Source organism: Staurois parvus, unplaced genomic scaffold, assembly GCF_062004578.1.
Source record: "Staurois parvus isolate SC_StPar_1 unplaced genomic scaffold, SC_StPar_1.0 ptg000077l, whole genome shotgun sequence".
Classification (NCBI taxonomy): Eukaryota; Metazoa; Chordata; class Amphibia; order Anura; family Ranidae; genus Staurois; species Staurois parvus.
In genome coordinates, this window is record NW_028317873.1 from 487700 (window position 1) to 559788 (window position 72089).

Genomic DNA, 72089 nt, shown 5'->3' on the forward strand with positions numbered 1-72089 from the left:
ATTTGGTATTTATTGGAGTATATCTGTTTACTACGCACAATGATATATGTTTATGGTATAAATCTACTTATAACACGAATATATTAGAGCATTATTTGTATGCTGCATATACACTTTTTCATTTATTTACTGTATGTGGGAACACATTCTATGCTGGCAGCACATCACTTTATAATCATAACACCATATTGCTCTGAGGTTTTTCCTATATATCATCCTGGTATTGTTTTTTTTTTTTTCAGCTGGCAGTCGGCTTTCATGTAAAAGCAATCCTAGTGGCCAAGTAGCTGCTGAATTGTTTTTACGAGCATTGGAAAGGGACATCCCCCCTCCTGCTGCCTTTCTCAGTGTTCTAGGGCTCCGAGAATGCAGCCGACTGATCCGCTGGCTGAGCATAGAGCCGATCAGAGACCAGAATGGCTACAAGCATCTCTATAGTCTTAAGATATCGGAAGCTACGAGCATTTCATCACTTCAGTTTCGCAGGATATAAACAGCGCCATTTGTAAATTGGGAAAGCATCTGATCACACCGATCTTGGTGAGATCAGATGATGCAAGGGCAGAGGAGATATCTAGAGTCTAATAGACCGCAAGATTCTAAAAGAATACCTGTCAATGCCTATTGCAGTGAGAGGGGATATTTACATTCCCTGTGATAACAAAAGTAAAAAAAAAAAAAATCACCCTTACCCTCCTGCGCACGCAAGCGTTGTCCCCGTGCCAGTGGGTAAACAGTGGTTGCACCATGCATGTGAGGTATGGCCGCAAACGTCAGATTGAGGGCAGTAATTATAGCTCTAGATCTCCTGTGTAAATATAAACTGGTGACCTGTAAAGGCTTTTAACCTCCCTGGCGGTCTGATTATGTCAGTATTTCTGTGCTGAAAGCGGTACCATTATTTTGCATGCAAATATGTAGTTTTTTTATTGTAGGCTGTAATTCTTAGGAATAACTCACAGAAATCTGTCCGAACAAGAGTCTAGTAAACATCCCGGGTAGGATAAAATTTGAAACACTAAATCATAAATTATAAAATTTAATAAATAATCATAAAAAAATAATATAAGAATAATACATTTAATTCAATAATATAATCAAACCAAAAACACTAAAATTTGAAATAGAGCGCCAAGTTCGCACATCGCTGAGCAAAGTCGCAAAATCGTTTTCAGTGCCTGATGACGAATTTCCCCCACGAATCATTATCACTCAATTCTGCAAGTGGTTCTGATTTACTATCGCTGTTCTCTAGCTGATCTAAACCCGCTTTTGACCTAAAGGGACACTTTTTGGACGCCATGGACGTTTCTCAGTTTCCAGGCAGAAAGAACAGACAAAATGTAGGCAGGGCGCCGGACAAAGCACTCGGGACAAAATTTATGTGAAATGGGTTGAAACAGCAATGTTTCTACTATGTAAAATTTTTTTACATATGCCCTTTGAAAGCCTTGAGTTGGTCATTGGATTTTGGGGGCCTGTATATGGCCAGGCTGCCAAAAAGTCTCACATGTGGTATCCCCATACTTGGAAGAAGTAGAAGAATGTGTTTTGGGGTGTTAGTCGCCATATACCCATGGCATGCATGAGCAATATATCAAAGTGACAACTTCGTGTAAAAAAAACAAAATTTAGAAAAGAAAAATTGACATTTTCAAAAAATGTGTGGCAAAGCATAAAATCTTCCATGGACCTAACGAGCCTCTCTGCAAAATCCTTGGGGGTGCTTACTTTCCAAAAAGGGGTAATTCGGGGGGGGGGGGGGTAAGTTGTACTGCCCTGGCATTTTAGCACCTCAAGAAATGTGATAGGTAGTTAAAAAGTAAAATATAATTATATATACACACACATACATATACATACATACAGACACACGCATCTATATATATATATATATATATATATATATATATATATAAATCCTGTATAATAATAATATAGATCAGACCAAAATGAGGGCCACATGAAGAGGAAAGAGGGACTTTTGTTTCAAATGAGGGACAGCTGGAAGGTATGGTTCTGTGCCTACCTCCATGATATGACACGGAGCCTGTGTAATTGACATATGTGACTTGTATGTGCCATAAATGCCACACATACACGTTCATACACAGCACCTCCCAGGGGCAGACTGACCATTTGGAAACTCGGGCACTGCCCGAGGGCCCCGGGCAGGGGCGGACTGACAACTCATGGGGCCCCTGTGTCCTTGCCCAAACTCAAAAAAGCCTATGAAAAGGGTACCAGGGGCATCTCATGGGGCCCCCTACTGACCCCGGGCCCTCGGGCAGTGCCCGAGTTTCCAAATGGTCAGTCCACTTCTGGCCTGGGGTCAGTAGGGGGCCCCATGAGATGCCCCTGGTACCTTTTTCATAGGCTTTTTTGAGTGTGGCCAAGGACACAGGGGCCCCATGACCCCCTATTGCCCGGGGGCCCCATGAGTTGTCAGTCCGCCCCTGGTACCTCCTCATTCCCTCTATGACCGCTCTTACCAATGCCCCAGCCCTCCTAGCCTATGCAGCTCTGCAGCGTCTCCTCTCACACACAGCAGCTGGAGACCACGTGGTCTATGTTGAACTCGGTCACCCCGGCAGTGACGTCATCTCCCCGGCAGTGACGTCATCTCCCCGGCAGTAAACCAGAAGTGTCCGGTAGCGGGTGCCTCCTATATAGGACGATGTATCAGCGGACGGACACCTGTAGAAGAAGGGGGGTAACGCCGCCATGAGGTTCCGCTGCAAGATCGTGGATGTCAGCTGCCTGACCCACTTCACACGTCTGTATCCAGTGCCGGTGTAGTGATCTATGGGGAGCTCCGGGGCTTCCATGGCAGGGCGCCTCTCTTTGTTCTGATTGGATGATTGTTGAATGTATGGCGGTGCCTCACACCGTGAGGTGAAGGAAAGCAGCCTGTAGAAAGCCGTGTGCTCTGTGTATTCCTCTCATGGTGTATTGCCTTTCATTGTCTCCTGTACAGGGGTTGTGAACACCATCACCAAGCTGACCAAGTCCTGCACCTTACGGCTCACCCCGGGCAACCTGTACTTCATTCTCACCGACAAGGTGGCCAATGGAGGCGTCAGCATGTGGTGCGAGCTTTGCCAGGTAACGCGCAGGAAATATATGACCAGCGAGCACTCTGCTGATTATTTATACCTTTACCCAGGGGCCGACTGACAACTCATGGGGCCCCCGGGCAATAGGGGATCATGGGGCCCCTGTGTCCTTGCCCAAACTCAAAAAAAGCCTATGAAAAAAGGTACCAGGAGCATCTTATGGGGCCCCCTACTGACCCCAGGCCCTTGGGCAGTGCCCGAGTTTCCAAATGGTCAGTCTGCCCCTGGTTCCCCCCAGTGTCAGAATGCCCACTGCAGTCCCGCTATAAGTCGCTGATCGCCGCCATTACTATTAAAGAAAATAATAACAATAATTCCAGTACATTTACCGCCATTTGTAGACGCTATAACTTTCACATAAACCAATTAAGGGCTCGTTCACACTTGGCTGTTTTGCCAACGCTTGCCAAACGCCCCTATAGCGTTTGGCAAGCGTTGGTCCGGCGTTTGCTGAGCGATTTTAACGCTCGGCAAACGCTCCGCAAACGCCGCATGCGCGGTTTAGCGGCGGTTGCTAGGCGTTTGCCGAGCGTTAATAACGCCCCACAAACGCCTATAATGCAGTTTGAGTAGTGTTACCGCTCCGCAAACGCCCCGCAACCGCACCGCAAACGCCGGCCGGGCGTTTGCGGAGCGGCACCATAGACGAGAATAGGAGGCTTCAAAGCCTCCTGACTCGTCCAGAGGCGTCCGTTTTGCCGCGACGCAAACGCTCCCGTTAGAACAGCACCATGTGCTGTAATGTGCAGAATTGGCAGAGGCGTTTGGGAAGCGGTAAAAACGCTTCCCAAACGCCTCTCTGCCGCCTACACACAAGGCTAGTGTGAACGTAGCCTTAATATACAATTATTGGGATTTTTGTTTTAGCAAAGACATGGAGCAGAATACATTTTGGCCTAAATTTATGAAGAAATCTGATTTTTAAATTTTTTTTTATTGAATGTGTTTTATAGCAAAAAGTCAAAAATATTTGGTTTTTTTTCAAAATTGTCGTTTGTTTATAGTGCAAAAAATAAAAAAACTCACAGGTGATCAAATACCACCAAAAGAAAGCTCTATTTGTGGAGGGGAATGACATTTCATTTATATACAGCGTTGCATGACTGCGCAGTTGTCAAAGTAACGCAGCACTGTATCGCAAAAATGGCCTGGTCAGGTAGGGGGTTAAATCTTTTGGAGGGAAAGTGATTAAAAGGCATTTTTTTTTTAACTACTTCAAGTCCAGACACTTTCACCCCCTTCCCGTCGAGGCCCATTTTCAGCTTTCAGCACTGTCACACTTTCAATGACTATTGCGCAGTCATGCAACACTGCGCATGACACTTTTTTTGTATTTTTTTTGAGACCGATGTTACTTTCTGTTGGTGGTATTTATTCACCACTGGGATATATTTTTTTTTTTGCTATATAAATGAAAAAAGCCAAACATTTTGAAAAAAATACATGTTTTTCTTATAAAATTTGGCAAATAAGTTATGTTTCCTCATATATTTTGACCGAAATGTATTCTGCTACCTTTTTGGTAAAAAAAACCCCCAAATCAGTATATAGAAAAATTAAAAAAAAAAGGTTTTACATTTTTATTTTTAATATGTTTGTTTACATACCGTCACCCTAGCAGTACAGTGACACTGTACTACTTGTGGGAGGTGATGAAGATTTATTTTTTTTTTTTTTCCACTGTAATTGCCTTTACACCATAAAAGGCTGTAAAAGCAATCATCTCCTCCTCTCTGGCTGCATTCCAGCCATTGAGAAATACCGAGAGCTGTAATTGGTCACAGCTTATCACATGGTACAAGGTTGCTGTGAATGGCCTTGTACCATATGACATCTGTGATCATTCACAGAATTTACAAGTCGCAAACGATGTCAGCAAGTGATCACATGAATCGGGACTTCACATAGCAGCCCTGTTCAGCGATCTGTGTTTCGCTGTGTCTACAGGCACAGATTGTGGCGCTGCGCATTCCCAGGCAGTGCGCACAGGTAGTGGATGCGGGGGGGGATGTTCACCATTTAATTTATTTATTTTATTTTGATTTATTGATTTATTTATATTTTCTTTTTGGTTTATGAGTGTACACTGTTTGTTTATATTGATTTATTTATTTATAGTGTACACAGAGTGATTTCACGATTCACGTGTTACTCACGTTTTGAATCTTGGTTTGTTTTGCACTTATTTGCTGTAGTATATACTTATTGGTTAAAGTATATACTGGTTGTTATTGAGGTAATCGCTGACCTAATATCCAAGTACCGCCCAGCACGCACACTCCGCTCCTCACAAGACCTCCTTCTCTCTAGTTCCCTGGTCTCCTCCTCCCATGCCCGCCTCCAGGACTTCTCCAGGGTGTCACCCATCCTCTGGAACTCCCTGCCCCAACCCATCAGATTATCACCTACTCTCCTCTCCTTTAGGCGCACCCTGAAAACCCATCTCTTCAGGGAAGCCTACCCCACCCCCTGCTAACCTGCCGACCTCCTCCACTCTTCCTACCACTCCATCCCCCACAGCTATCTCCTCCTGTACCACCATCCCCTCCCTCCTAGATTGTAAGCTCCAAGGAGCAGGGCCCTCGATCCCCTCATGTTTTGCATTGTATTGGTATTGTTCTGTCACATGTTCTGTCCCCCTTTGTAATGTACAGCGCTGAGCGAACTATTGGAGCTTTATAAATACTGTAATAATAATTTTAGTTTTTTTATTTTTGAGGTACACACCTGATCTGGATTTATGGGAATATTGAAGTTGGACACAGAGGATTAATTTATTTGGACTTTAATTTTGCTATACCGTATTTTCCGGCGTATAAGACGACTGGGCGTATAAGACGACCCCCCTACTTTTCCTGTTAAAATATAGGGTTTGGGCTATACTCGCCGTATAAGACTACCCCCCTCTACCAACCAATCACGGCAAGCGATGTACCAGTATTTTCTGTGCACACTGCATACAAAGCCTGCTTGGATTGGGTGGGTCAGCTCTCCCTGCCTGCCCAGCCCTCCCTGTCTCCAAGATGATCTGAGAACTGCCACAGTTATTAATATATAATAATTAATGTTAATTACCGTATTTCCTGCAAGGTACTGCCTAGCTGACGCTTCTGCGCATGTCTTCGGCAGCAGTAGACGATCGCTGATCACCATTCCTCACAGAACTGCATGAGACGTCGGATGCAGCCGTTCAGTGCTCGATTGAGCTTGACTGAAACTGTGATATGCAGAGAAGGGATACACATCGGGTAGCGGCAAGAAGACGCTTCTGCACATGTCACAGTTTCAGTCAAGCTCAATCAAGCACTGAACGGCTGCATCCGACGTCTCATGCAGTTCTGCGAGGAATGGTGATCAGCGATCGTCTACTGCTGCCGAAGACATGCGCAGAAGCGTCAGCTCGGAAGTACAGGTAAGGTTTCAGCACAACACCCGGCGTATAAGACGACCCCCGACTTTGTAGAAGATTTCCAGGGGTTAAAAAGTCGTCTTATACGCCGGAAAATACGGTATGTATTAACTGACACAAAAGTTTTTTTTTTATAATGCTATAGTAGTTTTTGGAGACTGGGCCGCACAAAGTGCAAAAGAGCTGAACCTTTTGCATCTGGGAGGAAAATATATTTAACCACAACATACAGAAAGGCTTCTTCACAGTAAGAGCTGTGAAAATGTGGAATAGACTCCCTCAAGAGCTGGTTATAGCCAGATAGTAGATTGATTATGAAAAAAAAAAAAATTGCCCCATTGAAGTAAGTTGTATTCTGCTTTGTTTGCCTTCCTCTGGATCAGCTGTGGGCATAGGAATGTGTATGGAGGTTTTCGATTTTATTTTTTTTTAATTGGTTCAACTAGATGGACTGTATATTTTTGCCTGACTATATATGTAACTATCTAATGTATGTAAATATGTGCTGAATTTACACAGCAACTCCTGGCTGTAATTTTGACAGTAGGGAATTGCAGGCAACTGCAGAAAGGAGAGTGACAGCGTGGTAAAAGGAAAAGACATACTGCACACTCCCTGTGTACTTTGATTATTATTTTTGGGCATGTGTAGCATTCCCACTGTCAACAACTAATTAAACCTCTCATTGTTTGCAGAAGCTTGTCAGGCAATGGTTAAAATCCACGTCTTTTCCTTTTCAGGCAAATTTCTTTGATGAATATCAAATGGAAGGAGTATCTGCGGAGCAAAATGAGATTTATTTAGAGATGGTGCCTGAAAATGTTTCTCGAGCTTTAAAAACCGCACAGAATGCCAAGGCTGTAAAAATCAAGCTGACAAATAAGCATTGCCCTTGTCTCACAGTGGCAGTAGAGCTGGTAAGAAAACTAACTTGCTTTCAAAGTACTTACTGTTCTGAAAGTGCTGAGTATAGGTTATGACTACATACTGACTTATCATGGCTTGTTTGTTTGTTAACCTCCCTGGCGGTATTCCTGAGTGTAGCTCGGGGTAAAGTTTCAGTACCAAAAGCGGTAACCCCGAGCTACACTCAGGCTTACCATGCAGCGCTGTATAGGGAGTCCCTGCAGCACTTACCTTGTCCTGCGCTCCCGCGATGTGTCCCCTGCAGCGTCCCCGGCCATCTCCTCTGGCCGATGCCGGCATCTGGCTTCTGTGTTCCGGTCTCTGTGACGTCGGGACGTACGGGCGCCGGCGGCGGGAAATTTGAAAATTTTAAATGTCTTTTTTCCAAACAATTTTTACATAGTAAAACATTGCTGTTTCAACCCATTTCACATACACTTTGTCCTGTGTCCTGCCTGCATTGTGTCTGTTCTTTCTGCCTGGAAACTGAGAAACGTCCATGGCGTCCAAAAAGTGTCCCTTTATGTCAAAATCGGTTTTAGACCGGCTAGAGAACAGCGATAGTAAATCAGAGCCACTTGCAGAATTGAGTGATAATGATTCGTGGGGGAAATTCCTCATCAGACACTGAAAACGATTTTGCCACTTTGCTCAGCGATGTGCGAACTTGGCGCTTTATTTCAAATTTCAGTGTTTTTGGTTTGATTATATTATTGAATTAAATGTATTATATTATTTTTTTATAATTATTTATTAAAATTATAATTTATGATTTTGTGTTTCAAGTTTTATCCTACCCGGGATGTTTACTAGACTCTTGTTCGGACAGATTTCAGTGAGTTATTCCTAAAAATTACAGCCTACAATAAAAAAACTACATATTTCCATGCAAAATAATGGAACCGCTTTCAGCACCAAAAATCTGAAATAATCATACCGCCAGGGAGGTTAAAAGGCAACTATCCTGCAGGGCTTTGTTTCCTGATATTATAGCTGCCTCTGAAGACCCATAATTAATTATTAAAAAGCAGCAGGAGAGGCAGGGGATGCACAAATCCACAAATTATAATGAAGCCAAACCTGGGAGTTCTTTGCACTACAGGTCTATAGGTGCTGCTTCCTCCATTCCAGCAAGCCTTTAGGAAACCAATTGTCAGTCCAACTAGCAACCTAGCTTCTATAGTCAGAAGCGCAGTGCCTTGGATGATCTCACACAACATATATACAGCTGTTAGGCTACATAAAGGAGTGTCTAAACACAGTAATATGTCAGGGTGTGCACTGTTATTTTAGGAGGAATTTGAAGAACTCCGGGCAAAATTTTTATTTTCCTATGCAGTGGGGCTGTGCCTGCATTGCATGGGTTTGCAGGCACACTCCCTATGAATATGTGCTGGAGCACGAAACGCGTAAGGGAAGAGCTGCAGTGTCCAGACGTCAAGCCGCCAGGGCCCATGCTGGTCCGGCGGCCATCTTGATTCAACTCATGGTCAGTCTGTTTTATACGGTTTGTCTATTCCTGCTATGGATCAATAAATATCCCCTGTTGAAACGATATCATGCCATTTTGGCATCCTTTCTTGGGGCTCCTGTTGAGCCTACCACCCACAGAGCCCAGTTAGAGAGGAGCTGAGAGGTGCGGCATCCCATTGATGAACCAGAGGGAAGTCCTTACCAGGATAGAGGAGTCCATAGGAGGACCCAGCTGACCCACTGAGATGTGATATTTTCTCAAATGCATGATGGAATTATGCATCTGGTGAGTGTGTAATTTGCACATTTGATCACCAGAAGATGCACAGTGGATCACTCGAATAAGAGTTTCACATTATATAGACTGTCACTTCACCATCTATCACTAGAAGTCACCATCTTGGATGTGCGTTTGCACTTTTGTTACTTTATTTTTCCTGATATTGGAAATATTGTAACTTCTTGATATATATCCTTTTAAGGGTGTTGGTCACTAGCAATTGACTGATATTTAATTCTTTATTATTTTGATGTGGTTTTTAGCGCTGCACCTCTATTTATTATACTTGGTACCTTTCGGTGTACAGCGGCTCAATTTTAAGTGCTCACTTTCATACTTGTATACTATTATTATTGCATGGGTTAACGGCTTGTTTGGTCCAGGGGTGTAAGGAAAAGCTATATTTACCAAATCCTTCAATCCTCTGGAAAACAGCGCTCCCCCACATCCAGCGGTGGACTGCTCCTGCCATCCTCACGTCTAGAGTCAGTCTCTGGGCTTGATGACATCAGGAACAATCCATTCACAAGACAACTAGTGTGCAAATGGGAGGGGGGCAGAAGCAGTCAGGACCTGTCTTGCACTCGGGATCGAGGGATTAGGTAGGCATATCTCCTTTCTCTTCACCCCTAGACAAAAACAATCAGTTTAGCCCATGCAGTAAGGGCGCATGGGAAAATAAAAAAAATTTGGCCCGGAGTTTTCCTGTAAGGTAAAAGGTAAGTTTATTACTTGCAATAAAATATAAAGTTCCAGCATCGAGAAAAATGTCTAATTGTTAAAGAGTTCAGCAAATAAATGACAAAAGGTAGATTTAGGGGAGCTTCTCACCATTGAGTTGCAATAACATTTTATGTGCGTTGGTTCATTGGGATGCTATTTGATTTGAATGCCACCCCATCTTACCTCCTAAACGCCTGTGCTATTGCATTGTGGTGCACTGCATCAGAAAAAAAAAAAAGAAAGGTGCTAGTATTTTTTTTTTTTTGTGTCCCTTCAGGAGTTTTCAAATAAATGGGCTGCAATGCATGTTAATGGACAACATAATACATATTAACACAATTCATCAAAGCAGACAGGTGTGATGGGGAATATAGGGTATTTTTTAGGCATAAAAAAACATTTTTGAAAATACTACATCAAGGACGGGCAAATTGTCACATTTATCCAACTTTTTTTTTTTTTTTTTATAAATAGACCTCCATGTGTCCATTTCAATCCCTGCAATGTCTACATTTTTAGATGATTTTTTAAGAGGAGGGGAAATCTGATCACCAAATATACTGTTTAAGGTGGAACTACACTGCATCTGAGCACCACAAACCAAAAATTCCATTTAGTTCATTTTTAATATTCATTACAAACTTCCCCATCCACCCATGTCTCCATGCTTTATTTTGCTGCAAAATCATTTTTGAAAAACACCCCCTGGCTTTCCGGTAGTGGCCATCTTGCGTAAGGGCAGATCATTCATGTAGCATTTACTTCCTGGAATCCAACTGCCCTTGGCTCAGGCATAAGCTAGCGGCATAAGGGTTAAAAATAGTCCATGTCGATTGAGAGAGTGAAGTTCCACTTTAAGAAAGGAATTCTCCTACCTTTGGGGAGTTTGCCTTTAATTTTCTGTTTCTCAAATACAGAAAATGAAGGGAAATCTCCCTAACAGAGCATAAACAGTAAAACCTTCCCTTCAAAACTTAAAAAAAAGTTTGCCCATATATACACTTTAATGTATAATGCAATACAAAAGGGAAAAAAATCTCTCCAGGTATTTACACTGCAAGGAGTTTAGCAAAGTCCTTTCCGCTTACTTTCTATCAGGGTAACAATGATTACACTGTTCAACAAATTTTTATTTTTTGCCAGTTTTGGAAACAAAAGGATCCATTTCTTAATGAATTTCACATTCTGAGTTCAAATATAACAATGAAATTTGTCAATTGGCTCTAGTTTTTCTGTAAACGGAAAGTTTTCTACTATAGGCGTAATGACTACATAATGCACAATAATTATATAGATAGATGTCTTTCCACAAATATAAAGCAAGTGATATTGACTACATAACAAAGCCTAAATGGCATAATATATTGCATAGGATTACCAAGAAAAATTATAGCCATAAGCTAAGTTGAATCATTTTAATACTTAGGATTCTCACTAGTTTTGTCTTCAGTTTGTGTCGGTTTTGCTTCTCTTGGCTTTTCTCTTGTATTCGAGGAAAGGGCCATCTCTTACAACTGCACGTGACTACACGCTTCAGGTTCTTCCTCACTTGACTCAACCACGAAGGATTCTGGTGCTTTAGGAATTGGTAGCCCCTCTCCATGAGGAACTGGACGTATTGCCGATGGAATATTTGGATAGTGCACAGATAACTTTTTCTTCTTATTTAGCCCTTTTACAATTGGAGGCACCATACAAAAGTAACAATTACTAACATGATCTGTTGGCTCTCTCCAAATCATTGGCACAGCGAAAGGCATAGATGCCTTTTTTCCATTCAACCATTGCTCCAGTGCCGTCCCACAAGAATTGCAGCATATATGTGGTGCCCAGCTCTTGTCCTGGTCTCCTATCTTGCAGCCAAAATACAAGTTGTAGGCTTTCTTAATCATTCCTGTTATCCTCCTTTTTTGTGAGATAAAAGTTATTTCACCGCAGATATAGCAGAAATTATCTGCTTTATTCACACAAGTTCGAGGCATTACTGAGTAGCCTATATAAGCATAAAACGAAATGTAAAGACGCTGTCGAACTACAATCAGCTACAGATACTGCAGCTTTTATGCAGTGAAGTGATGCAATTAAAGGCTAATATTGCATCATCTCAGTATACATGCAATTTTCTATTGGTCACCAGTATCAATTGCGCAATATGCAGCTGAAGTTGCATCATAATTTTGAATGGCTTACGTCATTAGATGGGTGAATATATCATGGAAACTAGAGCCAATCAACATTTTTTAGGGTCATTTTCGTTTTCAGCACCCCAAAATTATGTAAGATTAGCTAATTTTATGCCCAAAACTTTTTACCTGTTGAACAGTGTTATCAGGAGAAATGGGTTAAATTTCCAAATCAGGGACACAGACTGCAGTAAAAGGCTTAGGTTCACATCTGGCGGGTCCTGCTTGCATATGCGTGGACAGAGTAGCTCATTCTTTGAATATGCTGCTTTACCTGCGGGAAGTGCAGGGAAAATGTGCCTGACCCTTTAAAAAAAAAAAAAAAAAAAAGAACTTGAAAGTTAACCAGGTTACTGACGCATTGGGACCCCTGCGTGTCGGTAAAAGAGCAGAGAGTTTTGCCTGTGGGTAGAGGAACACGTGCGATCTACACCCATTCCTGGACCTGCTACAGTGTCAACCTAGGCAAAGTGTCATAACTTGTAACCTTTCCCCACTAGACAAAACACAAAAAGGTTTTTACACATACACTTTAACCGCCTCCCGCCCGCCATATAGTCCAATGACGGGCGCAAGGTGGTTCTCTCGTTCTGATAGGTCGTCTTTTGACATCCTTCCATTCTCACCGCGCATGCGCGGCTCAGGGAGCGCGCAGCGATCGGCGGTGCTCTGTGTCCCCTGGACACAGCGGATCATCGATCCACGGAAAGAGCCGAAAATGTCGGCTCGGTCATGTGATCAGCTGTGTCCAATCACAGCTGATCACATGTTAACATGGAAATGCCGGTTATCGGCATTTCTCTCCTCTCGAACTGTCGCGCTGACAGAGAAGAGGAGAGCCGGTAATCTGCTTTCCGCAGAGGGGACATGTACACTGATCATCAGGGCACGGATGATCAGTGTGCCCTGATGATCAGTGTGGCCCCAGAAGTGCCACCTGTCAGTGCCCATCAGTGCCAGCTGTCAGTGCTGAACAGTGCCACGTACCAGTGCCCATCAGTGCCACAATGCCTACCAGTGCACATCAATGACACATATCAGTGCCCATCTGAGCTGCCCTTCAGTGCCACCTATCAGTACTGCCAGTCAGTGCTGCCCTTCAGTGCCCATCAGTGATTCCTGTCAATGCCACCTATCAGTGCCACCTATCAGTGTCAATCAGTGCATCTTATCAGTGTCCATCACTACAGCCTCATTAGCGCACATCGGTGAAGGAGAAAAATCACTTATTTACAAAATTTTATAACAAAAATTAAGAACTTTTTTTTCAAAATTTTCAGTGGTTTTTGGTTTTAAGAAAAAATAAAAAACCCAGAGGTGATTAAATACCACCAAAATAAAGCTCTGTCACAAAAAAATTATAAAAATTTCATATGGGTACAGTGTTGTATGACCGTGCAATTGTCATTCGAAGCGTGACATCGCTGAAAGCTGGAAATTGGCCTGGGCAGGAAGGGGGTATAAGTGTCCTGTAGGCTAGTGGTTAAGGCAGGATTGAACAAATAGTTTGAACCATTCGTTTAGTAAATGTACACTCACCAGCCACTTTATTAGGTATACCTGTTCAATTGCTTAGTAGCACAAATTGCTAATCAGCCAATCACATGGCAGCAACGTAATGCATTTAGGCATCTAGATGTGGTGAAGATGACTTGAAGTTCAAACCAAACAGAGTGGGGAAGAAAGGGGATTTAAGTGGCTCTGAACGTGGCATGGTTGTTGGTGCCAGACAGGCTGGTCTTAGTATTTCAAAAACTGCTGATTTACTGGGATTTTCATGCACAACCATCTCTAGGGTTTACAGAAAATGGTCCGTAAAAGAGAAAATATCCAGTGAGCGGCAGTAGTGTGGACAAAAATGGCTTGTTGATGTCAGAGGAAAATGGGCATACTGGTTCATTATAATAGAAAGGCTGAATACCATCCCTGAAGGCACAACACATCAAACCTTAAAGCAGATGGGCTACAGCAGCAGAAGACCACACGCCAGGTGCCACGCCTGTCCGCTAAGAACAGGAAACAGAGGCTACAATTCGCACAGGCTTAGCAAAATTGGACAATAGAAGATTGGAAAAACGTTGCCCGGTCTGATGAGACTCAATTTCAGCTGCGACATTTAGATGGTAGAGTCAGAATTTGGCATAAATAACATGAAAGCATGGATCCATCCTGCCTTGTATCAATGGTTCGAGGATGTGCAGCCGACAAATCTACGGCAACTGCGTGATGCTTTTATGTCAATATGGACCAAAATCTCTGATGGATGTTTCCAACACCTTGTTGAATCCATGCCACAAAGAATTAAGCCAATTCTGAAGGGGATCCAAACCAGTATTAGCAAGGTGTAGCTAGTAAAGTTGCCAGTGAATGTATATAAATAAAAGCTGATCATTGTATTCACCACTGTCAGTGGTAAATGGTCTGTCCCAACCCTTCTAACTGCTACATCTGCAAGACAGCTTGTTCTGTTGAAACACAACACTAACTGGCTGACTTACCAGATGAAAATAGAAGAAAGAGCCATAAAAAAGAAAACTAATGCAGCCATCACATTTTAAGAGTTGGTAAGCTGCAATGTAAAAAGCGTTTGCTCTTGAGTTTAATACTACTCAAAATCACTAATGACCTGCTAACCGCCAAAGCTAATGGCCACTACTCCGTCCTCTTACTCCTCGACCTCTCCGCGGCCTTCGACACAGTTGACCACCCCCTCCTCCTCGATAAACTACACTCCCTCGTCATCAGAGACTCCGCTCTCTCCTGGCTCTCCTCCTATCTCTCCCAGCGCTCCTTCAGCGTTACCTATAACGCTACCACCGTTTTTTTGTTCTATTTTGCTGTCTGTGTCCCCTGGGAAATTTCCTGTTTTGGAGATGGAACTAAAAAGGAAAAGATAATCGCTCCAAAATAAATACAATATTCATCCTAGAAAGTTGTCAAAGGAACAGGTATTTCTAATGTAAAATTTTACCTCTCTTGCTCTAATGACAACTCTGAAATTTTGGATTCCCCCTTATGTTCTCTCTTGGTGACAATGGAGGGGTGAATATGCCTGGAGGGGACACTAACAGCACAAAAAATTGGACATAGAGTGTGAACCTTCCCCATTCCATCCAAATTTGCCTTTGTATGCACTTTAAGGTATATATTTGGTTAGTTCAATTATGCATTCTTCAAAGATGTTTTATTTACTAGCTCATCAAATTACAAGTCTAGTCTGACTGTGGAACTCATGGTGAAATTCAGCTTTCATAAGAACACTGTTGTCATACTATTTATTATTTCTGACATTTCCTGTGTGATAGTCCTAGAGAGGTCCCCCTCTCTCCCCCTCTCTGTTGGGGTCCCCCAAGGCTCTGTCCTCGGGCCCCTTCTCTTCTCCATCTACACCTCCTCCCTCGGCAAACTGATACACTCCCACGGCTTCAACTATCACCTCTACGCCGATGACACTCAAATTTACCTCTCCCCCCCCCCCCCCCCCCCCCCCCCCCCCCCCCCCCCCCCCCTCACCTCACCCCTTCAGTCTCCGCCCGTATCACTCACCTCCTGAACGACATATCAGACTGGATATTGCTCCACTTCCTCAAACTGAACCTTTCCAAAACAGAGCTCCTAGTTTTCCCCCCAGCCTGCGCCCCCCCGCCCTCTCTCACGACCAACAACGCCACCATCAGTCCCACCCGCAAGCCAAAGTCCTAGGTGTCACTTTAGATTCAAACCTGTCTTTCCAACCCCATGTCCAATCGCTAGCAAGCTCATGCAGGCACCACCTCCGCAACATCTCCAAAATACGTCCGTTCCTAACCTCAGACACTACTAAACTACTCGTTCACTCCCTTATTATCTCACGTCTGGACTACTGCAACTCTCTTCTCACCGGCCTACCTCATCACAGACTATCCCCGCTTCAGTCTATCCTGAACGCAGTGGCCAGACTCATCCACCTTACCAACCGCTCCTGCCACCCCCTTCTGCCAATCCCTTCACTGGCTCCCGATTGCCCAACGCATCAAATTCAAACTACTAACACTGACATACAAAGCCATTCATAACGCTGCCCCAAACTACCTCACCGACCTGATACCGGGGTGTTGGTGAGCCAGGCACCCTCGTGTCCAGAGGGACTGGGGGAGGAGTCCCGCTGTCCCACGCTGTGCCGGCATTGGAGCTGAGCTGGTTGACGGGAGACGTCATTTCCGGCGGAAGAGGCGGGACTTCTCCCGGGAAGCGGCGTCCGGCTGCGGCCTAAGAAGACACGAGGGGCAGTGTTCTATGGCGGTGCGAGTGCTGTATCCTGCAGAGGCAGGCGACACAGCACTCAGGCGACCACCTACCTGACAATGTCCGGAGCAGAGGCAGCGGGACCAGGCGAGGCCAGCATCAGCCAACTGCAGGTAGGCGGCTCAGTGGAGCCTTGCTTCCCCTACCTTTTGGGCCCCTAGCTCCAGGGGGTGTTCCCAGCCCTCTGGTGGTCGGAGGTGCCGGGGGAGAGCCCAGGTTTGTAGCTCCTACTCCCTGCCAGGGGAAAAAGGGGGGGGGGGGCAAGCGGTCAGAGACGTTCCCTAGAGGTAATGGGTCCCCTGCATCTCCTCTTCTTGTTATGCAGGTGAAAGCCTGTGAAAAGCCCAAGACACACCAGGGGTCTAAGCGGAAGTGCCCTTCATGCAAAGTGACCCTCAGGGACTCTTGTAAGAAGGTGCTGTGTGGGTCCTGTTTTAAGGGGCTTGTTAGGGAGGAGATTCCTTCACAGGGAGACCTGGTTAAGTCGGTTAGAGAGCTGACGAATACCTTCAATTCCTTTAAGTCTCTGGTTGAGAACTTGGCCTTGCCCCAGGCGCGTACTGCACCCCTTCCACCGCAGCACACTGAGGTGGTCCCTTCTACTAGCAGAGGGACGGGAGGCCAGGGGTGTGAGGTGGCTGAGGGCGATCCATCCCTGGGCTCAAATTCGGAGGAGGATTCAGATGGGGAGGGCACCTCAGATGAACCTAGAGGCCCCTCTAGATATAAGTTGTCCCTGGAGGAGGTTGACTACCTGCTGGGAGCAATCTACGCCACCCTGGACATTAAAGAGGATAAGAAGCCCCTGACGTTACATGGCCAACTGTATCAGGGCATGGAAGAGCAGAAACATAGGATTTTTCCCATCCATGAGGTGTTGGTGGAGACTATTAAAAGGGAATGGCAGGACCCAGAAAGGAAGACTTTCTTTGCCAAATCCCTCAAACGTAGGTTTGCATTTGACGAAGACCCATCTGCTTTGTGGAATAAGAGCCCCAAGTTAGATGCTGCGTTTTCTCAAATAGCCAGGAGAATGGACTTGGCCTATGAAGATATGGGGGTCCTGTCAGACACTATGGACAGGAGGGTGGATTCACTACTTAAGAAGTCCTGGGACTCTATGTTGTCCAACTTAAAACCTGCCATGGCCACTACGGTTATGGCCAGGAACATGGAGTATTGGCTTACGCAACTGCAGGCACATATCGTGGCTGAATCTCCGGAAGAGAAGATTTTAGCTTCCTTTCAGACTTTACTGCAGGGGGTGGGCTACGTAGCGAATGCTTCTGCGGAGTCTGTTAGAATGACAGCTAGGTCTGCGGCCCTTACTAATTTGGCCCGTAGAGCTCTCTGGCTCAAGACGTGGCAAGGAGACATTGCCTCCAAGGTCAAACTTTGTTTCATCCCATTCACAGGGATTTCCTTTTTGGCCCAGGGCTAGAGATGGTGCTTGATCGCACGGCAGACAGGAAGAAAGCATTTCCTCTTAAGAGGAAGCTGCAGGGGGCAAAGAAGTTTCATCCCCAAAAGGCCAGAAATGCAGAAAGACATGGGGGGCAGAGAGGAAGGGGCAAAGGAGGAGCAAATTTCCGTCATCCTGCCTGAGCAGCCCCAGAAACCGCAATGACTTTGTTCCCCCAGTGGGAGGAAGATTGGGGGTCTTCCTCCCACAGTGGGAAGCGGAAATCTCCAGCCCCTTCATCCTGAATATAGTAAGAAGGGGGTACCGCCTGGGGTTTTCAAGCCCACCACCACTCAGGTTGTTGGTAACGAACCTGCCAAGGTGTGCACAAAAGGCGGCAGCTTTACTCACTTCTCTACAGGAGTTAGAGGAGCAGAACGTTGTGGTCAAAGTCCCCGCTGCAGAGATCGGCAGGGGTTTTTACTCGCATGTCTTTGTCATCCGAAAGTCCACGGGAGCTTACAAGCTGATTCTAAACCTGAAGCCTCTGAACAAGGCCATCAGGTACAAGAGGTTCCGAATGGATTCAATATTTACGGTCAGGTATCTTCTTACTCTTTTCTAGCCTCTATAGACCTAAAAAGGATGCTTATCTGCACGTTCCCTTTGCGGAAACCTGTCAAAAATTTCTCAGATTAGCAGTGCAGGGTTCAGCGAGGACGCATCACCTGCAATTTCGGGCCTTGCCCTTTGGACTTTCCTTCTCTCCGAGAATCTTCACGAAGGTCATGTCCGAGGCCCTGGTGCCACTTCGGTTGAAGGGGGTTTCAATAGTGGCCTACCTGGACAACCTGTTGTTCGTAAAATCGAAAGAACAGTTGTCGCAGGATATAGCCGTGGTGAAAAGGCATTTGGAGGGTCTGGGCTGGCTGATAAACCTGGCCAAGTCCAGTTTAGTCCTGGCCCAGAGGATGGTATATCTGGGCTACATACTAGATTCCACCCGTCAAAGAACCTTTCTGACTCCAGAAAAGATCCTAAAGTTAGACGGGGGAATCAGACGGTTGCTAGAGAGCCAGGGGGTATCTTTAAGGGTAGCCATGTCAATTCTGGGTCTTCTAACCTCGTCCATTCCGGCGGTACAATGGGCAGTTACACCTATGGCCCCTCCAGCTGTTCATTTTGAGCATCTGGGATCGTCGGCAGGCATCCTTAGACTCCTATGGATACCCCCCAGGGTGAAGAGGTCCCTCTGGTGGTGGAGGAAAGCAGCCAATTTAACCCAGGGGTTGCTTTGAACGCAAGTGCTCAAAAGGTGGGGAGCACACCTGGGGGAGTTCGTGGCACAGGGCTATTGGTCTCGGGAAGAGAGGAGGGAGTCCTCAAACTGGAAAGAACTCGGGGCAGTTTGGCGGGCCCTTCTTTCCTTCCGGGAATTGATACAGGGCCAACACGTTCGCGTCCTCTCAGATAATTCGAACGTGGTAGCCTATGTGAACAGACAGGGAGCCACTCGTAAGGGAGTGGGGGGTCTCCACCCATAGACCTGTTTGCGTCAAGCCAAAACACCAAAGTTCCAATGTTTTTCTCGCTAAGTCGGTGGGACGGGTCATTGGCAGGGGATGCTCTAGCGCAGCAGTGGGATTTTCCCCTGTGTTATGCTCCCCCCCCCCCCCCCCCAGTCCCTTTGCTGCCTGCAGTGTTAAGGATATTCAGAGCAGGGCGGACCTCCCTGATCCTAATAGCTCCATATTGGCCCCGACGAGCGTGGTTTTCGATGCTGGCGGCTTTAGCAACACATCCGCCTTGGGTATTGCCACTTTGGAAGGACCTGCTATCTCGGCCCGGTCTTGTGTCCCAGGGTAGACCTGCTATCTCAGGGCCCGGTCCTGTGTCCCAGGGTAGACCTGCTATCTCAGGGCCCGGTCCTGTGTCCCAGGGTAGACCTGCTATCTCAGGGCCCGGTCCTGTGTCCATAGTGGGAACCTATAGTGTGTGTGTGTGTGTGTTAGTGTGTGTGTGTGTGTGTGTATAGAGGGACATGCTTTCAAGGGTGAATTCACTCTATGTACACTGACAGACATTTTACTGCAGGGTCACATAGGAAACAATTGTTTCCTATGTGTCCCATTCACACTGCAACGCAGCATATGGCTGCACTAAAATGCTGACATGCTGCAGTTTATTGCTACGAATATATGCTGGATATTTGTCGTTTTGTGTTTTTATAGCATTTAGCTGTCTTTTTCAGAAGATTCACTATATGTGTAACACACCAGCTGATGAATAAATCATATTTGAATGTTTTGACATTTTGTTTGCAATTGAAATCTGTTATGTTGTATTCTGATGGGTGATTATTGTTTAAATGTAAGTCTTGTAGCTCAAATGTATCTATTATGAGGTATGCTGCTGGGCATATTCTCTGAGAATTATTGACAAATAGGGCTAATCCTTTTGAAGATGACAGCTGAATGCTCAAAAGTACAGACGAATGAATGTCCAGAAAATCCTTTATAATTTGACCCCCTAGTATCTAGTTCTGTTCCATGTGTTACAATGCATGTATGTTTGTTTTTGGTTTTTTTAATTTTTTTTTTTTGTATATTATTATTATAATACAGGATGTATATAGTGCCATCAGTCTGTGCAGCACTTATACTCTACTGTAAAATTCTTTGGTAACGGGCAGGGGCGGACTGACAACTCATGGGGCCCCTGTGCCCTTGCCCAAACTCAAAAAAGCCTATGAAAAAGGTACCAGGGGCATCTCATGGGGCCCCCTTCTGACCCCGGGCCCTCGGGCAGTGCCCAAGTTTCCAAATGGTCAGTCCGCCCCTGGTAACGGGTAATATTATGTAAATAACAATTTCTATCACTAGTATTTTATGTACTGATTGTATAATTTTAATTTTTTTTATTTTAATAAACAGTAAAAGGTCATTATGTCTATTATGTATTTTTCAAACCACGTTTTCCTTTAGCTTGCAAATATTAGGCTTTAGCCTTTTAATTTTTTTATTTTTTTTTCTAATTCTTTTATTTACTGTATAGGATTCAACAAGGTCACAAATCTGATAGCAATTACACTGTAAATGTTACATGAGTGTAAAATAACCATACTCTTACAAATCATTTCTCAATTCATGTCTCCATAGATAGAAATAGGCCAGCTGTATGGGAACAGAACATGGGAAATTTAAAATGAGCAATCAAAGTGCAACCAGTATAGAAAGATCAGAGACCGAGGATGTATTGCATATTGCTATTACTTACTCATTGTAACTGATTTTCTATAGCATGTACTAATACAAATATAGGTAAAATAACTCAGAATTTAAATATGTAAACCACAGGGAAAAAAAATCAAGAGACTTCCTAGAACTGGTGAAGTCTGTATTTATAGAGGAAGGGAAGAATGGGGGAAATAAGTCAGCGTTAAATGATGGAAGAACTACTATGATGAGAAAGGGGATTTATCTTAAGAAAAAAATGTAATTTAGCTATTATCATTGAATGGGAATAACAGCTGTACAGTTGTTGAGTTAGACAAGCTACACTCAGTCAACGCTTGCTAACTGCCATCACCCTTCCTCTTGAGAATATGAATACATGCCAGGTTCTCCATGCTTTTTAATATCCAGGGCGTTTTTTTATTTTGTGAATGGATTAAATCTTCTATCCTAGTCACATTTTTCACTTTATTAACCTCCCTGGCGGTATGATTATTTCAGAATTTTGGTGCTGAAAGCGGTACCATTATTTTGCATGGAAATTTGGTGTTTTATATGGTAGGCCTGTAATTCTTAGGAATAACTCACTGAAATCTGTCCGAACAAGAGTCTAGTAAACATCCTGGGTAGGATAAAATTTGAAACGCGAAAACATAAATTATAATTTAATAAATAATCATAAAACAATAATAATAAATTCAATAATATAATAATAATACATTTATTCAATAATATAATCAAACCAAAAACACTGAAATTTGAAATATAGCGCCAAGTTAGCACATCGCTGAGCAAAGTTGCAAAATTGTTTTCAGTGTCTGATGACGAATTTCCCCCACGAATCATTATCACTCAATTCTGCAAGTGGTTCTGATTTACTATCACTGTTCTCTAGCCGGTCTAAAACCGATTTTGACCTAAAGGGACGCTTTTTGGACGCCATGGACGTTTCTCAGTTTCCAGGCAGAAAGAACAGTAAAAATGCAGGCAGGGCACAGGACAAAGCACTCGGGACAAAATGTATGTGAAATGGTTTGGTACAGTAATGTTTTACTATGTGATTTTAGTGAGTGTCATTTTCAAATTTCCTGCCGTTCCGTCCCCCGTACGTCCCGACGCTTGCAGGGGACGGAACCCAGATGACAGATGCCGGCATCGGCCGGAGGACATTGCCGGGGACACTGCAGGAGGGACATCGCGGGAGCGCAGGACAAGGTAAGTGATTGAGGGATCGCAGAGCAGCGCCGCATGGTATTCCCGAGTGTAGCTCGGGGTTACCGCTTGTGGTACTGAAATTTTACCCCGAGCTACACTCGGGAATACCGCCAGGGAGGCTACGCCACATTTGGACAGACTGGGGGAAACTTAGTTATTTTAGCCTTTTAACTTTAAATTAAAAGCAAAGACTATAGAAGAAACCAATGGTGATGTTGGAACAGATATAAAAGGCATTTCCCCAAATTTTATATACACCTAGTAAATAGTCTCAAAAATAATTTCTATGTCAACCAAAGTTCAGAATGCTCTCAGGCTTCAGGAGTCATAGAACATTAAAAATATTGTGAAGTTGTTTAAGTTTACTGTTTTTTCTATATCTTTGTAGCCTTCTTTATCAAGCAGCAGTCGTATTGTTACGCATGATATCCCCGTGAGCGTCATTCCCAGAAGGCTATGGAATGACTTTAAAGAACCTACTGTACCAGACTTTGATGTGAGTACCTTTAGGTTTTCTTACTGCTACTTTGATAAGAGCATAAAATTTAAATCATCTACTCTGAATTGCTATTTCTACTTTTTGAAACTTGAAAAAGATTCTTAATCACAATCTTACTTGCCTGAACAAAAAGCATGGTGGAAAAAGCCAACAGTAATAGTGTAGTAATGATTTGATGCGGTAACTTATTTGTACACATACCAATAAACTATGACTGGATTTATGTAATGTGTGATACAGATTTTAATTGGATATAATATGTTACAGCAATATTCACTTTATATTGTGCAAAATTAATCCCGATTAGACCATGTTTACAAGTCGTGTTTGATTATTTCTTAGAAACGCAATGTGGGCCAAAAAAAGTATGCAGGCAAATTCAGCTTGCCTTGTTCTCCAGCTATTTAGTTATGAAAAACGGTTTGGCAAATAGTGCAGAAGATACATCATTTCTAATTTCAAGCTACACCATTTTGCTAGGTTTACATACATTATCACTTAATGCAGCTTGATGAAGCTGGCCTGTTGCCATTGTTGAGTGTTTTTCTATGTATATAATTCCAGTCAACACTTTTTTTTGTTTTGGCTAGAGTGGGAAAGAGAATGTCTGTCGGTTTTTAATTATGAGATTTTTCTTCTATTCCTTTTTAATATCTAATACGTATCTGGACAGGAAATTATTTTATTATAATACATTTTCTCTACTAGAAAACGTATTTATTCTTCAATCGTTTAGAGGCTCAGGATTTATAGAGGTTTAGGTTATACTGCCGCCTACAGGAGGATTTGAATACAGAGCAAAAACAGTGAACAACCTGGTAAAACCCCTCCCACTCCCAGCATGCCTTATTTGCCTAGAATGGATGGGCATCTTTTCACTACTGAGGAAAACATTTAATATTTTTTTTTCTCTGAGATTTTTCTTCAATCAAGACTTTTCTACATACTGGGTGAGCTGGCCACTTTGTGCAGCTGTGTGAATCCCTGCTGGGTGGGGCTTTTGGAGAACCTTTCAAAACACTATTTTCTCTCTCAATCCCTGCATTGCAACATGCTATGGTTCTGATGTTAGACGGTCAAACTTAGGGGAATGGTTGCCAATTATAAAAAGAAATCTGGTTTCCTTTCACTCTAATCCCGTATTTGTTGAGCATTTAGAGCTAATGCTGCGAACATTAGATGGGTCATGTACTGGTGACTGGTAGGTGGATATCTGCAGTCTTATTTCCTGAATGAGTCTACTATCTATAAACATGTTAGTCTGAGGAGCAGTGATGTTAAAAGCATCCACTTTGCATGTTCTTCGTTGAACAATGTGTCCTCAGAGTTGCACACCCTCATCAAACCTTACCACCTCACCATACCCACCACAGCCACCGCCAGAGACCAAGAACTATTGCTTTTTTTGTTCCCAGGCTTTAAACTTTAAGGCCACACTCAAGCCTTGAGCCCATTTCATCTGCAAACGCTGGGCCTATAAATACCCCAATCCTGCAGAGAAGTCCTCAAACATAAAGGGGCACCCCCACTTTCCATACGTTTGTTATCCTTTGTAAAGTCTAAATAAAAAATGCAATCCCCACAGTATTTGACCTTTTAACCATTAGCCGCCCGGCCTATAGCCGTTTGGCAGCAGCAAAAATGTATTACCTTTCCGGGTGCACGCCATTTGGCGTCCTCCCGCACATGCGCGGTTGCAGAGCCGCGATCTGTCACCGGCCGTGTACCTCGGACACGGCCGATGACCGATCTGAGTACCGGCCCCCCGTTGCCGGTGCCATGTGACCTGCTGTGACCAATCACAGCAGGTCACATGACAGTTGTATACAATGGATGGCTTCATTCATGCCATCCATTGTATACTACTGTCTAGCTGTGAATGGTCACAGCAGGTCACATGCACATGTCATGTGATTAGCTGTGGCCAAATCACAGCTAAGCACAAAAAAAAAAAAAAAAAACCCTGAATGAATCGATGTCATTCAGGTAAATGCTTGCTTATAGCAAATTGTGTAAAAAAAAAAAAAAATACTGATCACTTCCCCAAAGTAGTACAATGTTACTTTGGTAACATTGTACTACTTTGGTCATAGTAAAATATGAAAAAAAAAAAATTAAATTAAAAAATTTTTTTTTTTTCATACTGTCACCAGTCAGTGTCCCTGATCACCGCCATGCCAGTTATATGATGACGCTGTACTGCACTGGTGACAGTATGTAAAAAAAATAGTGAAAATAATTTTTTTAATTTTTTCATTTTCCGAAAAATGACAAAAAAAATACAACTTCAAAAAACTCAGCATGCCTCTTATGAAGTACGTCGGACTGTCTACTCTGCAAAAATGGGTCATTTCGGGGATATCTGTACTGTTCTGACATTCTGGGACCTCAAGAAATTAGATTGGCCGTCAGTACTTCAGGATTGATCAATATTCAGATCTATACCATAGTTTGTGAACTCTATAACTTTCCTACAAACTAAATAATACATCCTAATTTGGGTTATTTTCCCCAAAGACATGTAGCAGAATACATCTCGGCCTAAATTATGAAGAACAATTATTTATTTGTAAACTTTTATAACAGAAAAAGAAAAACGTGCGGTTTTTATTTCAAAATTTTTGGTCTTTTTTTGTTAATTTAGCAAAAAATAAAAACCCCAGCGGTGATTAAATACCACCAAAAGAAAGCTCTAGTTGTGTGAATAAAATGATAAAATTTTAGTTGGGGTACAGTGTTGTATGACCGCGCAATCGTCATTCAAAGTGTGAGAGCGCTGAAACCTGAAAACTGGCCTGGGCAGGAAGGGGGAAAATTGCCCGGTATTGAAATGGTTAATGATGGGTGCTCGAAGTGACTATCATAGAGGGTGTTGTGCCAGACCAGATACAAAGCGTTTTACGTATTTATTGTAAAGACCGCGTCATAAAAGCTATAAGAAACCAATGATTTTGGGACTCGCAGGGTCCCTTTCTCAATGTAACATATTCTTATGCCTTTATGTGACGCTGTCTTTACAATAAACATGGGAATCGCATTCATTTGCAGTGCTGGTAACTTCATCTTCTTGTTAGTCTTAGTTGGCATCTGGTCAGACAGCCCTGGGTACAAATTAGAGTTCTCTCATCTCATCCAGTCATGCCACCACCACCACCCTGCATAGGTAGTCAGTAGTAGTGGAGTTTACCACAACACTGGATGTGGACCTCCATGGCCTCCAGATTAACAACAAATCTATCAGGTTTGTCTCCAGGTACAAAGATCCTCTGGCAGGAGCAGTGGAATCAGTACCCTCTGATATATGCCTTCATTATCTGCTCCGTAAGATCAAGATGGAGGGCATTCTGGTGATCCTCATAGCTCAGGCAGATGTGCTTTACCTGATCAGACCTCTGGTAGATGCTCCATGGGCTCTTCTATATTGCCTAGACCATCCTGATTCAGCACAGTGGCTAAGTGGTTAGCACTTCTGCTTGGCAGTACTCGGGTTGTTGGTCTGAATCCCAACAACGGCACTACCTGCCTGGAGTCTGCATGTTCTCTCTGTGCCTGCATGGGTTTTCTCTGTGCACTCTGGATTCCTCCCACACTTAAAAGACATGCTGGTAGGCTGTCTAAATTGGCCCTAGTATGTGTATGTATAAATATCAGGTAGGGACCTTAGACTGTAAGCTCCTTGAGGGCAAGGGGCTGATGTGAATGTGCAATCTATAATGGGCAGTGTAAATTGTTGGAGCTATAGAAGTACCTGTAGGAATTTTGTATTTATCAGGCTTTACCCCCTTCCTGACCAGGGCAATTTTCAGCGCTATCACACTTTGAATGACAATTGCGCGGTCATGCAACACTGTACCCAAATTTATTTTTTACCATTTTTTTGAGACAGATAAAGCTTTATTTTGGCGGTATTTATTCACCGCTGGGATTTTTATTTTTTTTGCTATGTAAATGAAAAAGTCCAAAAATTTTGAAAGTGTTTTTTTTATAACATTTTGCAAATAAATAATATTTCATCATAAATCTTTGCCAAAATTTATTCCGTTATCTTTTTAGTAAAAAAAAAAAAATCCAAATTAGTTTATAACCAAAAATTATAATTTTTAAACATTTTTATTTTATTTTTTTTATATTATTTTTTATTTATTTTTTACATACTGTTACCCTAGCAGTACAGTGATTTTTTTTTTTTTTTTTTACCACATTGCTTTTACACCCATATAGGATGTAAAAGCAATCATTTCTCTTTCTCTGTCTGCATTCTTGTACTCATTGAGAAGTACTGAGTGAGCTGTGATTGGTCACAGCTTGTCACAAGGTGCAAGGCTGTTGTGAATAGCCTTGTACCATGTGACCTCTGTAATCATTCACAGATTTCACACGTAGTAAGCAATGATGTCACAAGTGACATCTTGCTTACTACTTTGTATGTGATCACTGATTGGCCAATCAGTGATCACATGATCGGGACTTAGTACAGAGGTCCCGTCCAATGACCGGTGTTTCACTGTGTCCGGAGGACACAGCGGGCACCGGATTGCGGTGCTGCGCGCTCCCAGGGAGCGCGCACAAGCAGGGTGCAGGGAGGCCGTTTATAAACGGCCACCCGACCCTGCACTGCCACCGTCCGCCCGTTTATATGCAACGGCCGGTCGGGAAGTGGTTAATGGCATGGCTGTTGAAGCCAAGTTCTGAGAGATGAAGGCCTTTCTGAGTCAATAATTTCTACAGTGTCAGGAAATTCACATTCTGCAAGGACTGCCATCACACATGGAAGGCAGACTTCACTTGAGGGTTGTACCAGACTAGTCGCCGGTTTTTTGTTTTTTATTTTTTTTTTGCCATTGTCTAAATCCTCCTGGGGGTGGCATTGTAGCACTAATCCATCCACTAACACTAATGCTGAGGGAGAGAAGGGGTGGGGGGGTTGCAGCCACTGACATTGATGATGACCCAAACTTTGCATTACAGTATATTGCAAAAAATGCTGCAGGACCACCATTTTTGGACTTTGGGTAAAGCTCATTCATTTTGCATTAACTGCCTAACTTGAAGCAGTGCACTTCAACGCACAAAGAGGCGTTGCTATTGTGGGGTCCACTGGTAGTGTCTAGGGCCACACTTTAGGCCCTCTGTTGGGTTAGACTAGTGGTGGTCCACTTGAAAACAACAAAGTCTATACTAAACAAAACAGAAAATTAAAAGAAAATCATCAAAGTTTGACTTTTAAAGTGTTACTAAACCCACAACAGTAAAATCAGTCTGTATATGCAGTAAAGCATGCTTGTTATATGCTCTATGGAACCTAAGAGGTTAATGCTCTGCATTGTGTAAAAAGGATGTTGGATCCTGTCTTCTCTGATCCTCCCCTTCCACAGTCCCCAATCCATCTGCTGACAGAACAGAGCCTTTGGGGCAAGCTACATATGCTCAGTTTGGTGTGTATTGCCAGAAAGTTTTTTTATTTTTTTTCTTGGGAGAGTGTATGTGATTAGCACTGTCCAGACAGAGGGTCAGGGGTCATGAAGCCTCATAGGACAATCAGGGGACAATGAAAACTCCTCCTACAAGCTTTAACCAGTGCTCTGGTGGACACTGGTAGAAGTCAGAGGACTGCTCTAACTTCTGATAAGGAAAGGTAATTAGCAGTTTATATTTACTAAAATAATTGCATTTCCATGTTCTGTGTACTGTAGGAGACTGGATATAGTGAATGCAGGGTCCGGGGAGACCAGATATAGTGAATGCAGGGTCCGGGGAGACCAGATATAGTGAATGCAGGGTCCGGGGAGACCAGATATAGTGAATGCAGGGTCCGGGGAGACCAGATATAGTGAATGCAGGGTCCGGGGAGACCAGATATAGTGAATGCAGGGTCCGGGGAGACCAGATATAGTGAATGCAGGGTTCTGGGTTTAGTGACACTAAGTTTTAAAAGGCATTTAAGTGAATGCACTTTTTAGTTCTATATTTTACTATTTGTGACTACATTCATTTTTTGATTTTCGTTTACATAGGTAAGCATATATTTGCCAGCAATTAAAACTATGAAGAGTGTTGTTGAGAGAATGAAGAATTTAAGCAACTTTATAGTAAGTACTGCTCACTTTGTGATGTTTTTCAGAGTTTTAGGATCTAGAATACAAGCATACAGTTCCAGTTTGTTTGAACATAGGTACACATCCATCAGTCGACCAAAAAAATTGCAACAAAAAAGTATAAACCTTGATCCTATATGCTTCAACAGGGAAATAAAATTCTCCCTGAGAACCAAGGGCAATTGAAAAGCTTGTTAAACATTCCGCAATTTATTTTTTTTAAATATTAATAGTATTTTGTGTTTTTAAAAATACATTTAGGTCTGTTTTTGAAGCAACCCGAGTCAGCTAGAACCAGTTCCTTTGGAAGATTCACCCGTTCCATATGACCGAGGTTAATTATAAATTCAGTGGGACTCTGGCTTCCAGTATACAAACCTAAGGGGACAGGTATTATGTAAACATGTCTAGTGTAGGAATTGTCACAGATCCCTTTCAGTTATCTCTAGCGATAGTCATTTCTTTAGATTGTTACACTAATTCAGATTAAATTAAATTATAAAATAGTTGAATCTATATACACTCACATTTATTCAGTTATATGTAATAAAATGTAGGAAGAAGAGGAAGTGAAATGTATTTGAATCAACCACAATAATTGAAAGTAATGTTTCAATTTAAAAAAAAGTTTTTACATTTTGAAGTATTAACCACTTCCCGACCAGCTGTTGCATATAAATGGCCGGCCGGTGGCAGTGCAGGGTCGGGTGGCCGTTTATAAACGGCCTCCCCGCACCCTGCTTGTGCGCGCTGCCTGGGAGCACGCAGCACCGCGATCCGGTGCCCGCTTTGTCCTCTGGACACAGTGAAACACCGATTGTCGGACGGGACCTCTGTATGAGGTCCCGATCATGTGATCACTGATTGGCCAATCAGTGATCACATGCAAAGTAGTAAGCAAGATGTCACTTGTGACATCATTGCTTACTACGTGTGAAATCTGTGAATGATCACAGAGGTCACATGGTACAAGCCTATTCACAACAGCCTTGTATCATGTGACAAGCTGTGACCAATCACAGCTCACACAGTATTTCTCAATGGCTGCAAGAATGCAGACAGAGAGAAAGAGAAATGATTGCTTTTACATCCTATATGGGTGTAAAAGCAATGTGTGTGTAAAAAAAAAAAAAAAAAAAAAACTCATCACCCCCTACAAGTAGTACAGTGTCACCATGGTGACACTGTACTGCTAGGGTGACAGTATGTAAAATAAATAAATAAATATGTAAAAAAAATTTTTTTTTTTTTACTAAAAAGATAACGGAATAAATTTTGGCAAAGATTTATAATGAAATATTATTTATTTGCAAAATTTTATTAAAAAAACACTTTCAAAATTTTTGGACTTTTTCATTTACATAGCAAAAAAAATAAAAATTCCAGCGGTGAAGAAATACCACCAAAATAAAGCTTTATCGGTCTCAAAAAATGGTAAAAAATTCATTTGGGTACAGTGTTGTATGACCGCGCAATTGTCAAAGTGTGATAGCGCTGAAAGCTGAAAATTGCCTTGGACAGGATGGGGGTAAAAGTGTCCGGACTGGAAGGGGGGGGGGGGGGAGTGTCCGGACAGGAAGTGGTTAAGCTTGTGTGTTTCTACCATACAGTTTTGTGCATCTGGTTCTCTTTGAGATCTCTATCTCTTCCAATTATTTGCACCAGTTTAAAGTCAAATTTAAATTTTAGTTTAAATCCGTCAAATTCCAGATGCATCAAAACAAAAAAGCCTGTGTCCTATCAGCATGCTGCAGAATGAGATGCTTGCTCTTTGTAAGGTGACAGTGCTCTCTCCTTGCAAATGTCCAGCACAGTCCCTGCTGATTGCAGTTATTGGTCTGACTCCGCAAGGGTACGATACCACTCTTACAGAGTACAAGGGTCCTAGTCACACTCTGTAGCATGCAGGCATGGAACATGCTTTTCTATAGGAATCGATCTGTGAACTGCATTGTTAGTTCCATTCCCATCTCAGAGGCGTAGCTGCATGGTAGAAGATCTTTGCAACCAAGTCCACTATTTTCTTCGCTTTGCTCTAGTTACCACTTGTTTATTAACCAATACAGGAGAAAGAAAAGCATCTGAAAACCTACCCCTGATTTTCAGGCAATGTAGTGGAATAACTTGTTGCCATGCATCATTTTAGTCTCACAGGGCTATTTACATTTACTCATTGGAGCCTAACTGTGCTCACATGGATCTGCAACTACTTCTTAACCACTTCCTGTCCGGGCACTTATACCCCCTTCCTGCCCAGGCCAATTTCCAGCTTTCAGCACTGTCACACTTTGATAATTGCGCGGTCATGCAACATTGTACCCATATAAAATTTTTATCATATTTTTGAGACCGAGCTTTCTTTTGGTGGTATTTAATCACCTCTGGGATTTTTATTTTTTCTTAAACCAAAAACCACTGAAAATTTTGAAAAAAAAAAGTTTTTTCTTAGTTTTTGTTATACAGTTTTGTAAATAAGTGATTTTTCTCCTTCACTGATGTGTGCTAATGAGGCTGCAGTGATGGGCACCGATAAGTGGCACTGATGAGGCACTGGTAGGTTGCATTGATGGGCATTGACAGGCATCACTGATGCGCACCGTTAGGCGGCACTGATGGGTGACATTGAAAGGCAGCTCAGATGGGCACTGATATGTGGCACTGATGGGCACTGGCACGTGGCACTGATGAGCACTGACTGCTGGCACTGATGGACACTGACAGGTGGCACTTCTGGGGCCACACTGATCATCAGGGCACACTGATCATCAGTGTCCTGATGATCAGTGTACATGTCCCCTCCGCGGAAAGCCGATTACCGGCTCTCCTCTCCTCTGTCATCGTGACAGCTCGAGAGGAGAGAAATGCCGATAACCGGCATTTCCTTGTTTACATGCGATCAGCTGTGATTGGACACAGCTGATCACATGACCGAGCCAACATCTTCGATTCTTTCCATGATCTGCTGTGTCCGAGGGACACAGCGCACCGGCGATCGCCGCGCTGCACGCTCCCTGAGCCGTGCATGCGCGGTGAGAATGGAAGGACGTCATATCAGAACGACAGAACCACCTTGCGCCCGTCATTGTACTATATGGCGGGCAGGAGGTGGTTAAATTAAATGAAATTACATCCTTGATTTTTTTATGTGCCATATATTCACAGAAGAATCTTCTGTGATTATATGGCACATAATAATAATCACTTAAGCATAATTATTCATATTTTGCAAACAAAAATCACTTGTTCCTTTTTAAACCCTACTTTGTGCATGATTGGATATTTTTTTGCAAAGTAAATTTTAACTTCTCTTTATTTCATTTACTAAGATAAATGAAAAATTCACTCCGCTAAGTGAAATCCTTTCGATATCCTTTATTAAATTAACTCTGTCACACTGTAAAGCATTTGCCCATAAATGGCCAGACATACAGGTGAAAATTTGAATATCGTGCAAAAGTTTATTTATTTCAGTAATGCAACGTAAAAGGTGAAACTAATATATGAGATAGACTCATTACATGCAAAGCAAGGTAGTTCAAGCTGTGATTTGTCATCATTGTGATGATTATGGCTTACAGCTCATGAAAACCCCAAATCCACAATCTCAGAAAATGAGAATATTGTGAAAAGGTGCAATATTCTCCGCTCAAAGTGTGCCACTCTAATCAGCTCATTCAGCCATAACACCTGCAAAGGGTTCCTGAGCCTTTAAATGGTCTCTCAGTCTGGTTCAGTAGGAATCACAATCATGGGAAAGACTGCTGACCTGACAGTTGTGCAGAAAACCATCATTGACACCCTCCATAAGGAGGGAAAGCCTCAAAAGGTAATTGCAAAAGAAGTTGGATGTTCCCAAAGTGCTGTATCAAAGCACATTAATAGAAAGTTATGTGGATGGGAAAAGTGTGGAAGAAAAAGGTGCACAAGCAGCAGGGATGACCACAGCCTGGAGAGGATTGTCAGGAAAAGGCCATTCAAAAGTGTTGGGGACTTTTGCAAGGAGTGGACTGAGGCTGGAGTCAGTGCATCAAGAGCCACCACACACAGACAGATCCTGGACATGGGCTTCAAATGTCGTATTCCTCTTGTCAAGCTACTCCTGAACAACAAACAATGTCAGAAGCGTCTTACCTGGTCTAAAGAAAAACAGACCTGGTCTGTTGCTCAGTGGTCCAAAGTCCTCTTTTCTGATGAGAGCAACTTTTGCATCTCATTTGGAAACCAAGGACCCAGAGTATGGAGGAAGAATGGAGAGGCACACACTGCAAGATGCCTGAAGTCTGTGTTGATTTGGGGAGCCATGTCATCTGCTGGTGTTGGTCCACTGTGCTTCATTAAGTCCAGGGTCAACGTCTACTAGGAGATTTTGGAGCACTTCATGCTTCCTTCGGTAGAGGAGCTTTATGAGGATGCTGACTTCATTTTCCAGCAGGACTTGGCACCTCCCACACTGCCAAAAGCACCAAAACCTGGTTCAATGACCGTGGGATTACTGTACTTGATTGGCCAGCAAACCTTCCTGACCTGAACCCCATAGAGAATCTATGGTGCGTTGCCAAGAGAAAGATGAGAGACACGAGACTGAACAATGCAGAAGAGCTAAAGGCCGCTATTGAAGCATCCTGGTCTTCCATAACACCTCAGCAGTGCCACAGGCTGATAGCTTCCATGCCACGCCGCATTGAGGCAGTAATTGCTGCAAAAGGGGCCCAAACCAAGCACTGAGTACATATGCATGCTTATACTTTTCAGAGGTCCGATATTATTCTGTGTACAATCCTTGTTTTATTGATTGCATGGAATATTCTCATTTTCTGAGATTGTGGATTTGGGGTTTTCATGAGCTGTAAGCCGTAATCATCACAATGATGACAAATCACGGCTTGAACTATCTTGCTTTGCATGTAATGAGTATCTCATATATTAGTTTCACCTTTTAAGTTTCTGCACTGAAATAAATGAACTTTTGCACCATATTCAAATTTTTTTCGAGTTTCACCTGTATGTGACCACTAATGTTGGTCATACTTAGAAATTGCAGTACTGAATATCGCAGGTTATAATATCGTATATATATTTGTTTTTTTCCCCAAAGGTTATTGAAGCAAATAGAAATGGAGAAATTAACCTGAAAATAGAAACTGACTTAGTATCTGTTTCAACTCACTTCAAAGATTTAGGAAATCCTCCTTGGGGTAAGTGATTCAATATTAATCTGAATGGTCTCTTTCAGACAATGTAGACTGTTTCTTGTGGAGCTGGGAAAGTACTATTAAATATTCATCCAAACTTCATTAAAGGATAATTCGACAAAAAGCTTTATGTGGCGGGTGACTGGGGGAAGAAAATGTAAAAAGCAAATTATCCTTGTTACTCTCTTGCCTTGGTCTACTGATTTGACAGTTCTGCAGTGAACACCTATGTCTAGTATAAGGATTACCAGATTGAATTCAGCAAAAAATGTTCAGGCAGCTCATATTAGTTATGGAAGGAGATCAGAATGGCAAATTTAATCTGCAAGGGGGTAAAGGTTCATATTACATTTGCTTTATTGTGGTTCTAAAGACATCACATTTTTTACCTTAATGCATTCCCTAGCACCCCTCCCATCTGTTCTATCTTGATCCAGTGCTAAGGTTGTCTGCATCGGCGCTGGTCTGTACTCCTTACTTCACAGGACACATAGGCAGCAGGGGGAGACATTGGCTCCTGCTGCTGTCAATCAAATCTTGTGAGGAGGTCATGGGGAGCAGGGCCAAGCCACACTGTGTTTGTCTATGGATGCACATAGCCTGGCTGAGGAGCAAGCCCGCAGGTGTGCCCCCATAGCAAGCAGCTGCTATGGGGGCACACGCAGAAGAGGAGGAGCTGAGATCGCCAGCAAGGGACCCCAGATGAGCAGGGCCACTCTAAGCATTACCATTGCACAGAGCAGGTAAGTATAACATGTTTTTATTATTTTGTGAAAAAAGCCTTTACAACTGCTGAAAGAGATCTAATTTAACCATCTCCCGCCCGCCATATAAGGTAATGACGGGCGCAAGGCGGTTCTCTGTCTTATGACGTCCTCCCATTCTAACCGTGCATGCGCGGCTCCGGGGGCAGGCAGCACGGCAATTGGCGGTGCGCTGTGTCCCTCAGACACAGCGGATCACTGATCAACGGAAAGAGCCGAAGATGTCGGCTCGGTCATGTGATCAGCTGTGTCCAATCACAGCTGATTGCATGTAAATAGGGAAATTCTGGTTATCAGCATTTCGCTCCTCACGAGCTGTCACGCTGACAGGAGAGGAGAGCCGGTAATCGGCATCCCTCAGAGGGGACATGTGCACTGATGATCAGTGTAGCCCCAGCAGTGCCACCTGCCAGTGCCCATCAGTGCCAGCTGTCAGTGCTCATCCATGCCACCTGCCAGTGCCCATCAGTGCCACATCAATGCCACATATCAGTGCCTACCAGTGCACACCATTGCCACATATCAGTGCCCATCTGAGCTGCCTTTGTGTCTTTCAGTGCTGCCTTTCAGTGCCACCTAACAGTGCTAGACAGTGCTGCCTATCAGTGCCATATATGAGTGCTGCCTTTTAGTGCCCATCAGTGATGCCTGTCAATGCCCATCGGTGCCTCATCAGTGCCCATCACTGCAGCCTCATTAGTGAGCATCAGTGAAGGAGAAAAATCACTTATTTACAAAATTTTATAACTTTTTTTTTTTTTTTTCTTTTCTCTCAAAATTTTCAGTGGTTTTTTGGTTTGTTTAGCAAAAAATAAAAAAAATTCAGAGGTGATTAAATACTACCAAAAGAAAGCTCTGTCTCAAAAAAAGTATAAAAATTTCATAAGGGTACAGTGTTGCATGACTGCGCAATTGTCATTCAAAGTGTGACAGCGTTGAAAACTGGCCTGGGCAGGAAGGGGTATAAGTGCCCTGTAGGCACATGGTTAAAAAGCCCTCAGACTCCTTAAAAGATTTATGTAGCTGTATTTTTTAGAACGCACTGGAATAGTAAAAGAAAGGCAACATGCATAAATCTCTGTTTTACGCTTTGTTACATAGTTAGTCAAAAAAGACAAGTCCATCCAGTTCAACCATAACTGTGCGGATATCTTTACAGATAAACCCCAGTACTGTGTTCTAAGTCATTCTTCAGTAGGCAATTGCTTCTGCAGAGCACAACACTAGTTTAACCATTTCCATACCGGGCACTTTTACCCCTTCCTGCCCAGGCCATTTTTCAGGTTTCAGCGCTCTCACACTTTGGGTACAATGTTGTATGACCGCGCAATTGTCATTCAAACTAAAATTTTATTTTCTTCACACAACTAGAGCTTTCTTTTGGTGGTACTTAATCACCGCTGGGGTTTTTTATTTTTTGCTAAATTAACACAAAAAGACCGAAAATTTTGAAAAAAAACACCACGTTTTTCTTTGTTTTTGTTATAAAAGCTTACAAAAAAATAATTGTTCTTCATAAATTTAGGCCGAGATGTATTCTGCTACATGTCTTTGGTGAAAATAACCCAAATTAGGATGTATTATTTACAAGAATATAAGAAGTGCGGCGCTAATAAATATATGTCTCAAATGAACTAAAACACAAATATGATAAACAAAAATAAATATATCAGATAAATAATAATGTCCAAATAAAACGCAGGATCTTGCATGAAGTGAAAAAAAAAGAACCAGGATCCAACAGTAAAATTGCGCACTCACCGGACGCGCTATAAAAAAGCGCATATGTAGTATGACCACTGGAAATCCATCATGCGGGGACAATAGATAGCCATCCAGGAACAGGTGATCTCAGTGTAATGGACAACTTCCAGATCCAAAAATCCCCTTAAGTCTAAATATACGCTCCCTACACATCAAAAGACACCCTGACACTCATATTTAACACTGAGAAACCAACATGAATGGTTATGATAATTTTAACTCGCGGTAGCAATGATAATTTTAATCAATAATAGTAAAATGCCATTAAAAAATGGCCAAAATACAAAGAAGCGTCATCCCCTTTCAAATATCACCAAAAATAGGGCGGCGGGGGTGGGGGGGGGTTGAATAAACCTAGACCAAGAAAGATATTAGAGCAAATTACAGTAATATTATAATATTATTAGCAATAAAAATTTCTGGAATAAACGTTTTGCTTTTTACATACTACACTATGAGGTGTTTTTTGGCTCCTATCTGGAGCTAACATATTTCAGGAAATTCCATTTCTCATCTTCACCACCGGAGGGAGTCCCTTACTTATCATTCATCCAGTCTTAAGGGGATTTTTGGATCTGGAAGTTGTCCATTACACTGAGATCACCTGTTCCTGGATGGCTATTGTCCCCGCATGATGGATTTCCAGTGGTCATATTACATATGCGCTTTTTTATAGCGCGTCCGGTGAGTGCGCAATTTTACTGTTGGATCCTGGTTCTTTTTTTTTTCACTTCATGCAAGATCCTGCGTTTTATTTGGACATTATTATTTATCTGATATATTTATTTTTGTTTATCATATTTGTGTTTTAGTTCATTTGAGACATATATTTATTAGCGCCGCACTTCTTATATTCTTGTGTATTTTGAGGGTTTTGCTGTGATTACCTTGAGTGCATTGGCTGCTGCTGAGAGAGCGCTCACTTTTTTATTTTTTCTTCTTTAGGATGTATTATTTAGTTTGTAGGAAAGTTATAGAGTTCACAAACTATGGGATAGATCTGAATATTGATCAATCCTGAAGTACTGACAGCCAATCTAATTTCTTGAGGTCCAAGAATGTCAGAATAGTACAGATATCCCCCAAATGACCCCTTTTTGCAAAGTAGACAGTCCGACGTACTTCATAAGAGGCATGGCGAGTTTTTTGAATTTGTATTTTTTTTTTTCATAATTTTTCGGAAAATGAAAAAATTAAACTAATACTTTTTTTTTTTTTTTTTTTTTTTTTTTTTTTTTTTACACATACTGTCACCAGTGCAGTACAGCATTATCATATAACTGGCATGGCGGTGACACTGACTGGTGACAGTATGGGAAAAAAAATTATATAAATATATATATATTAATATATATATATATATTATACACTTTTTTTTTTTCATATTTGACTATGACCAAAGTAGTACAATATTACTATGGTAACATTATACTACTTTGGGGAAGTGATCAGTATTTTTTTTTTTTTTTTTTTTTACACAATTTGCTTATAGCAAAGAATTACTTTGCTATAAGCAAGCATTTACCTGAATGACCGATTCATTCAGGGTTTTTTTTTTTTTTTTTTTTGTGCTTAGCGGTGATTTGGCCACAGCTAATCACGTGACATGTGCATGTGATCGCTGTGACCAGGGGCGGACTGACCATTTGAAAACTCGAGCACTGCCCGAGGGCCCAGGGTCAGTAGGGGGCCCCATGAGATGCCCCTGGTACCTTTTTCATAGGTTTTTTTGAGTTTGGGCAAGGACACAGGGGCCCCATGATTCCCTATTGCCCAGGGGCCCCATGAGTTGTCAGTCCGCCCCTGGCTGTGACCACTCACAGCTAGATTCTAGTATACAATCGATGGCATGAATGAAGCCATCCATTGTATACAACTGTCATGTGACCTGTGATTGGTCACATGGTACCGGCAAGGGGGGCTGGTACTCAGATCTGTCATCGGCCGTGTCCGAGGTACACGGCCGGTGACAGATCGTTTTGCCACGCGGCTCTGCAAGCGCGCAAACTGCGCATGCCCGGGAGTACGCCATATGGCATCCAATGAAATCGACAGCATTTTTCCGGCGGCCGGGCGGCTAATGGTTAAATACCCTAGCAAGATTTTAAAACTGCACAGGGATAGCAACAGGTTGTCCCAGAGCTGCCCGGTCACTATTTTAACATAGCGTTTTGGTCCCAGTAGTTTTTAGTGTCCCTGCAAGCTTTCAGTGATAGCGGATATCTAGCTCTAAGCCCAGGAACTGGAACGATCGACTCCTTGGCCTACAATCCTGCTGCACAGCGCTCCATAGAAGCTCCTGTAGCAGATCACTGTAATCACAATGCTTCCATATTGTGTTGACATTGGAAGGGATGTCATTTAGTTGAATGTCTTTAGCCTGGCCACAGGTTCTCTTAAAATGCAGTACAACTGTGTATAACAAACCATTTTCTTTAATGGTTCAATAATATAGCATTGAATACTGAATCTTGCAAATTGATTACATTGTAGATTCAGTAATTGTATATGATAAGTAAAACAATAAATCTACTCGAATGCACTATATTACTGCTCTGCCTTGGCTTCTAAAGATTTACAGCATGAACCCGTGGCTATGAAATCAGAACATGAAGCATGTAAAGGTTGCAGACGCATAGCCATTCATGAAAGTGGAAAATAGATGAAGGAAATGTGGTTATAGAACCGCTTTGCAAATTTCAACACCTATTTCTGTATCTGCTTTGTAAGTGGATTAAAATTTAGGAATGGAGCCTGTAGGACAAAACCGTTCTATCATCTTCATGGCATTTCCTTGCTTCATAGTATTGTGAAATGTGCAATGATAGGTGTGTATAATTGAATGCCTCCTTCAGTGAATAACTGCTTGAACTTAAATGACTAAACATTTTTGTAACTATTGGCCGGAGTGTCACTTCACCGTAAAGAAATTTGGCCAACTAACTGCATATCGCTGTAAAATTTGCCTTTAAAGCCCAAATTGAAGTCAAAGAAATGGATATTCATTCAGATAGATATTGTATTAATAACCTCTGTTGTCTTTGTTTTACATCCACTTTCCTTAACCCCTCGCCTACAGGGCACTTATACCCCCTTCCTGCCCAGACCAATTTCCAGCTTTCAGCAATGTCACACTTTGAATGACAATTGTGCGGTCATGCAACACTGTACCCATATGAAATTTTTATCATTATTTTGTGATAGAGCTTTATTTTGGTGGTATTTAATCACCTCTGGGTTTTTTTATTTTTTCTTAACCACTTCCCGACCGGCCGTTGTATATAAACGGCCGGACGGTGGCACTGCAGGGTTGGGTGGCCGTCTATAAACGGCCTCCCCGCACCCTGCTTGTGCGCGCTCCCTGGGAGCGCGCAGCACCGCGATCCGGTGCCCGCTGTGCCCTCCGGACACAGTGAAACACCGATCGTCGGACGGGACCTCTGTACGAGGTCCCGATCATGTGATCACTGATTGGCCAATCAGTGATCACATGCAAAGTAGTAAGCAAGATGTCACTTCTGACATCATTGCTTACTATCTGTGAAATCTGGGAATGATCACAGAGGTCACATGGTACAAGGCTATTCACAAAAGCCTTGTACCATGTGACAAGCTGTGACCAATCACAGCTCACTCAGTTCTTCTCAATGAGTGCAAGAATGCAGACAGAGAGAAAGAGAAATGATTGCTTTTACATCCTATATGGGTGTAAAAGTAATCAGTGTAAAAAAAAAAAAAAAAAAAAAATCTTCATCACCCCTCACAAGTAGTACAATGTCACCATGGTGACACTGTACTGCTAGGGTGACAGTATGTAAAAAAAATAAATAAAAATAAAAAATAATAAAAAAATAAAATAAAAATGTAAAAAAAAATGTTTAAAAATTATAATTTTTGCTTATAAACTAATTTGGATTTTTTTTTTTTTTTTTACTAAAAAGATAACGGAATAAATTTTGGCTAAGATTTATGATGAAATATTATTTATTTGCAAAATTTTATATAAAAAACTTTTTTTCAAAATTTTTGGACATTTCATTTACATAGCAAAAAAAATACAAATCCCAGTGGTGAATAAATACCACCAAAATAAAGCTTTATCTATCTCAAAAAAATGGTAAAAAATTCATTTGGGTACAGTGTTGCATGACCGCGCAATTGTCATTCAAAGTGTGATAGCGCTAAAAGCTGAAAATTGCTCTGGACAGGAAGGGGGTTAAAGTGTCCGGTCTGGAAGTGGTTAAAGAAACCAAAAACCACTGAATGTTGAAAAAATGTTTTTTCTTAGTTCTGGTTATAAAATTATGTAAAGTGATTTTTCTCCTTCACTGATATGCGCGAATGAGGCTGTAGTGATGGCCACTGATAGGTGGCGCTGATGAGGAGGCACTGGTAGGCATCACTGATGGGCATTGACAGACATCACTGATGGGCACTGATAGGCGGCACTGATAGGCAGCTCAGATGTTCACTGATGTGCACTGGTAGGCACGGATATGTGGCACTGATGGGCACTGGCAGGTGGCACTGTTCAGCACTGACAGATTGTATTGTAATTCTCTAGCAAAAACAAAGTGCCAGAAAAAGCTTGTTAAGTGGTTTGAAGAGTGGAGGATGTGTGGCATAAACTTCTAATGTTGGCCCTGAAATTCCAGGAGAGTAGAAGCACCCTGCCCAAATTATTCATTTTTGGAAAATAGACAGTCAAAAGGTATTTGCTAAGAGGCATGGTGAGTATTTTGCAGATCTCATTTGTTGCCACAAGTTTTTGGAAAATAAAGAAAGAAAACTTTTTTTTTTTTTTTTTAATCTTTTTCAAAACCTTGTGACAAAAAGGATATCTGTAGTGAGGAAGTGATATGAGGAAACATGCCCTTTTGACAGCCTGTAAGTGGTTGTTGGATTTTGGGGGCCTGTATGTGGATAGGCTGCCAAAAAGTCTCTCACATGCGGTATCCTCATACTTGGGAGAAGTAGTAGAATTTGTTTTGGTCTGTTATTCCACATATAGCTATGACTTATGTAAGCAATATATCATTTAAAATGACAACTTTGTGCAAGAAAAAAAAAGTTATTTTCCAAAAATTTGTGGCAAAAAAATAAAATCTTCCATAGACTCAACTTGCCTCTCAGCAAATTTCCAAAAAGGGGTCATTTTGGGGGGGGGGGGGGTGTCTTTGCACTGTCCTGGCATTTTGGCACCTCAAGAAATGTGATAGGCAGTTAGAAAGTAAAAGCTGTGTAAATTGTAGTATCTATACCAGGGGTGGGCAAACTTTTTGACTTGAGGGCCGCAATGGGTTCATATATTGGACCCGGGGGCCGGACCAAGAGTAGATGAATGATGTGTATGTGTCATCCATAGTAAGTATAGTAATTCATCCCCCATAGTAATTCATCCCCCATAGTAATTCATCCCCCATAGTAATTCATCCCCCATATAGTAATTCATCCCCCATATTAAGTCCCCAAGTCCCCCCTGTGTCAATTTACTTACCTTTGCTCCGCGCGTTCCTCTCGCCGTGTTCCCGCTCCATTCCGGTCTTCAGGGCGGACTGTGAGAGGAGTCTAGCTCCCCTCACGTTCATCACGCTGCCCCGCCTACACACATCCTGACAGTATCACGCTCCACGGGCCGGATTAAAAGGTCCGCCGGGCCGTAGTTTGCCCGTTGCTGATCTATACCATAGTTTGTAGACGCTATAACCTTCACAGAAACCAATTAATACACACATATTGGTATTTTTTTTATTTTTTTACCAAAGACATGTAGCAGAATACATTTTGGCCTAAATTTATGACTAATTTTGAGTTTACTGGATATTTTTTTAATAACCAAAAGTAGAAAAAATGTTTGGTCTTTTTTCGTTTTATATTATAAAATACCCAGTGGTGATCAAATAGCATCAAAATAAAGCTCTATTTGTGTGAAAGGACAAATTTCATTTGGGTACAGTGTTTCATGACCGCACAATTACCAGTTGAAATAGCGCAGTGCTGAATAGCAAAAAATGGCCTGATCATGAAAGGAGGTACATTTTTCGGAGGGCAAGTGGTTAAAAAGGTTTTGACTAGGATAAAACTGTAAAGGTCTGGGGTTTATCTGGTAATTTCAATAAGGTTTGTACCGATATATATTGACATCAGAAAATTAGTTCAGTATAAAGTCATTCTTTATAATATAATTCAACAATACAAATACTGAAAAACTTTGTAGAGACAAATCACTATTTCTGTTTCTTTCTATTGCAGTCTCAGATGACACTTCACAGAATAGCACTCAGGAACGGGACCTGGATTTCATCTCAGAAGCCAGAGTTGACATTAGAAAACTATTGCAGTTTCTTGCAGGGCAGCAAGTAAATCCCAACAAAGCCATATGTAGTAAGTTATGCTTTCAAAATATATTAGCCTATTCTGGTTTTTTTTTTTTTTTTTTTTTTCCTTTTCTGCCATCAATTTAAAACCTCAGAATTCTTAACTGAGATGGTGCAAATTACAGCGATTAATTGTAGAACAATGTAACTTATAGCAGCCAATTTTGTATGACCTTTATCCTGTGAAACTGAAATTCGACTGGGTTACAGTGTTTTTCAGTGAAGCATTGTACTTTGCACTGCCTTTTTAACCATTAGCCGCCCGGCCTATAGCCATTTGGCGGCCGCAAAAATGCTGTAGCTTTCCGAGTTATACGCCATTTGGCGTACTCCCGCACATGCACAGTTCGCACTGTTGCAGAGCCACGCAGAGGCGCGATCTGTCACCGGCCGTGTACCTCGGACATGGCCGATGACAGATCTGAGTATCTGCCCCCGTTGCCGGTACCATGTGACCTGCTGTGACCAATCACAGCAGGTCACATGACAGTTGTATACAATGGATGGCTTCATTCATGCCATCCATTGTATACTAGTGCCTAGCTGTGAATGGTCACAGCAGGTCACATGCACATGTCATCACAGCTAAGCACAAAAAAAAAAAAAAAAAAACCTGAATGAATCGATGTCCTTCAGGTAAATGCTTGCTTATAGCAAAGTAATTCTTTGCTATAAGCAAAGTGTGTAAAAAAAATACTGATTACTTCCCCAAAGTAGTATAATGTTACTATGGTAACATTGTACTACTTTGGTCATAGTAAAATATGAAAATAAAATCTTAAATAAAATTTAAAAAAGTAATAAAAAATTAAAAAAAAAAAAAAAAAATAAATATAAATATATATATATATATATATATATATATATATATATATATATATATTTTTTTTTTTTTCATACTGTCACCAGTCAGTGTCCCTGTTCACCGCTATACCAGTTATATGATGACACTGTACTGCACTGGTGACAGTATGTAAAAAAAAAAATAGTGAAAAGAATTTTTTGACTTTTTTCATTTTCCAAACAATTATGACAAAAAAAATACAACTTCAAAAATCTCGCCATGCCTCTTATGAAGTACGCCGGACTGTCTACTCTGCAAAAAGGGGTCATTTGGGGGATATCTGTACTATTCTGACATTCTGGGACCTCAAGAAATTAGATTGGCTGTCAGTACTTCAGGATTGATCAATATTCAGATCTATACCATAGTTTGTGAACTCTATAACTTTCCTACAAACTAAATAATACATCCTAATTTGGGTTATTTTCACCAAAGACATGTAGCAGAATACATCTCGGCCTAAATTTATGAAGAACAATTATTTATTTGTAAACTTTTATAACAGAAACAAAGAAAAACTTGTGTTTTTTTGCAAAATTTTTGGTATTTTTTTTTTTTGTTAATTTAGCAAAAAATAAAAACCCCAGCGGTGATTAAATACCACCAAAAGAAAGCTCTAGTTGTGTGAAGAAAATGATAAAATTTTAGTTTGGGTACAATGTTGTATGACCGCGCAATTGTCATTCAAAGTGTGAGAGCGCTGAAACCTGAAAACTGGCCTTTGCAGGAAGGTGTAAAATTGCCCGGTATTGAATTGGGTAAATAAGCTGGGATGTATGCAATTTGACAGTTATGACTTATTGCATGTACTAGAAAATATAGGAAGCTTTGTTCTGCAGACATAGCACTTGTGATGAATTTGGTAGTTGCTTTTGAGGGACTGAAACAACAGCAGACCAAAAAATATGATCCTGTATATACATTTGTAATGTAGTATTAAAGTAGTAAAGTATTTTTAGCTTCGTAATACTGGGGTAGGTTTCTTTTATTGTGTTCGATGCATTGTTAAAATTCCTAACCCTGCACTTGCAGTTTGCAACTTTTCATTGTTGCTTGCTACTGCTTTCCCTGTGCTGCTTCCCTGAACTTCTGGTCTTCATTGAAAATAGTTAACAGTAGACAGTGCAGTCTGTTAGCTTGCGGAAGGAAGAGAGAGGAGGAGGGAAAAGCAGGAGATTGCTTTGCCACCATTGGGGCTGTGTGTTTCTATTGATGCACACAGTGTAGGGAGAGACAGCTCTAGCCACTGTATGCAAGGGTGGCTCCATAGGATGGTGCAAGAAAAAGGATCCACCCTGAAAATGGAAAGAGGCAGCAACTTAAAATGGAACATAGGAAATATTTACACAAACTAAAGGTTTGATTTCATTTAATACCTCTTATAATAGGTATCTGTGTTCATTTTCTGGTATTCTAGTCAGCAAAGCCAACAGGGAACACTAGGCAGTCATTTCCTCTATTCTCTGCATCGTGGCAACTGCTTCCTGGCTAGGAATTCTCTATTATATTATACAGTTAGTTCCATATATTTGGACACAGGCACAATTTTCATACGTTTTGGCTCTTTATGCCAACAGAATCAATAAAATGAAACAATCCAGATTAATTTGAAGTAGAGACACTCCGCTTTAATTCAAGGGGTTGAACATAAATATCCAGTACAATTTTAGGAACTGCAACCATTTTTATACACAGTCTTTCCATTTTCAGGGGCTCAAATGTAATTGGACAAATGAATATAATCATAAATAAAATGTTCATTTTTAATATTTTATTGAGAATCCTTTACTGCCTGAAGTGTGGAACCCATGGACATTGCCAAAAACTGGGTTTCCTCCTTTCTGGTGCCAGAAAGGAGGAAACATTTGCCAGGCTCTAACTGCAGCTTGCCTTCAGCAAGTGAAATGCATGCTCAATTGGGTTGAGATCAGGTGATTGACTCGGCCATTGCAGAATATTCCACTTTTATTTCAAAAGCTCCTGGGTTGCTTTTGCAGTGTGTTTTGGATCATTGTCCATCTGTACTGTGATGCGCCGTCCAATCAACTTGGCTGCATTTGGCTGAATCTGGGCTGACAGTATATCTCTAAACACTGCGAATTCATCTGGCTGCTTCTGTCTTTTGTCACATCATCAATAAACACCAATGACCCAGTGCCACTGGAAGTCATGCATGCCCATGCCATCACACTGCTGCTACCATGTTTTACAGATGACGTTGTGTGCTTTGGATCATGAGCTGTTCCAAGCTATTCAAAGCCATCACTTCCATGGACAGCTCCTTTGAATGCATGATGTAGGTTCACAGCAATAGATTCCAAATGCAAATACCACACTTAGAATCAACTCCAGACCTTTTATCTGCTTAATTGATGACGAAATAACGAAGGAGTAGCCCACACCTGGCCATGAAACAACTTTTCATTCCATTCTCTGATTACTTTTGGTCCCTTGAAAAAGGGGGGATGGCTATTCTTAAAAGCTGTAATTCCTAAACCCTTCCTCCAATTTGGATGTGCATACCCTCAAATTACACCTGACAGTGTGCACTTTCAGCCCATATCCATTCTATAACTATAGCTTGAATATGTTTTTGTAAATACCTGAAAAAAACTAAAATTGTGCCTGTGTCCAAATATATATGGACCTCACTGTATATATTTCATAGCTTAGATTGAGTTTGGTGAGAAGAGACCTAGTGGGGGAAACCTTTTTGGTAAATCAAGACATAACATCCATGGATTTTAGCATGCAATATTGATTTTACAGATTGAGGAGTTAAGCTGCATGCTTTGTTTTCTGTTGCAGTGAGTATACCAGATAACTTTTGTCTTTCTTTTTTTTAACAGATATTGTTCATAAACGGATGGTCCACTTCATTCTACTTCACGAAGATGTCACCCTGCAGTATTTTATCCCAGCCCTTGCTTAAAAAAAAAAAAACCTCTCAAAACAGTTTGACAGTTTGTTTCAAGAAGATGAACAATAATTCTGGACTTATTGCATTTTAAACTACTTGAATAATGCACCGGATGTTGAAAATGTCCTTTTTTATCGTTGTTTTGACCAAAACACCCTTTTCTACATTTTGAGAATGTAATATTACAGGAAATGTGCTCCATAATAAAATAGTTTTGGTAAAATGGTTCTTCTCTTTTATAATACTTTACTATGAAGCAAAGTTTTTCATAATTACATTACTTAATCTAACTAGATTTGCCACTAAGCTGTGGCTGATCACAAACCCAGGTTTGGGAATAGAACGAAGTTTGCAGTGCAAAAAAACCCCAAAAGTGACACTTTTTGCAGAGGCGCCTGTGGATAGATTTTGTATGTAGTATTGGGAACCATAACATAGTATAAAAGAGATCCTAACGACCGTATTAATTTTGTTAACCTCCCAAACGGTATTCCTGAGTGTAGCTCGGGGTAAAATGTCAGTACCAAAAGCGGTAACCCCGAGCTACACTCGGGCTTACCATGCAGCGTTGCTCAGGGAGTCCCTGCAGAGCTTACCTTGTCCTTCTCTCCCGCGATGTGTCCCCTGCAGCGTCCCCGGCCATCTCCTCCGGCTGATGCCGGCATCCGGCTCCTGTGTTCCGGTCCCTGTGACGTAGGGACGTACGGGCGCCGCTGGCGGCGGCAAATTTGAAAATTAAAAAAAAATTTTTTTTTTCAAAACTATTTTTCATAGTAAAACATTGCTGTTTCAACCCATTTCACATACATTTTGTCCTGTGCCCTGCCTGCATTATGTCTGTTCTTTCTGCCTGGAAACTTCCACGGCGTCCAAAAAGTGTCCCTTTAGGTCAAAAGCGGGTTTAGATCAGCTAGAGAACAGCGATAGTAAATCAGAACCACTTGCAGAATTGAGTGATAATGATTCGTGGGGGAAATTCGTCATCAGACACTGAAAACAATTTTGCGACTTTGCTCAGCAATGTGCGAACTTGGTGCTATATTTCAAATTTCAGTGTTTTTGGTTTGATTATATTATTGAATTAAATAATATTATTATATTATTTTTTATGATTATTTATTAAATTATAATTTATGATTTTGTGTTTCAAATTTTATCCTACCCGGGATGTTTACTAGACTCTTGTTCGGACAGATTTCAGTGAGTTATTCCTAAATATTACAGCCTACAATAAAAAAAACTACATATTTCCATGCAAAATAATGGTACCGCTTTCAGCACCAAAAATCTGAAATAATCATACCGCCAGGGAGGTTAAGGAAAGGCTTATTAAAATGCCAAATGACACGTTTCGTGACGGTCTCTTCCTCAGATTATTGGTGTAACATTGTATGCTACTGGGATTGAATGATTAGTAATTGAAAGTATATGTAAGTTAGTGAGCGCAATCTGAAAAGCGACCAATGCACTAAAAGGAACCACAAAACCTTTCTAATAGAATCATAAAACAAGGAGTGCAGCGCTACATGAAATATTGGACTGAATAAACCTTTGTCACAAAGATATAAGCAATAGAAATGAGTCCACTATGGTATCATAATATGAATTCCTCAGTCCACAATGAGATTTCTGACACTGTAGGTATAATCCGGTTTTCTGTTATGGCGATATGAATAGATTGCCTACTCACCAGAAACACAATGTTAATGCGCATATCTGGATCACATGCATCCTGGGGTCCCGGATGAAGACAGCTCGGTGTTAGGATCCTCTGGTGGCCCCTCAATGGTGTGTGAGAAGGATACCGATCTGGTCTCAAAGTTCTTGCTCCTCAGGTCTGCAGCAATGCCTGAAATACTGGGGCTGAGGTGTGGAGGCTCAGTGCCAGGTATGGAGAATGAAGGTGCTCATAGTGTAGTATTATAAACAATGAATTTATTGTGTTAAAATAAGAGTAATGCCATACGTACATAAATGACTGCATATGATAAAAGGCTGCTGTGAGCAATAGTAAAAGCACTGACCAGTACACATCAAATGTGGGCCGCCGGACCTCTTGATCCGACGGCGTGACATCAAGGCGTGCAAGGGCTCCTCCTAGACGCGTTTCATGTAATTGTGATTGGCATCACCCCTACTCCAGACGTGTGTTTACACAAAACGCGTCTAGGAGGAGCCCTTGCATGCCTTGATGTCACGCCGCCGGATCAGGAGGTCCGGCGGCCCACATTTGATGTGTACTGGTCAGTGCTTTTTGGGTGCTTTTACTGTTGCTCACAGCAGCCTTTTATCATATGCAGTCATTTATGTACGTATGGAATTGCTCTTATTTTAACACAATAAATTCACTGTTGATAATACTACACTATGAGCACCTTCATTCTCCACACCTCAGCCCCAGTATTTCAGGCATTGCTGCGGACCTGAGGAGCAAGCACTTTGAGACCAGATCGGTATCCTTCTCACACCATTGAGGGACCACCATAGGATCCTCACACCGGGCTGTCTTCATCCGGGACCCCAGGATGCATGTGATCCAGATATGCGCATTAACATTGTGTTTCTGGTGAGTAGGCAATCTATTCATATCGCCATAACAGAAAACCGGATTATACCTACAGTGTCAAAAATCTCATTGTGGACTGAGGAATTCATATTATGATACCATAGTGGACTCATTTCTATTGCTTATATCTTTGTGACAAAGGTTTATTCGGTCCAATATTTCATGTAGCACTGCACTCCTTGTTTTATGAGTAATTGAAAGTAATGTAGCAGAACTGTGGCTTATAAATTGGATGGAAGCACAGACTCACCACTATTTGCCCCACATGTATTAATGGGGTGCAGCCAAACTCCATTTCATTGCGGGCCGCATCAGCATTATGGTTGCCCTCAGACGGGCGTCTTTGTATCTGTAAGACTGTATAAATGTATCTACTCTATCATATTAAATAATTGCCTCTGCATTCAATTATTACTGGTTTTAGTAATAACTTAAAACTTGAAGCTGAACTATACTCCCCTTGGATCCAGCAATGTAGCGTCCCTGAGTTTCCTGCCCTGCCACTGATATCTTCGGGCAGCCAGTTTCCAGGTCTCGATTGCCAACTGCTTTCATTAGCTGGGTGGGGATGATGTCACTCCCATGCATGCCCAGGAGTTCAGTCATTCGGCATTGCTAAATTTGTACAGTGAGCTGCACCTGCGCAGCTCACTACAGGGGCGAACAGGCAGGTAGGTAACTTTAATGCAGAAGAGACAAAGCATGTTTCTTCTGCATTAAAATTCCTGCCAGTTTGTCCTTTTTTTATTTGTTTTAGTTAGTTCCATTTTAAGCTGTGAAGGACAGTTGCAGACCGGCACGAAGCCCTACTCACACTTCTGTAGCCGATTATGCAAATCTGAAAAGGAGGGTTGCATACCGCTGGTATCATCCACAAGAACATTTATTAGAGACTGCTCAGACAGAACATGGTTCAGCCACTGTGATCTGTCGGTGTGTCACATCACAGTGTAAAAAAAAACAATGTTGGTGAAGCGCTTCACATAAAGAACTAAATATAAAATGCATATAAAGTGACCATGCTGTATTGAAAGATACAAATGACTAGTGCCAAGTAAAGACAGAAAACAATACGAGCGCTGGATAACACATCTAGAAGCAGCTGCAATGAAAGGCAAACACCAAGAGCCTCCAAAGTATATATATCAAACAAAAACATGCAGCGCTACTATAATACCATGATATGATCATATAGAGTGTCTATACAAAAAAATGGTATAACGAACACCATTAAGTCATAAGGTGGATATGGTAATATCTAAACCATCTAAACATTATAAGAATGGTGACTAAGAATCTTCACCAAGAGTGTCCATGTAAAGCATCGTGTCAAATCTCAGTGAAATAATGGTGAAGAAATTGGTGATTTTTGTGACCTTGTTTGTTCCCACAGAGATGAGTGTAGATTGCACTAACCAGAAAGCGCAATGGTAATGCGCATTTGAGTGTTAACCAACTCCTGGTCCTCTGCCTGTTAAAACTGGATCACTGGAAAAAGGTCATCTTGCCTGCAACAGCTGGGCAGAAATCACAATCTCTAGGTCTCCAGGTACCAGGGGATATCTACTCGTCTCACCAACAGGGGGAGATTCCTCGATCACTGTGTGGCCACCAGATCATCCCAAATATGCCTTGGAGGGGGGGCTCAGAAGTAACGAGCCAGAACAAGAAAATACTGATGGCGTAGTATTTTTATTATCCACCAAGCTATAATAGATACAACATCAGATATGCTACTCACGTGTTGAAATGGGTAGGTAGCTGGGTAGTAGAAAAAGTCCAAAAATGGCCACCGGCTGTCCACAGGGGCCATGTAGTGTGACGTCACAGGGTATATAGGGCACCTCCCTAACGCGTTTCGTGCGCTTGCACGTTTTCAAAGGGTCACCATTCTTATAATGTTTAGATGGTTTAGATATTACCATATCCACCTTATGACTTAATGGTGTTCATTATACCATTTTTTGTATAGACACTCTATATGATCATATCATGGTATTATAGTAGCGCTGCATGTTTTTGTTTGATATATAGACTAGTCTAAGTATCCCCCCCCCCCCAAAAAAAAAAAATATATATGTAAGTGCCGAGAGTGCAAGACAGGTCATGTGTTTGCTGACTAGAACGCGCCAAAATACAATATATGCAAAGTAAAAGTAATACACAAGGACATTGCACACTAACTGTAAGTGACAGGTGCTCAGTATGAATATAAATGTTGGTTAAAGATAAAAATCCACAAAGTGCAATAACAAGTGTTTGACATTTCATGTGCAAACACAGCGATGTCAGTGCTTCAATTCTTCACTCCAAACATGGTCCGTGTGCATCGTGTATATCGTGATCCAAAAGTGGCTAAAGTGCCTCCTCACCTTAACCATCCGACCCCTAAGGGCCACAATTAAGTAATAATGTTCCACCAGACTGGGGATCTCTGTAATAATACTCCTGTAGTACCACTCGATCTCCTCTGCCAGGTCACTTATGCCCTCAGATGGTGATACCCCCGGGATAATCACAAGGCCATAGAAAGGTAGACAAAGAGCCTCCATAGTGAAATGCCGTTTATTCCATATGGCAGATGAAAACAAGCCAAAAGAGAACACTCACAGTATTGCAGATCTCATACAGCTGGTCTCCCATGTGCTGTGGGTGTACTGCAAGGTGCTGGGTGTCCAAAGATGGCGTCTGCCGGATGTGCGTAACCGGGAGTACATCACCACGCTCTACGCGTTACTCCACGATGTCACACGGTTCCCTGACGCTTCACCAACATTGTTTTTTTTACGTTCTACATCCTGTGGTATTGGGAATAGGTGGTAGCAGCTTGCATATATTTGGGGTTTTGTTTGTTCATACCAGTGGAGCGCAGGGGGATTATTTTTACATTCACATCAGTGTGCCCTCCTTACTTTGTGCTGCTACCTGGAAGAAACTAAGGGCAGAGCTGGGAAGCAGAAAGTGCAGGGTCGGGAGGAGGACCAGAGGAGGAGGGCCAACTGCCAGAGTCTGCTGAATGCTGAAGCCAAGGGGTGCTGCAGCTGCACAGAATCTGTAGAAGGAGTTTTGTCATCCTCTTTGCTACCAACTGCTGAGACAACATGGGGTAGAAGGGGGTGCCACAGCTACAGGAGACGCAAGGGCCACATGATATGGTTTGGCAGGCCTTGTGTTCATCACATGTGCATTAGCAGATGAATAAGTACTGGTTCTCATTTCCTATGCCTCCTTACTACATTTTGCCGATCTTGTGAATGCCAAATATTCACATCAACGTTTGTCTGCTTCCCATCCGACCACAGCCTATGAACTGTGGACAGGAAGCAGTGCTCAGAGCATGCACCTGGGACCCCGGTTCATTGCCGCTGTGACCGGGTGATCACATGATGTTTTACTATGTGATTTGCTCTGTCCTATCACCGCAATCACATGGTAAACAATAGAAACTAAAAGTAAATATCGGTTCTCTCTGCTCTCACACAGATCAGGCTTCATGTACACTCAGACTGCAATGCCAGCCACCCCAGTGTCCCTGATCATTGCCCTAGTGTAGTGATAAATGAGCATTGCAGCCAGTACCTTTCACCTGTACCAATGTCACCAGTGCTCACAATAACACCGCTATACACCATACAAATGTGCTAATCACTGCCATTCCAGCATCCTGATTCAGCGCCATACCCGATATCAGCACCATTATCACCGCCATATGCTATACCAGCACCCTGATCACCGCCATACGAGTGCCCTGATCACTACCATATGCCATAGCATTCCTCTTATCTCTGACATACACCATACCAGCGTTCTGATCACCGCCATATGCCATACCAGCACCCTGATCACCGCCATATGCCATACCAGCACCCTGATCACCGCCATATGCCATACCAGCACCCTGATCACTACCATATACCATACCAGCACCCTGATCACTACCATATACCATAGCATTCCTCTTATCGCTGACATACACCATACAAGTGTTCTGATTACCCCATAAAAGTGTCCTGATCAGTGCCATACCAGCGTCCTTGTCAACTCTATACCCCATACCAGCACCCTGATCACCATCATACGAGTGCCCTGATCACTACCATATGCCATAGCATTCCTCTTATCTCTGACATACACCATACCAGCGTTCTGATCACCGCCATATGCCATACCAGCACCCTGATCACCGCCATATGCCATACCAGCACCCTGATCACCGCCATATGCCATACCAGCACCCTGATCACCGCCATATGCCATACCAGCACCCTGATCACTACCATATACCATAGCATTCCTCTTATCGCTGACATACACCATACAAGTGTTCTGATTACCCCATAAAAGTGTCCTGATCAGTGCCATACCAGCGTCCTTGTCAACTCTATACCCCATACCAGCACCCTGATCACCATCATACGAGTGCCCTGATCACTACCATATGCCATAGCATTCCTCTTATCTCTGACATACACCATACCAGCGTTCTGATCACCGCCATATGCCATACCAGCACCCTGATCACCGCCATATGCCATACCAGCACCCTGATCACCGCCATACGAGTGCCCTGATCACTACCATATGCCATAGCATTACTCTTATCGCTGACATACACCATACAAGCGTTCTGATCACCCCATAAAAGTGTCCTGATCAGTGCCATACCAGCGTCCTAGTCAACTCTATACCCCACACCAGTATCCTGATCACCCTATATGCCATACCACCATCCTGATCATCGCCATACCCCATACCAATGTCCTGATAACTTCCATATGTCCTAACAGTGCCCAGCATTTTAGGGTCTCAGCTGATTAATTTTTCAAATATCCATAATTTCTACACTATATAAAAAACTTTCACACAACCTAAATAATATACACTGTTTTAGGTTATTTTTATCCACAAATTGTAGCAGAATACATTTTGGCCTAAATTAATGAAGAAATAAAATTTAGCAAACAAATATTCTAACAAAAAACAAGCAGAATTTTTGCATTATTTTTTTGTATTTTTTAATTTATATAGCAAAAAGTTAAAAAAAAAAAAATTGGTGATCAAATACCACCAAAAAAAAGTTATGTAAAAAAAAAAAAAAAAAAGATGAAAAATCTCATATGTATTGCATGAGCAATTGTCACTCAAAGCGTGACAGCAGTGAGAACTGAAATGTGGCCTGGACTGGAAGGAGGAGAACGTATCCAGACTTGAAGTGGTTAAGCAACAAGATCTTGGACATTTCACTTTACATTGGAGACTTGTTCAATCTGTTTACTAATTAGTATTTCCTTTATATAAACCTTACAAGGTTCTTTGCGTCCAAATCATGGATTTTATCAAGAAATATTCTGGGCTTCCACATCATTTCCTAAAATCAGTACCTATTCTGTATGAAGTTTTTAATGATGTCTGTAGAACGTTTTGTTTAATTCTTCCAAATGTAAAAGTACTAATTTCTTACAACATACAGTTAGGTCCATATATATTTAGACACAGGCACAATTGTAGTTTTTTTCAGGAATTTACCAAAACATATTCAAGCTAGTTATATAATGGATATGGGCTGAAAATGCACACTCAGGTTTAATTTGAGGATATGTACATCCAAATTGGAGGAAGGGTGTTAGGGTCCTATCCACGGCAGAAGTTCTGGAAGATCTGGCATTTCTGCCAGTACCCCTGCATGGCCGCAGAAGCACATAGCCTCAGTTTGGTGCCAGACAGCCTTTATAAGGAGGCTTCCTCAAGCTGCTGTATGATCTCTAGCTCCCCGTTCCTGTGATTGCAACCTATGATTTCCTGATTCCGACTCTGCTTGCTCCTGGACCGGTCTACTCTGTTTTACCCCTGATCTGCCCTCGGCTTGGCTTACGGATACTCACTCTCTCGCTCCTCTGTATATGACCTCGGCTATCCCATCTGACTATGTCCGCTCTAAATCCCACCTGGTACCTGACCTTGGCTTGAACTGACTAGCCAGTAAACATCTAAATCCCGGAAGGGCTTGCATACTACGCACAGGCGCCTCCTGTCTGCAGACCTATCTCCGTGCACCAGCTGTGCTTCTGAGTGGATCACCAACCAGCACTCCTACAAGCGACCTGTGCAACTTTGGGCCAGACTCCCGCTGTCCCACTCTCAGGGGAGTCCAGAACGTAGCCACAAGGGAAGCCCTCTCTTCATTTGCCTCCATCACCAGGTACGTGATAAAGGGTTTAGGAATTACAGCTTTTAAGAGTAGCCATCCCCCCTTTTTTAAGGGACCAAAAGTAATTGGACAATGAAATCGAAAGCTGTTTCATGGCCAGGTGTGGGCTACTCCATTATTGATTAAGCAGGTAAAAAGGTCTGGAGTTGATTCTAAGTGTGGTATTTGCATTTGGAATGTATTGCTGTGAACCTACATTATGTGTTCAAAGGAGCTGTCCATGCAAGTGAAACAGGCCATTGTAAGGCTTCAAAAAATAAATCCCTCAGAGATATAGCAACAACATTAGGAGTGGCCAGAGGAGTGGTTCGATACATTCTGAGGAAAGAACGACGCACTGGTGAGCTCAGCAACATAAAAAGGCATGGACGTCCACGGAAGACAACAGTGGTGGATGATCGCAGGATCCTCTCTATGGTAAAGAAAAACCCATTCACAACATCCAGACAAGTAAAAGGACACTCCAAGAGGTGGGCATATCAAATGTCAAAGTCTACAATCAAGGGAAGACTTTACGAGAGCAAATACAGAGGGTTCACCACAATGTGCAAACCATTCATAAGCCTGAAGAATAGAAAAGCCAGATTAGACTTTGCCAAAAAATATCTAAAAAAGCCAGACCAGTTCTTGAAAAGCATTCCTTGGACACATGAAACTAATATTAATCTGTTACCGAATGACGAGAAGAAATATGTGTGGAGAAGGCTAGGAACAGCTCATGATCCAAAGCACACAATGTCATCTGTAAAACATGGTGGAGGCAGTGTGATGGCATGGGCATGCATGGCTTCCAGTGGCACTGGGTCACTGGTGTTTATTGATGATGTAACGGAAGCCAGAAGCAGCCGGATGAATTCTCTAGTGTGAGATATACTGTCAGCCCAGATTCAGCCAAATGCAGCAAGGTTGATTGTACAGCGCTTCACAGTACAGATGGACAATGATCCAAAACACACTGCAAAAGCAACCCAGGAGCTTTTGAAGGAAAAGAAATAGAAGGAGAAGAAGTGGAACATTCTGCAATAGCCGAGTCAATCACCTGATCTCAACCCAACTGAGCATGCATTTCACTTGCTGAAGGCAAAACTAAAGGCAGAAAGACCCACAAACAAAGATCAACTGAAGACAGCTGCAGTTAGAGCCTGGCAAAGCATCAGAAAGGAGGAAACCCAGTCTTTGGTAATGTTCATGGGTTCCAGACTTCAGGCAGTCATTGCCAGTAAAGGATTCTCAACAAAATATTAAAAATGAACATTTTATTTCTGATTATATTCAATTGTCCAGTTACATTTAAGCCCCTGAAAATGGAGGGACTGTGTATTATACAAATGGTTGCAGTTCCGAAAATTTGTACTTGATATTTATGTTCAACCCCTTGAATTAAAGCTGAAAGTCTGCACTTCAAATTAATTTTGGATTATTTCATTTTAATTTATTCTGGTGGCATACAGAGCCAAAAGTATGAAAATGTTGCTTGTATCCAAATATATATGGACCTAACTGTACATAATACAACCATTTTTGTTATTTGTGATATATGTAAAAATTTGCCTAATTAATTCTTTTTTATTTAGAATTTACATTTTATATATCTTTATTTTATCTTTTCCATGGATTTGTGCTATATGTCCTTTTTTAATACAGTTTGTTCCTATAGCTTAGTTTTGACTTGGTATAGAGCTGGTGTCATATCATTAATCTGAGGAAGTTATAGCTAGCCACGAAAAGTGCTATTGGTGATTTGACAATTCTTGTCTTCATCTTCAGCTGAATGTTTTTGTTATTCACTAAATACCAAATCTATCCATTAGGTGCTTTGGATTAATCCACACCTTGAGCCCCAGTTCAGGCTTTTTCCACTGCCCTGAACTTACCCAACCATCCTGTTGTCCTCTGAGTGGACCTAGGATTGGGCTGCATTGAGAGGGAACACCTCACCAACTGCGTGACGACATGTATCCTCCACAAACGCTGAAACTAGATTGCATTTACCATTCTCTCATTGTAATTTGCAACGTGACCAGATAAAAGGATTTAATTTATATTGCATGTTTTGAAATTTTACACATATCTTGCAGCTATGCCAGGGGCGGACTGACAACTCATGGGGCCCACGGGCAGTAGAGGATCATGGGGCCCCTGTGTCCTTGCCCAAACTCAAAAAAGCCTATGAAAAAGGTACCAGGGTCATCTCATGGGGCCCCCTACTGACCCCGGGCCCTGCCTGAGTTTCCAAATGGTCAGTCCACCCCTGAGCTATACTATACTATACTATACTATACTATACTATACTATATCATAAGGGCTCTGGTGCCTTTTTTTTTTTTTTTTTTTTTGGTTTTCCCACGTGTCCTAAAATTTTTTCACTCAGAGCATCACTTTTTTAAGATACAAAGTTTGCAATATGGCCTATTAAAATAAAAAAAAAAGCTGCTCTTGAAACAATATAATTGCTGGTCAATGCCCCTAGTGACACTATGCTGTATGTACTGCAAACCGGGGCGGACTGACCATTTGGAAACTCGGGCACTGCCCAAGGGCCCAGGGTCAGTAGGGGGCCCCATGAGATTCCCCTAGTACCTTTTTCATAGGCTTTTTTGAGTTTGGGCAAGGACACAGGGGCCCCATGATCCCCTATTGCTCAGGGGCCCCATGAGTTGTCAGTCTGCCCCTGACTGCAAATATGCTACAACTTTGTGCACTCAAACCTCATGCACCTCAAAGTTTCACCTCTTACTTCTAGAACTAAAACTGTTGCTGGAGTACAGAAAAACTGTACTAAAAAAGGCATATATAAAATCATGCAGGAAATAAAAAGATTCACCAAGTAGAGACCAGCTGGGACTAAAACAAATCGCTGTGTCAGAAAACAAAGGACAAGCAGGAAGAAACAAATATATAAGTGAGACTAATGTACACCTCACGAAGGAGGTCAGAAAGCGATTAAAAATCGAGCCAAAGCTGCAGAACACAGTTAAGGCAATACTTGACCTGCCATATATCAATACATTTCATACATCACACTTTACACTGTTTGTTTTTTTTAAATAGCTACTTTTATTTGTAGGTGGTGTCATATGAAAGATATGTAATGTGACTTATTAAGTATAAATCAGCACACATATATATATAAAATCCTCAAAAATCCCTTAAAGTCATATCAATATCCTTCCCCTGAAGTACTAATAAAATATATATTCATTGACTTAAACCCAAAAACCCACAATTATAGTGAAAAGATCAAAACCCAAAGAGATTACCCAAAAAATATCAAATATATATATAAAAGAACAAAAATAAATAAAGTCCCAATATGCAAAGTGTCCAAATAATGTGTCCAAACAAAGATCAATTTCTTGATAGGAAGACGCTTCCTACTCCACTGAAGAAGATGCAAATCAATCACAGGTGCTCTTCAAATACCTCAAAAAACAAAATCTCAACATAGTATATTACCTTTTAAATCCCAGAACTAAAGTGCCACACGTGTATCATGCAAAAAAAAAAAAACACTCCAGTGTCACAGCACTCATGTGAGAGAAAAAAAAAAAAATTAAATTTTAAATATCACTGCAAACTATATATAAAGTGCATAATTACCCTAAAACAAACAAATTCCAGCTTGTAATCAACCACATATGTACAGAGTGTCCTTAGATTGGTATCCTCTTGTTCCTCAGGACCTCACAAACAGACCAGGAATCAGTATGTGAATTATAATCATATATATAAAATTTATTGTAGCCACTTACATATAAAAACGATAAAATCAGCAAGACAGCATCCAACTCCTCATGCCCAGTATGCGACCCCCTTTCCGTGTGTAGAGGGTCTCCCGATCACCAGGTAATTCCCCCTTGCTACTCCTATCCAGCACTATCACTTTGTAGCTCTGGGGGACACCTGAAGTGCACCGTTTGGGTAATCTCTTTGGGTTTTGATCTTTTCACTATAATTGTGGGTTTTTGGGTTTAAGTCAATGTAATGTGACTTGTTGCCCATTCAGTTGGCCTCATACTAACTTGACTATGTACCTGGGTGTATTTTCAGGTGCACTCTACTTGCATTTGAGATCTGTTAGAAACAATGAGTTCACTTATAGGTGCTTCTGATTCCTTTCTAAGCTGCAATAAATAGCATTCCTACTGACCTGTGGTGGTGGGAAAAGAAGTCACGAAGCTGACATATTCAACGTATATTGTACATAAGCCCTTACAAATGCAAAAACCGAAGACAATCTTCTTTTTGGCCACAAGAGGGAAGCATTCTCCATATTTTCTGTGTGTTTAGTATTATGCCCAAAATGTAACTTTGTATTTATTTATGCTTTGTACAGTTTACTAACTCTGTTGTCAAACTATATGTGCAAACAGTGGTGGATTACAATGTTACAATTAGGGTAGAACTGGTGGCTGCTCAGGCCTTCAGATTCCAAGGGGAGCCATGGGGATACTAAAACTTAAAGTATAACTAATGGCAAAACATTTTGTTTTTTGTTTTTTTTAAGCTTTAACCACTTCCAGACCGGACACTTTTACCCCCTTCCTGTCCAGGCCAATTTTCAGCTTTCAGCGCTATCACACTTTGAATGACAATTGCGCGGTCATGCAACACTGTACCCATATGAATTTTTTACCATTTTTTTGAGACAGATAAAGCTTTATTTTGGTGGTATTTATTCAGCGCTGGGATTTTTTTTTTTTTTGCTATGTAAATGAAAATGTCCAAAAATTTTGAAAAAAAGTGTTTTTCTTATAAACTTTTGCAAATAAATAAGCTTTCATCATAAATCTTGACCAAAATGTATTCTGTTATATTTTTAGTAAAAAAAAAAAATAAGCCAAATTAGTTTATAACCAAAAATTATAATTTTTAAACATTTTTTTTTATTTTTATTTTATTTTTTTATATTATTATTTGTTTTTTTGTTTTTTTTACATACTGTCACCCTAGCAGTACAGTGTCACCATGGTGATACTGTACTACTTGTGGGGGGTGATGAAGATTTTTTTTTTTTTATTATTATAGGGATTGCTTTTACACCCATATAGGATGTAAAAGCAATCATTTCTCTTTCTCTCTGTCTGCATTCTTGCAGCCATTGAGAAATACTGAGTGAGCTGTGATTGGTCACACCTTGTCACATGGTACAAGGCTGTTGTGAATAGCCTTGTACCATGTGACCTCTGTGATCATTCACAGATTTCACACGTAGTAAGCAATGATGTCACAAGTGACATTTTGCTTACTACTTTGCATGTGATCACTGATTTGCCAATCAGTGATCACATGATCGAGACCTCGTACAGAGGTCCCGTGCGACGATCGGTGTTTCACTGTGTCCGGAGGACACAGCGGGCACCAGATCACAGTGCTGCACGCTCCCAGGGAGTGCGCACAGCTAGAAAAGGCGGGTGCCGTTTATGAACGGCAACCCGCCCCTGGAGTGCCACCATCCTGCCGTTTATAAACAGCAGGCGGACGGCAAGTGGTTAACAGAGTGGAGAGGAATTAGAACACTGTCAGGTTTTTATTGCTGTCTATGCCCCTGTTAGAAGGATTCACCCTCTCTATTAATCCTGTTTACTATTATCATTGAAAGCTAAAAAAATCCCAGATTTTAGGTTGTCCCCAGAACAGGAATAATGGGAATATCCTCCAATGGGAACACTAGTTCTGGTAACCCTGGAAACAACAAGGGATTCCCTCACTTTGGAGGGATTTCCTCTCACTCTGTGCTTTGGCTATGGGACAGGGAGTGAAGGGAAATGGGACACAGATGGTAAAAAATAAACCATTCTACTTTAAAAGGATAAGTTCACTTAAAAAAAATAAATGCACTTTTTTTGCAGATAAAGAAATGGGCATTTATTATTATTTTTTTCTGGAGCCTCTAAAGCATTGCGCCAGCAATCAGTAGATCCCTGGTGCCATGCAGGTCTCCCCCTGACCTGTTGGCAGGGGCGGACTGACCATTCGAACACTTGGGCACTGCCCGAGGGGCCCAGGGTCAGTAGGGGGCTCCATGAAATGCTCTTGGTACCATTTGTATAGGCTTTTTTGGGTGTGCTTTGAGTGTGGGCAAAGACACAGGGGCCCCATGATCCCCTATTGCCTGGGGGCCCCATGAGGGGGCCCGGGGGCCCCAAACTCAAAAAAGCCTATGCAAAAAGGTACCAGGGGCATCTCATGGGGCCCCCTACTGACCCCGGGCCCTCAGGCAGTGCCCTAGTTTCCAAATGGTCAATCCGCCCCTGGTCCACACCACCTCTTGAATCCCCCGCCACTCTCTCCTATCAGATAAGCTAGCTCCACAATGCAATTTTTTTTTCTCCTGGAGGCTTGGTTCTATGCCAAAACAATCTTTTTGTATTTCCGAATGCTCCTCCTGTTGGACTGGGACTTTTTGCTAACACCAAAGTGATTGATATACTGCACATGAGTACATCCAGCCCTCTCCTCTTTTTTTTTATTCTCTCAGCAGATCAGTTTAGTGAAACAGTTCCCATACATTTCCGCAAAACCATTCAGTGCACAGCCTGTCCTCCAGCCTGTACACAGGGGTACAATTACACCTGCACAGGCATTTGGTCACAAACCCTTTGCCTCTATTAACCACTTGCTCCCCAAGTTCCAATCTGCATTTCTGGGGGAGTTTGGTAGTTTTCTCCCTTAAGGTACAGTAACCCGACGGTTATGTCCTGTCTGGTGCCAAACAGAGAAACTATCACTCTTAAGCTGCGATGACCCATCTGCTTTGACTTTGAACTGGCCATGTGCAAGTGTGGACTTGGTGCAGGGAAATATTGTACTTTCTGCACATTTTTTTAAATTCCAGTCAGAACTGCATGTCAGCTATTGCTGACCCTCCTCTTTAATCTTTGAGTATTGTGGGAACTTGCTTCTTTGGTAACGCTTTTCTTTTCAAAAGCACACAGCAACTCGCTTCTTTTTAAGGGCCTTTTTGCCCAATTTTATTTCCAAGAAAAAGTTCCATAAAAAGGTTCCCACGCAGGGGTATCCATCATCAACCAAATTAAACAACATTCAGCCTTCTGGCTCTCTCAAGTACACCACTTTATGTCTGTCTCCTACAGACTCCTTCCAAAAGGTTGTTTTTGCACACAGCTAGTCTGGTTTCCACCTCTCCTTGGTGAAGTCCACCTGACTCCAAGGCAGAGACCTCCCGTCTGCCAGGGTTTAGCCCTCCTGACTCCTATCTGCCGGGGTGGAGCCCGGAATCATGGCCTGGCCTCCACAAAAAGGCCTGCACACACCTGTGCAATCAGCACGCTGGCTGCTCTCAAAACATGGGCCCAGGACTGGAGATTTCATCCCTCCCAAATCTCTTAGAAACGTCGAGGCTACAGGTCCCAAAACAAGCTTTACAAACCAAAGAGGAAACCAATAAACCCGTTTTCTCTGCATTATGAGAACTGCCTGGAGCCCCTCAACCTGTATGGTTGAGAATCCTGGGTCATCACCGTCATTTCCACCGTGGCAGGATACCGCACTGCCACAGTATGCATTTCTTCTTCCTGTTGATCAGTGGAAGTTTTTTTCTTCTGTTATGCAAGGTTTTTTTGACGCAGTGAAAATTACTGCTCTCCTTAATTTTCTGACTAAAGGTCCATTTTAAGCTTCTATGATTAAGTCCTGCTAGATCATTTCAGGGTGGCCCCGTTTGCAGGTATAGCTATCTAAAATATTAAAAATAAGTGCCTATACTTTTTAAAATCCAGTAATGCACTCTCGCACCCTGCTCTGCACATGCTCAGTTGCTCTCTATTTTTTGGCACTGTGACAAAAATATAGAGACTGATCTGCTGACAGCTTAACGATTTAGTGCTGTTCAGGGGCTCTGGCCTTCAGCAAAATGTCAGCCTTCAGTAAGAAGAAACAGGAACAATACTGGAGGCAATTTACAGCACACACTCATTTTGGTTGTATAATTATTATGTGGAATGTATGTTCCCTGCTAAAATTGTTATGGGTAAAGTGTGACTCTGTTAGGGAGCCTCCAGAGAACTTGTCAGGCTTTTTCTGGAGGGGGAGAACCCACCAGCTGCATTTCTGTCCGTAGTTTCACAAAAAGTAAAGAAAACGTTTTACCTTTTCCTTTCTAATTGAACATTCCACTTTAAAGTTTGAGGATGCCACCATTCCCCTACCACAGTCTATGGGCCAAGTCTCAAAAGACTGCTATGGTGTTTCCTTTATCTACATGTAGCGCTACCCCAACAGTGGCCACTTGACAATGCTTGTCCCCAGTGGTTACCCTGACCTTGCAAGCCTCCTGACACCTCTGACACACTGGGTTCAGACATATTTCAGTATAGAATAATAATGCAAGAGATACAATTCTTTAGTAACACCTCTATATTAGACTTGTTCAAAATAGTAGGCTACATGAATAATGGGTTTAGGATATACAGCCCCAGATAACCCATAAAAGCACAACACTGGTAAAATAGGAATAACTAAAAAAGCTACAATTTCTGGGGAAATTGTGTGAAATGTTCTTGCCTGCTCACACACCTGGGTTCCTATGGCAACTCACTACAGCAAGGGCAGAGAAGAGCGGTTAAAAACAAACTGCTCCAACTTGCTCACTTCATTGGTGGTTGCCGTCTTCAAACGGTTGTAGTTTAAAAATTATAAATCCGAAACCGAAGAGATTTATATTGTGAGAATCCCAAGACCCAGACCTACATTTTGATACATAGTATGTCTCTGAAATATTAAAAATGAAGGCACAGTCGCAGTTTAGAAATTGCCCTTTAAATTTGAGGTGGCTAGAGTGGAGTTGCAATGAATGTCAATGGACAGCGCGAGTTGCAAACAAATGGTCATATTGTGAAAACTATCAGGACTATGGCTTAGCCGTGGACATTTTTAGTGTCAGCAAGGATAGCTGAACGTTTTGATATAAGATTTGTGTAGGTGGGCTTGAAAATGACAGAGTGATGGCAGTTTAGAAATCATGTCCTGATTTTTCACCTCACACTCTAGCTTTTCTCAGCTCCCACTCTAGTTTTGAACATTCCGCCATTCATTCCTATGGGACCAATTTGACCACAAAAACGCCGATATTTCATGAACCATTCGGCGAAACGTTCCACAAAGTAATAGCACACCAATCGGGAACAATCTGCACGTTTCGGTATATTACTGTCTATGTAGTGTAAAAATTGTGGGAGGAGTTAGGGTGGTAAATTTGGCTATAATAATAAGAATATATATGTGAGATAACAGGAAGTGGTCGCCATGTAAGAACACTTAATTACCAACGTTTAATAGATTATACAATTATGAGTAATAAGTTTCAACTATTTACCTGCAACACTAGCAGCAAGAGGGGGAAGAAAAGGCTTTTTGACTTATCAGCTCCCTCTGTGCCATCAGCGCAGCAACAGGGAATGCAGAGAATTACGTAAATGTATAATCTTGCACAAATAGATATAAGTACCTTAAGTTGAATAACAACAACATGAATTACTATAGGGGGGGTGAATTACTATGGGGGATGAATTACTATGGGGGATGAATTACTATATGGGGGATGAATTACTATATGGGGGATGAATTACACTATGGGGGATGAATTACACTATGGGGGATGAATTACACTATGGGGGATGAATTACACTATGGGGGATGAATTACTATACGGGGGATGAATTACTATACGGGGGATGAATTACTATACGGGGGATGAATTACTATACGGGGGATGAATTACTATGGGGGATGAATTACTATGGGGGATGAATTACTATGGGGGATGAATTACTATAGGGGATGAATTACTATATGGGGGATGAATTACTATATGGGGGATGAATTACTATGCTTACTATGGGGGAATATTACTATACTTACTATGGATGACACATAGACATCATTCATCTACTCTTGGTCCGGCCCCCGGGTCCAATATATGAACCCATTGCGGCCCTCAAGTCAAAAAGTTTGCCCACCCCTGGTCTAGAGTGATGATGGAAGGAGGTTGGGCATCTGCCTGCTCACCAAACCTATGATTAGCATAGCCTCCTAGGAACAAGAGTTCTTGCAGACTCTTGGCTGTTTGCAGGAATGTGCAGTTACTGCCTGATGGCCTACCAGCATGGTGAGTAGAGATGTCTGTGTGAAGACCAGACAGTGACAGACCCGATGCAGAGAAGCTGATGTGATCGCAATGTGGCGATCGGTGTCACCACTGTGCTGAACTGATGTGCAGAGTCCCATAACAGTGTGATGGATATGGTAAAATGCCTATTCGGTTTCCTGTTTAAAATATACATTTTATAAATATATATTCTTTATACTTTTTCATATTTCTAAATATATGTGTTGTGCGTATATATTTTGTCTGCTGGGCTTTGCAGTCCTCCTTAACTTGTTTGTTCAGAGCGATGTTCTCCACCCCTCCCTTCGAGCTGTGAGGATCTTGTACCTAGGCCTTGAATATGTGAGGGGGAGTGAAGAGATAACGGGCAAGGAGCCTCAAGTATCACGTTTCTGCACTTTTCCCATATTTCAGCCAAGCAAAATTTACCTTTTAGAATGTGACTGTATTTACATAATAGTGACGTGTACCCTATTGTTCTCCTTGTATAAAAGGTTAATTACTGCCCTGCAATAAACAGATGATGTGAAAGTGGTTATACTGGACAGTTGTCAGTGTAATTATTTCCGGCGTGCACGCCTATCCACATTTCAAATCAGGAGCAGCAGCAGACATTCAACCCTGAGCCCAATTGTGGTTCCCAAAACCTTTACAGCAGTAGGCCAGCAATCTGTCTCTAGAGGAGAATGGCAGTCTCCTTGTGTTCAGTTCTGAATCCCACACTGAGAGAGAGCCAGTGCCTTGCTGTAGAATATATCAGCTCTCCCAGTATCCTATTTCACCAGCTCTCTGGTAGTTGTAGTTCAATCAGCACTCAGAAATACAGTATGTATTAGTTATAGGATTACAATTCCGAATATCCACTCTGCTAACAGGAAGGGATGTAGCAGTCCCAGTACTGGGAACTAGGAGGGAAATGATTAGTCATAGTCTCAACTGTAAATGTCCCTAAAAGGCATAATGATATAGTTGGCACCTGGCTACATACAAAAATTGGAAACCCCCAGAGAAACAAGTCCTTGCCACTAAATGGATCTTGGTGCTCTATTCCTTTGCAGAGTATTTTTCCATTTTTCTATTTATTCTGCAGTTGACCCACCAGTGTCTCATCTAGAAGACCATACTTTAACCCATTGATGCCAACGTCACACAAAAATGCGGCCTCATGGAACTGGGCTTTTTTCCGTGGGGCCACATATTTGCGTACCTGTCTTTCTGCTGGGAGCAGGGGTGGACTGACCATTTGGAAACTCGGGCACTGCCCGAGGGCCCGGGGTCAGTAGGGGGCCCCATGAGATGCCCCTGGTACCTTTTTCATAGGCTTTTTTGAGTTTGGGCAAAGACACAGGGGCCCCATGATCCTCTCTTGCCCGAGGGCCCCATGAGTTGTCAGTCCGCCCCTGGCTGGGAGCGTGCCACTCAGCACGCTCCCAGCACAGAGACCGCGGTGTCACCGAGATCCCCGGGTCCCGTTGTAACGATCGGGACCCGGGACTCCCGATTCCGGGTCACATGATTGCTGTGATTGGCCATCACAGTGATCAGTCACTGTACAGCCCGGCCCCCTTGCTTTTTTTCTCTCTGTGAATGGAGAAGAGAGATACATTTTCTCTCTCTACCTCATGGCATAAAGAGAAAAAAATGTTTGTATAAAAAAAAAAAAAAAAGATAAATAAATATTAAAAAATAAAATAAAAAATAAAGAAAAATACCTAGATCAAGGTTTGATCTAGTTCAGTGCCAGGATTAGTGTTTGGGTCAGGATCAAAGGTCAGGATTTAAAAAAAATGGTGTCAGTTAGTGTTAATGTCAGTGTGTTTTAGGTAAAAAAACAAAAAACAAAAAAAAACAAAATACACACTATTGTTTCTGGGCTGTACTACGGGTACAAACAACAAATAACATGCACATATATGGTATTGCTGCGATCGTCAAGAGCTGGAGAATTTATTTTGGGTTGTTCTTTGGTGGTAGGTTATGGTCCTAACAAGAAACACAGCTAAATTTAAAAAAAAAAATGTTTTTTTACTATTTTGGTTCCAGTTTTCCTTTGATAATAAAAAAAATCAGGAGCTATCCATTACCATTTACCACCAAAAGAAAGCCCAATTTGTCCTGAAAAAATCAAGGTATAATCCACCTGGATGTACAAAGTAGTTGTGGTGATATGTATGGTTTTACTATCATGTCAATGTTGCAGAATTGTGCTTAGGCATTAAGATTTGTTTTACCCTTAGGCATGAAGGGGTTAATGACCAAGGGCGGACTGAACATTTGGAAACTCGGGCACTGCCCGAGGGCCAGGGGTCAGTAGGGGGCCCCATAAGATGCCCCTGGTACCTTTTTCAAAGGCTTTTTTGAGTTTGGGCAAGGACAAAGGGGCCCCATGATCCCCAATTGCCCCATGAGTTGTCAGTCCACCCCTGTTAATGACCATACTGAAAAGAAATTGAACGCTATTTCTCAATCCATCTACTCATTGGTGGGATCTGCCCCTCAACCCATGCTCAGCTCTACACTCTTTTCCCAGACTTTAGCTGATTGATCTCAGTCATAAAGTAAGGATCTGGCGGCTGCTGGTGGAAACATTCAGTTTATGGATTGTGTTGACTAAATGACCATTGCATTATACTTTATGTGGGATGCCAAGCTATTTCTCAGGTATTCCTTTCTTTTGCCCTGATATGCTGGATGATCTTCCTTAAGTGCTGACTGGCAGAACAACAGTGTAAAAAGGCTATGTTACAATTACCGTTCATTCAAAAGGCATTGAGTGGTAACATAGTCTATCCAGCAATACAAAAATAAGGATGAACTGCACAAGTCAACACCTTTCTATCTGCATAAAGACATTCTTTTTCAGTCCTCCAAGTTGGGTTCCAGTTCCTGAATCCACAAGTGTTCCACCCCCTTGGACTCTGGGGGTTCTAAACGCCCTTGGCAAATGAAAGTATCTAAATTTGTGGATAAATCTACTATTCTTACAGACCTGCTTGCACCAACTCCATCAGGTTGAGGGGGGGGGGGGTAAGGGGTGCATGCATATGCAGGGATTTGGGAAGATTACATGACTGAAGCATTAGGTGCAGGAGGTAGTATGCAAAGCTTACAAAATAGAATTTTGCTTCCATCCTTCACTTTGATTTTGTGCTTCATATCTTCCTTGTGTCTCAGCAACATTGGAGGGACCTCTTTTTCAGCCATTCAGGGATTGCTGAAACAAGAGGTTATCATTCCTGCTCCTCCAACTGAAAAGTTGCAGTTTTCATTCAAAACTGTTCACAGTTCCGAAACCCGAAGGAGGCATTTGTCATATCTTGGACTCAATGACTTCTGGATCATCGTTCATAGTTATTGGTCTCAGGAGGAATCAAAGCTTCCAGATATGGTAGTGCCATGGGATGAATGTACCCTGGTCTATACATTCCTTCTGCTGAAACTCTTACCTCATCTGCTTTAAAAGTTCAAGGCTAGGGGCAGCACAGTCATTCTCATAACTCAAGATTGGCCTTGGAGAGTGTGGTGTGCTAACCACATTTGTCTGTTAGCCAATGCTCTGTGGCTTTCACCATATTGCTTCCAGCCTGGCTGTTGAAACCCAGGTTCAAATAGACAGAGACATTTTGGATTCTGCAATCCTGACTATATTGAAAGCTTGTAAATCTTCCCACAAGATATATCATTGAACTTGAAGGACTTCTTTTTGCTGGTACGAGTCTGAGGCTTTCCCCACATGATTTTTCGATGGACCATGTTGCAGCTGGGGGTAGGACAGAACTTTAGTGCCACCATTTCCAGTGTCCATTCTTTTTCAATGTCCCCTCGCTATCATTTGTTGATTTGTACTCTTATACAAGAGGTTACCCACGTTGCTCCCCCTCATAGACCTGCTCTCTAACCATGGAAATTAAATCTAGTATTGTTAGTATTCCTTTCGGACCTACAGTGGATATAAAAAGTTTGTTGTTCAACTGAGTTGTACAGTTTATAGGTTACATTAAAGGTGGAAAAACTTTTGAAATGGTTTATCTTTGTCTCATTTTTTTACATCACAGAAACCTGATATTTTAACAGGGGTGTGTAGACTTTTTATATCCACTGTATACAGGACATATCCTTGGGTTTTTCAGTTATCAGCACTGGCCTGTAGGGAGCCCCAGTTGATTTTGCACAAAGACAAGGTTGTTTTTGAGACCATGAACCTCTTCTTTTTTTTTTACCCAGAGTGGTTTCTGCCTTTCACCCTAATGAAGATGTTCTGTTGCCTTCCCTCAGGCAGCAGTTCACCCGAAGGAGATATCACTCCAGGGGCGGACTGACCATTTGGAAACTCAGGCACTGTGTCAAGGTGCTACCTTTTCCCAGAGGTTATGCTGCTCCATGTGCTGGCATCCATCTTGGATTTCTGCAGAGCGTGGTGGGAGTCTTTTATGCCTTCAGGCCTCTGAGGTCCATCCCCCAGAGCGGTGTGGTTGATCACATATAAGCCTGTTGTCCGCACGTGCCCTTTGCTTTTGTGTCTTGTATGTTCGTATTGCAACAAGCTCTGTTTATACTCTCGTGGCTCGCCTGGAAACTGACTTGGCTTTTGACTAGACCATTCTCTGCGTTATCCCTTTATCCGACCTCCCATTGCTGAACCCGGCTTGTGACCTCTTATTCTTGTCTACTGTTCTGTACTGTCTGTCCCGTTGTTATCGACCCGGCCTGCCCGACTACGCTATTGTCTTCTGGTTCCTACCAGCTATACGCCATTGGCGGCGGCCATTACCGCAGCTGGGGTGTCTCGGGGGCCGGGACCTGGTCTCTGGCTGCGTCAAGTCCATCCCTACCATCAGGGGCTCTGGTGAAGGGCAGCCTGGGACTTAGACTCCGCGCCCTGAGGGACTCCGGTCTGTGGGTGGTGGTTGTCGTCAGTCGGTGCGTGACCCTGCCATTAGGCCTGCCTGTCCATTCCACAGCTCTGGTCCTGACACACTGCCCAAAGGCCCGGGGTCAGTAGGGGGCCCCATGAGATGCCCCTGCTACCTTTTTCATAGGCTTTTTTGAGTTTGGGCAAGGACACAGGGGCCCCATGATCCCCTATTGTCCGGGGGCCCCATGAGTTGTCAGTCCACCCCCGTATCACTCCATTGCCTGTACATAGTGAAGGCCATCAGTGTTTACTGCCACTAATAAAGTGAAGAACCCTTGCACAATCTACTATATAATGTGACCAAATTTTGTATATAACCACTTTTGCTGCAGCTTGCAGTGTTATGTGTTCCCACACACTGCAACTACTGTATGCATATACGACCTTATTGCATCACTGCTAATACACAGGTTTATACCAAAATTATGCAATTCTTGCTGTCCTTAAAAAGTTAAAGAAAAGATAAAGAAGAACTATTAACAATCATATACAAAATCAATCCTTGTGTACAAAATGGTGTTCTATATAGAGGTTATACACATTGTATAGAACAGTGGTCGGCAAGCCGCAGCTCGCGAGCCACATGCGGCTCTTTACACGCTTTAATGCGGCTCTTGTGTGCCGGGCGCCCGCTCCCCTCCCTCCTCTCGGGCGGCAGGGACTCTGCAGCGTGATCCAAAAAAAAAACAGCCAGGGCAGCGCGCTCAAATGCAATGATTGGCCAGTCTCGCTGCCACTCACATCCTGATAGCCAGTGATTGGCTGTCAGGATGTGTGTAGGCGGGGCAGCGTGACGAACGTGAGAGGAGCTAGGCTCCTCTCACAGTCCGCCCTGAAGACCGGAACGGCGCGGGAACACGGCGAGAGGAACGCGCGGAGCAAAGGTAAGTGAATTGACACAGGGGGGACTTGGCTTACTACTTGCTACTTACTTACTACTACTATATGAGGGATGAATTAATATGGGGGATGAATTACTATATGGGGGATGAATTACTATATGGGGGATGAATTACTATATGGGGGATGAATTACTATGTGGGGGATGAATTACTATGTGGGGGATGAATTACTATGTGGGGGATGAATTACTATGTGGGGGATGAATTACTATATGGGGGATGAATTACTATATGGGGGATGAATTACTATGGGGGATGAATTACTATATGGGGGATGAATTACTATATAGGGGATTAATTACTATATAGGGGATTAATTACTATATGGGGGATGAATTACTATGGGGGATGAATTACTATAAAAACTTATTGAAACTAAAAACAGTGTACCATCCTATGTATTTTCAGTTTTAAAAATGTGGCTCTCAAAATAAATTTCAATCGTGGTTTTGGCGAGATTTGGCTCAGTTGAAAAAAAAAGGTTGCCCACCACTGGTATAGAATATCCAGCACGTGGAAAGATCTTGTAAAATGATTAATAGTATTTATATCACTAAAACGTTAGTTACCAAAGAAATGTTCCAATAAATACAACACTTCTATTATACCAACATAATTGCGCCAATGTAATAAAGAGAGGAAATACACTCACTGGATGCTGCTATTATTAAAAAACTCAAAATAATAATA

The 72089-nt window shown here is 42.1% G+C and overlaps 1 protein-coding gene across 2 annotated transcripts; it reads left to right on the forward strand.

Moving 5' to 3' along the window:
- Positions 1–2605: 2605 nt before the first annotated feature.
- On the forward strand, positions 2606–46902 carry HUS1 (HUS1 checkpoint clamp component). 2 transcript variants are annotated; one of them, XM_089669436.1, is made up of 8 exons: positions 2606–2776; positions 2978–3105; positions 7266–7442; positions 22613–22720; positions 28738–28812; positions 33914–34013; positions 42791–42922; positions 46609–46902. In XM_089669436.1, exons 1-8 carry the CDS (start codon positions 2725–2727, stop codon positions 46689–46691), a joined length of 855 nt encoding a protein of 284 aa, XP_089525562.1. In that variant the 5' UTR covers positions 2606–2724; the 3' UTR covers positions 46692–46902. The 2 variants fall into 2 exon arrangements, with proteins under 2 accessions (XP_089525562.1, XP_089525563.1); XM_089669437.1 differs by having other exon boundaries at positions 2770–2895.
- Positions 46903–72089: the final 25187 nt, after the last annotated feature.

Excerpts from the sequence above, each read along its gene's own strand:
- HUS1 (XM_089669436.1), top strand. The coding sequence starts at position 2,725 with ATGAGGTTCCGCTGCAAGATCGTGGATGTCAGCTGCCTGACCCACTTC. Across the intron at positions 3,106-7,265 it reads TGTGGTGCGAGCTTTGCCAG|GCAAATTTCTTTGATGAATA; the intron begins GTAACGCGCAGG and ends TTTCCTTTTCAG. Across the intron at positions 7,443-22,612 it reads TCACAGTGGCAGTAGAGCTG|CCTTCTTTATCAAGCAGCAG; the intron begins GTAAGAAAACTA and ends ATATCTTTGTAG.